This window comes from Cajanus cajan, chromosome 9 (genome assembly GCF_000230855.2).
Source record: "Cajanus cajan strain Asha chromosome 9, NIPB_CcT2T_4, whole genome shotgun sequence".
Taxonomy (NCBI): Eukaryota; Viridiplantae; Streptophyta; class Magnoliopsida; order Fabales; family Fabaceae; genus Cajanus; species Cajanus cajan.
In genome coordinates, this window is record NC_138525.1 from 2906557 (window position 1) to 2978212 (window position 71656).

The 71656-nt window shown below is 29.5% G+C and overlaps 7 protein-coding genes across 14 annotated transcripts; 4 read left to right on the top strand and 3 right to left on the bottom strand.

The window, feature by feature from the left end:
• Nucleotides 1-4596: 4596 nt before the first annotated feature.
• On the top strand, nt 4597-10307 carry LOC109818284 (agamous-like MADS-box protein MADS1). Of its 5 annotated transcripts, none has more exons than XM_020383729.3 (9): nt 4597-4810; nt 5080-5314; nt 7452-7533; nt 8156-8217; nt 8302-8401; nt 8586-8627; nt 9320-9361; nt 9449-9624; nt 9928-10307. In XM_020383729.3, the coding sequence occupies exons 1-9, from the start codon at nt 4612-4614 to the stop codon at nt 9929-9931; spliced, it is 942 nt and encodes a 313-aa protein (XP_020239318.2). In that variant the 5' UTR covers nt 4597-4611; the 3' UTR covers nt 9932-10307. The 5 variants fall into 5 exon arrangements, with proteins under 5 accessions (XP_020239318.2, XP_082920180.1, XP_020239322.2 ...); XM_020383733.3 differs by having other exon boundaries at nt 4696-4810; nt 5085-5314; XM_020383739.3 differs by lacking the exon at nt 4597-4810 and adding an exon at nt 4821-4917.
• Nucleotides 10308-12387: 2080 nt separating this feature from the next.
• On the bottom strand, nt 12388-27656 carry LOC109795238 (putative galacturonosyltransferase 15). Of its 2 annotated transcripts, none has more exons than XM_020354676.3 (6): nt 27260-27656; nt 25246-25295; nt 23919-24065; nt 19128-19709; nt 18415-18717; nt 12388-13149 (listed from the first exon to the last, which is right to left on the bottom strand). In XM_020354676.3, the coding sequence occupies exons 1-6, from the start codon at nt 27474-27476 to the stop codon at nt 12850-12852; spliced, it is 1599 nt and encodes a 532-aa protein (XP_020210265.1). In that variant the 5' UTR covers nt 27477-27656; the 3' UTR covers nt 12388-12849. The 2 variants fall into 2 exon arrangements, with proteins under 2 accessions (XP_020210265.1, XP_020210267.1); XM_020354678.3 differs by having other exon boundaries at nt 23919-24068.
• A 10651-nt stretch (nt 27657-38307) lies between these two features.
• On the top strand, nt 38308-39925 carry LOC109788156 (secretion-regulating guanine nucleotide exchange factor). Its single transcript, XM_020346825.3, has one exon. The coding sequence runs from the start codon at nt 38577-38579 to the stop codon at nt 39633-39635; it is 1059 nt and encodes a 352-aa protein (XP_020202414.1). The 5' UTR covers nt 38308-38576; the 3' UTR covers nt 39636-39925.
• Nucleotides 39926-42060: 2135 nt separating this feature from the next.
• Nucleotides 42061-43848, bottom strand: LOC109817458 (uncharacterized). Of its 2 annotated transcripts, none has more exons than XM_020382706.3 (3): nt 43595-43848; nt 42676-43432; nt 42061-42574 (listed from the first exon to the last, which is right to left on the bottom strand). In XM_020382706.3, exons 1-3 carry the CDS (start codon nt 43767-43769, stop codon nt 42244-42246), a joined length of 1263 nt encoding a protein of 420 aa, XP_020238295.2. In that variant the 5' UTR covers nt 43770-43848; the 3' UTR covers nt 42061-42243. The 2 variants fall into 2 exon arrangements, with proteins under 2 accessions (XP_020238295.2, XP_020238302.2); XM_020382713.3 differs by having other exon boundaries at nt 43613-43847.
• A 5942-nt stretch (nt 43849-49790) lies between these two features.
• CYP718 (cytochrome P450, family 718) lies at nt 49791-53709 on the top strand. The gene is made up of 3 exons (XM_020374123.3): nt 49791-52539; nt 52787-52974; nt 53102-53709. Exons 1-3 carry the CDS (start codon nt 51543-51545, stop codon nt 53417-53419), a joined length of 1503 nt encoding a protein of 500 aa, XP_020229712.2. The 5' UTR covers nt 49791-51542; the 3' UTR covers nt 53420-53709.
• Nucleotides 53710-57469: 3760 nt separating this feature from the next.
• Nucleotides 57470-60669, top strand: LOC109819149 (uncharacterized). The gene is made up of 4 exons (XM_020384772.3): nt 57470-57706; nt 57971-58731; nt 58875-58967; nt 60344-60669. The coding sequence occupies exons 1-3, from the start codon at nt 57619-57621 to the stop codon at nt 58959-58961; spliced, it is 936 nt and encodes a 311-aa protein (XP_020240361.1). The 5' UTR covers nt 57470-57618; the 3' UTR covers nt 58962-58967; nt 60344-60669.
• A 4984-nt stretch (nt 60670-65653) lies between these two features.
• Nucleotides 65654-67188, bottom strand: LOC109795544 (uncharacterized). Of its 2 annotated transcripts, none has more exons than XM_020355081.3 (2): nt 67031-67188; nt 65654-66837 (listed from the first exon to the last, which is right to left on the bottom strand). In XM_020355081.3, the coding sequence occupies exon 2, from the start codon at nt 66827-66829 to the stop codon at nt 65909-65911; it is 921 nt and encodes a 306-aa protein (XP_020210670.1). In that variant the 5' UTR covers nt 66830-66837; nt 67031-67188; the 3' UTR covers nt 65654-65908. The 2 variants fall into 2 exon arrangements, with proteins under 2 accessions (XP_020210670.1, XP_020210671.1); XM_020355082.3 differs by having other exon boundaries at nt 66998-67140.
• Between the last annotated feature and the right edge of the window lie 4468 nt (nt 67189-71656).

The window sequence follows — 71656 nt, forward strand, 5'->3', positions numbered from 1 at the left end:
TTATGAATGGGTTATCATCAACCCCTTTCCATGTTAGAGCAAAGTGGTCCTTAAAGAACAAACTTCGAGAATTCAAATTTCCTTTTACGATGTTAGGTCGCCTACAACATAGAACATACAATATAGCCTTAATATTGCCATTAAATTGCTCCCAACAGATGGCATGGGGGAGATTTTGAACAATGGTGCAAATAAATATATGTAGCTAGACTGTGAAATGCATTGTAACGAGGATAAGATATCTACGGGACATTCACACCAAACCTATGAAATTACTAGCAAGCTATCAATGTTTTATTTTTAAGTGATCATAAAAAGATCGAATTACTTTATTTTATCTTTTATTATTTTTATTTATAAATGCTTATAAATTTGTTTTGTCTAAAATGGAACCAAGTTTGATGAATCATGTCAATTACTTACAACCTATCAATGGCAGCAGGCAGACAAACGAAAAGTTGAGGAGAATTATGATTGGTATGCTTATTTTTTTGAGCACATCATATAGCTAACTCTTAATTTCTTTGAGCTACCTCCTTGCATATCAAATGGAAATAGAGATAGATAATTTATCAAATTTTATCTCGATCATGTGCTTATGTTATTAAGGCTACATCTCTCATTTTCTTTACTGACCATGGTATTTTGATATCTAAACATAAATAGTTTGGAAGGAGGGTCCTAATTCTTCATAGGTGAAACATGTTTTAGATGGTCAATTATATTTGAATATGTATGTTGTATTGGAAAGATCCACAAGATATAGAGATTGTATATTTATATTTTAGTAGGATACAAATATGTTGATAAAGTTGCTACCAAATATACCAATGGAGAGGCTTTGACTTGTGGGTCACTCCTTAATTAAGTTAGGCCCACACATTGTCTTCCTCATGCTCTAATTTTTGGGATTGAGTGCCCCTTATTCGAAGCTTGATCCAAGAGAGTTGGACTTATTGAACTAGAGGTGTAGTGTAGCTACCCATGAGTTGAAATTACACGATATTCAGTTGTATACAGCAGTTATTCAAAAATAATATTTATATTTATATCATATGTTTCTAATTTTTATCATATGTCTATGAAACAATTATAACATATATTTTTAATTAACATTCATCTAACATATTTATATTTTTGAAAGTACATTAATACATACTTATTTATATTTGTTAAAATATTAATTTATCTATAAATATTCAATAATATTATTAATATTAATTATCAATAATTAATATATGTTCTTTGACTATATCAATAATTTTAATTCTCAATAATAATATATCTAAATTTTATTTACTTAATAATAATCAATATATGTTCTTTGATATATCAATAAAAATTTATAATTTATATAACTTAAATAAGTCAATTGTTATATAATTTTAAAAATAATAATAAATCAACATATTAATAATATTATCAATATCAATTTATCAATAATATTATTAATACTAATAATATATAATATATATAATATCTGTATCAAACATAATATATATATATATATATATATATATATATTATTTTTATTCAATAATAATAAATATAAGTGCAATTTTAGTTTCTATTTTAAGTATATATGTTATAATTTTCATTAGTATGCTAAAAAAAATTCATCAAGTTAGAAGTTAAATGCTAATCCTTATATATAAGAAGAAAAAAATTTAAACTTAAATATAAGTAAGTTCTAACTAATTTGACCTTATTTAATGTTATTATTTAAAAAATATTTCTAATATTAAATGTGATTACTCTTTTCAATAAATATTATTAGGGGTAGTTTAGAAAGTAAAATTTAACTTTTATATGAAATTAATAAAATTAAATGAATTAAAATTTTTAAATATATGTGAATTTAGATAATTTTTCTTATATATGAGTTCAGAAGAAGTAATTTTGAAAGTTACAGTATAAGGTTCAATTATCATCTTTTACACAAAAAAATAAAATTACATAGTTATAATATTTGGAAAGATCTAATTTGTTCAATTTAAACTTAAAAGACAAATCCGCATAATTATCATACTTGAGAGGCAAAAATATAATTAATTAACTCAAAATAATAATATTATTTGTAAATATATTGGATCGATCCACCACTATCCATGCACATTACTATAAACTGCATATCTTGACATATATCGAATTTATTAGGTCACCAAAACTGGTAATGTTACTACCCATATATAATTAGTAAAAAAGATCAATTTTATTTAAATTAAGAAATTTAATTAAATATATTTAATTTTTATGATTTTACATAAAAATATATTATATATTTTTAAAAATATCTTTAATCACGTTCATTATAAATAATGTATTTATTTATTTTTTTAGAGTTATTTTTGGATTAAATTTTTTAAATGAAATTAACTTATTGAAATTTATTTATATTTTGACTAAAAAATTTAAATTTTTTTATTTATATATAAAGGTTCAGAGAGAGTACAGAGTTAACATATTTTGTAATCAATTTTAACATTTATTTTAACCATTAGGTTGGTTTAATGATGAAATTGAAATAATATATATGTATAAAGTTTTAATTTCGTACTTGTTGATATCTAATTTTTTCAAATAATAAAAAAATCAACTTTATTTTAAAATAATATATATATCCATAACTTGGAAAGGTTGTGAGGTCACACCATTGTGGTCCTAACATTATAACACCTCATTCAAAGTTGAAACAAAGGTTTAATAAGGGTAATTTAAAAAGTAACCATTTCTTCTAAAATCAACAAGGTAAGTCACAAGGTAGAAAATTTGCAACTGAAAATACAGACTGACTTAATTTCTCATTACCCAAAAGACAAGTCAGATAATGAAGAATTATGATTAGGTTAGGACGAAGCCTATGCAAAGACGTTATAAGACATGCATGGTAAAATTTTGCAATAAAAAGTTAAATAATAAATTATACTCACTAAATGAAATTTAATGATACCATTATACTAATTTATTTTTTTGACTAGACTTAACTTATACAGTATTGTTTTTTCGGTAAAGCTTAATTCATACATTATCATATAAAAAGCAAATAAATAAGTTATATCATGGGAAATACACAATATTAAGATGTTATATAAATTAAAATAAATATGTATAAAATCAACAGAAATATAATTAGGAGCTATCAATTAAATATATTATTATTATTATTATTATTATTAAACCGCAAAAGACTGAGATGTAAATACAGTGCATGTTTGGATTTAGCTAGATTGAATTATTCAAAATCATATTACAAATATTTATATGTTTATTCGCATTTTAAAAAATATTTTTAGTTAAAAATAACTTTATTTAACTTTTGTCTTAAAGAAAATGTTAGAGAAAGTAACTTTATTTAACATTTTAAGAAATTGATTCTAATTTTAAAATTGATTTTGAGTTAGGTAATTTTTGCCTTGGATCTAAAATTTTATATTGACTTTACTACTAACTTGTTTTTCGAATGAGAACATCCAAACTTAGTGCGTGTTTGTTTTCACGTTTTAAATGTGAAAAATCATGTTTAATGTAAAAAATCACGTTTAACGTGGAAGCTACAACGTATAACTCCACGTTAAACGTGATTTTTTACGTTTAAAACGTAAAAGCAAACACACTGGTAAAAAAATTGATTCTTATCAAAATTATTTTTGTATAATCAATTTTACATAAAATTAATTCTAAAAGCTCTCACTCAAACGTACAAGATTTATGTTAAATTGATTTTAATGTGTCATGTTTTATATTAAAAGCAAAGTAGTAGCAAATACAGTTATACCTTTTTTTACTCTAACTAATTAATGCAAAAATTACTTTAAGTTATATCTATTCAAAACACTACAAAAAAAAATACCTTGTAATAACACATATTTTATAATGATACAATATTTGTTACTAAAAATTATTTTTATCTATATTATAAATATAATATATGTTAACATATTATTAAAAAATATAGGTATAAGATAATACACAATATATATTATTAAATCTCATTTAAAATCAATACGAAGATTATATGTAATAATAAGTCAAATAGATTTATATATGCTTACATATATTATATTTATACAAATTTTTGTATGTCATTTAATGTAATATTTTTTATAGTGTAACCAATTACAAACTCAAGAATGACTCCCTTAATTAACATGAAATCAAACATGTATAATTATGTTTATCTAAAATTATATTTCAATGTAATTATAAAAAATTCCAAGTAAAACCAAACATGCATCAATTTCATTCTAAATTAGTTATATTAACTTTGCCTCAAACTCAAAGACACACTAATTTGTCCAAAATTCAAATAATGCAAGAGAGTTTGGGTGAGTGAGACATTGAAAACTAAAAAAATGGAGATTCTAGGAGGATAAAATGCCAAAACTCAAAATCCAAGAAACCACCCTGCAGCTATGCCTCAAAATTTCAAGCTTTCCAATTTTTTGCGTGCAAACTTACACATTCACGTCCCTTTCATTGGAATTGAATCTAACCACACATTCACAAAGTCACTTTCAAAAAGACACTTTCATTGTCCCCCTTCGCCTTTTCCCCATACATGAACAAATGAACGGTTAAGCATGAAAGTTGACAAGCGAATGAGATGAGGTGATGAATCCCAAACTCTTTTTTTCTTTCTTTTATTTAGTTATTTTCCAAACACTACACAAGGACTCACCAAATTTTCATTTTCATTCACTCCATAAATACCTCTCTCATAGTCACAGACCAACCCACTTCCATATTTTGCAACCTTTTCTCCTCACTCACAGGATAACACCAAACAACTACAAATACTCTCATTGCAAAGGTACAACCTACCTACCTAAGCTACCTAGACACACACCTTCTGTCTTTCATTATTATCTTCATGTTAATTAGGAGCTAGCAACCTTAATTAATACCTCGTTGCTCATAGTATGTTCAAATCATCAACCTTAATGACCATTCTTTTCAAGCCTTCTTTGCTTGATCTCCTAATTAATTTCATCCATCCTTGAAGTGACACCAAATATTAAATATTATAAACTTTGGTGTTTTTTGTATTATTTTTTCTAGCTAATTATACTTGATTTTCAGCACAGATGGAGTTTCCAAACGAAGCAATATCAGAAGGGTCTTCTCAGAAGAAAACGGGAAGAGGGAAAATAGAAATCAAGAGGATCGAGAACACAACGAATAGACAAGTTACCTTCTGCAAGAGACGCAACGGTTTGCTCAAGAAGGCTTATGAATTGTCTGTTCTCTGTGATGCTGAAGTTGCCCTTGTTGTCTTCTCTAGCCGTGGCCGTCTCTATGAGTATGCCAACAACAGGTTATTCAATTCCCTTACACACACTCTCTTTCAATCTCATTTCATATCTTAACAACATAAAATCATATTTAGAAACAAGGGTTTTATAGGCTTATAATAGTTAAGACATTTCTGTTTGTTTAATTTTGTGGTATTGTTATTATTATTATTATTACCATTCTTTCTAGCTTGCTCGTTCAAGTGGTTTGTTTAGAAGGGTGCAGATCTGTGTAAGCCATAGAAATAGACGTTATGAGGTGAAACAATGTAAAGTAGCAAGTGTATCAGAATGAGATGAAGAGAAAGCTTTATTTAGGGTTAGAAAGAGTTGCAGGTGAGAGATCTTAGCTTCCTTGTGTTGAGCATTACCAATCCTCTTTCTTTCTCTCTCTTAGATTTTGATTTCTCTCTCCACTTGGCAACCATCAAATCTAAAAAGGGTCTGCTGCACAAAGCTGTCACGCACTCAATGAATAAGAAGCCCTTCCCTTCCCTTCTTGTTTTCTTTTCCATCTTGACTCTTCCTTAATGCTACTTGTTTGTCAACTCAGCAAAATGTATGTAGTGACAATTTTGGAGTTAGCCAGGGTTTCACACTTTTCCATATTTAGTCACACCTCAATCACTTCAATTCGTTTTTACACAACTCGGGAAGATTATAGTTCAATCCTAATATTGAAGAAAAGAGAGTAAATTTATGTCTTGTCATTTTATTATGTAATTTTTTATACAATTTTTTTTGTACTAATACATTTTCTTTTAAGAATGTTATTTATTTCCGTACAATAAGGTTGAAAATTAAGAAGAACCAATCATATCAGATATTAGGGTTATCCACTAATGAGTGGAGTTTCTTTTAAATTTGCATAAGATTTTCCCCAGGATTAACTGTTTATAATTAAGTGCATTTTTAGTATATATGATATTTCAATATTTAAAAAATTTATACCAAAGTTTTCACTATAAACTATTTGTTGACTAAATAAATCAATTTAAACTAATAGTTTGAAGGATGTCCGAATTAGTTCCCCATTTTCTTAATTTTTGCCTTTTATATAATGGACTAACGGAGCAAAGTGTACTGGTTAGGGTTTCCCAGTTCATATGTGTATTATTAATGCCCATAACTCATTGTCTACGGAAGAAATTAATTTATGGGCTCTGGCGCAGGGACTTTGACATATTAACCAACTATTTAGCTATTTTGCTATATAAAAAAATGAATATTTTTAATTAATTAAAAATAAAAGAAGAAGAAAGATAACATATTTAAGCTGTTATTTCATGATAAAAATAAATAAATAATATTAATACTCCTGGAGTTTCGTCAAATTTATACTTATACCTTCCTTTTATAATCTCTACGTTAACTTCTTCAATTATTTAAAAAAAGTATTAAATGACTCTGCAATTTGATTTTTTTCAAGAAAAAAATTGAATGTAACAAAAAAAAAAAAAGAGAGAAGAGAAGCAAACGTGTAAGAAATTGAGTTTTCTTAAAAATGAACTAATCCAAATACTTACCTAAAAAACACATGATGAATGTTTCTATAGTTTTTCAAGAAGGACATAAGGGTATTATCTTCAATCTTATACAGGCTCTTATATATATATTTTTTTAAAAAATAGTAATTTAAAATCCGAAAGAAGTGATATACTATCAGAGTGTTTAGATATTATTCTCGTTTCTGATTTCTTTACCCTAAGTAGCTAAAAGTAGCAAGATGATATCAGGTTCTAAGAATGGGTAAAGGCAAATCAGTTCTCTCTTTCCCATGTTGTATTTTTATTGCTTTCATCTTTGTGGAATAAAGCTTCTCATTCCCAACGTCAATTCTTTACCTACTCTCTCCAATATATGTTTTGGACGTTTCAATTAAAGGGAAAGTTCAAACTTACACCCACTCATGCCATATCCACCTCTTTCTGCATACCGTATTAATTTTAATTTACTATGGCTATGCCAGTAACCACTAACCAGGTCGTGTTTCAACATTCTTTAGGATTCAAAAGAATTAATGAAAAATTTATATATATAAGTACACTCATTCAACTAGCTTTTTAATTTGTGTCCACTTGGAAAATTTGGAGAGGAGGTATCAGAATTATTTATCCTACTGATCAAATGCTTTATATTTCTATTTTGCATTGTTTGCAGTGTTAGAGGAACCATCGATAGGTACAAGAAAGCATGTGCTGCTTCCACAAATGCTGAATCTGTCTCTGAAGCTAATACACAGGTAAATTTAAAAAACACCTACTGCCATATCTCATAATATGCTGATAACTTGAGAAGGACAATATTGTATTTATATATGAATAATGTTGTTTTTACAACTGAATAATGCTGATATATATATGTCAACAAATGTTAACACGAATCAAGTTTGAATTTAAGAATGTTTTGTTATTAAGCAATGTAATCTTAGAACCATGTTGAGTTTGGTGGCTTAATTCACATAATCTAGAAAAGGAAAAAGTTTCCCCACTCTTGAAACATCATGTAACATAAAAGAAAGTTTTGAGAGGAGACCAAGAGTTTAGAATTAACTAATTAGTTCAATAATGTACATTATTTTCTTAATTTCTCCTTCATTTGGATATATAAACAAAAGGGGTTATTCAGTTTGTACTTTTATAATAAATAATGTACATTATTTTCTTAATTTCTCCCATGTTCTCTCTTCACTTGAGCTTCATCAAGTTTCTCAGCATAAACTTCAATTATCACGATGAAGAATTATTTGTTTTATCCGATATTCAGTGTTTAGTTAAATTTAATTCTCCTTATCATTGAATTGCAATATTGTAATGCTCCTCCACAAGGTTCTCTAACTACTTGACGCTATTCTTGAATATCAGTTTTATCAGCAGGAATCGTCCAAATTAAAAAGACAAATCAGAGACATTCAGAATCTAAACAGGTCAGTATTACTTTCTCTTAAGTTTTTTTTTCAACACACTTTTTCCACTGAATGAAAAACGCAATGGATTTTCTTGATTTTCAGGCACATCCTTGGTGAAGCTCTAAGCTCTCTGAGTCTAAAGGAATTAAAAAACCTCGAGAGTAGATTGGAGAAGGGTTTAAGCAGAGTTAGATCCAGAAAGGTATTATATATAAACTCAGCAATCAGCATAAAGCATCTTAAGCGTCTGAACATGCATTATGCATTTATATGAACAAGCAAGTAGTCAAAAACTAGCAACTAATTAAGATAATTTCGGATAGTATTTTGAAAATATGCGTTATTTATTTTCCTTTGGACTAACGTACACACTTAAATTCTTTCAGCATGAAACATTGTTTGCCGATATCGAGTTCATGCAAAAGCGGGTACTCATTATGTCTTTCAATGCTATTCGTTTCTGTTTTACTTGCTTTATACATATAAGTATCTGAAGAATATATATCATAAAGTTTTACAATATTGAACATGATTGCGTAATTCTTGTACATTTTTATGCATGACATCAGGAAGTCCCAAACCATATTTTCAATATTTTCCAATAATCTTGAAAATTTGTAAAATAGTGTGCTGTCATAAGTGCTTAGTATTATTATCATAATATAATGTTGTATGTCCTCTTATAAATCACATTTAGTAGTATTCATGTCACTCTTTACATTTGTAATTATTATAATATTCCAAGAGTTATTTCAATCTATAAACTTGTGAAGGAATGTATGGGAGAAAATAACAGAAAAAATATAATAATAATAATAATAATAATAATAATAATAATAATAATAATAATAATAATAATAATAAAAGAACAATTCACCCCAAATTATGTTTTTCTTATTTTAAGCTTTTTTGCACAATTTTATAGAAAATAAATTTATTGAGTGTTCTTTAGATACCAACATCATTTATGGAATACCGCTAGAATTAATTAAAATTGATCACATTCAGTGTATAAAGTCATCAAATAGGAAATTATAAAGTCTTTAAAATTTATGGCTTATATTTGTATTTAAATCTCTTCTAACATGCACATTATATATACTTACTGAAAAAAATGCAGGAAATGGAGCTGCAAAACCATAACAATTTTCTGCGAGCTAAGGTCTGTTTATTCCTACAAAGGCACAACCATGAATTTCTAATTAAATAGTTGAATGATAAGAATAGTTTGTGGGATGATGCATTGCAGATAGGTGAACATGAGAGAGCACAGGAACGGCAAGCGGATATGATGGGAGGAAGTGTGTGTGAGTCCATAGCTTCAGAATCATATGACAGAAATTTCTTCCCTGCTGCAGTAAATCTCATTGATTCCAATTCCAATCATCAATATTCACGTCAAGACCACACTGCTCTTCAACTTGTGTAAGCACATTCATCTATCTATCCTTTTATTTCATTCATCAATCATCGCCATCAAAAGCTAGCTAGAGGGGAAAGCTAGTGCCTATAGAAATTAACTTCCATTAAATATTTTTCTTAATGTATGTGCATACTGCATAAACATTAAACATCTTAAGCTATAAGATGGAGTTATTCCCTTTTATGTTGTTTTTGCTATACAGTTCAATAGTAATTCTTAAGTGCAGTTTATAGTTCATGATTTCAATTAACATTAACTAACCATTTTGATATGTTTCTGACTTCATTTTTCACCTCTGGATGCAGCTGATAAGCTGGAAAGCCATTTGAAATTATGCCACAGCCGTCCTATATATCGTTACGTGTTTATAGCTAAGTGGTGTGGGAGCCCATACTTGCCTAAGTTTCGTGAACGAGTGCATTTAGAACTTAATTAATTACTCTTCTAAAGTTCTTCCAAGAGAAAGCTAGAACCAGCATTTGTACCAATACATCATATCATATTGTTTATGTATCTTCCGGTATATATAGTTAATTTCTATTCAGTCCTACCATACTGTATTTTGTATGTTTAGTTGGGCATACTATATATTATGAAATGCATGTGTCGATGAGTAAAATTTTTGTGGCCTCCTAATTAATTTTGAAATTAATCATATATAAAATTTTTCTTCCTTTTCTCCTAATTAATTTTGAAATTAATCATATATAAATTTCTCTTCCTTTTCTCCTAATTAATTTTGAAATTACAAAAGAAAAAAGCTAAAATAATTGCAAATATTAGTATGATTATACATCATGAGCGTAAAATAATTTTACATAATTAACTAATTAAAAATTATTATTAATATAATTTTTAAGATAATTATTATAAAAATTTATAAACTTAGTGTACACTATAATTTGTAATTGGATAACATATATTATATAACTTATTTTCTGATATATATATATATATATATATATAATTTTAAATCCGCTAGTTAGGGAAAAGATTCCTTGTTTTGAAGAACTCAAGCTCAACTTCAAATTAAAATTGGACAGCAAGAAGAGGAGGACTAAGATCATCGATGGGTATTTATGATTCTCAAGAATTTGAGGAATACACAAGTATTGGATTTGATTCTTCAAATCGATATCAATGGTTGTGAGTTTTGGCCTAGACATAGGTACTTTCTTTAGGAATATATCTATAGGCACTAGCTTTCCCTTCATAATAAGTTCTTTGGCCGCATTATATTGATGCCGATTTTCAACTAAAGTGTATATAAACTCACACGTGAGGGGGAAAAAATTTCATACAGCTAGGTCTGTGCATTCCCTTCAGCATACATACAAATTGCATTAATTGGTAATCCCTTACGCAGGTTGTTTCCAAAATCCTTGGCCTCTTGTGGTAGTGACTAAATTAGGAAACATTTGTTAATTGTCCAGGTTGGAGTGACAAGGAAATCTTACCAATTAATTGCCATGGTTCCTTTATCTGCTTTATGAAAAGTTTGTAATTTCTATCATCACAAATTATTTTTAATATTTATACACCAAATTTTCACCACAAATTATATACAAGGAGAGAGATAGAAAAAGAATAGATTAATGCTACAAAGTAAAAGATACATTAGAAATAATAATAATAAAATTTTAATGGTAAAAATTGTTATAAAAACATGTTATATAAATTACATTAACCATTATTTAAAAGTTTGGTGTTGCGGTGCTTTCTAGGAAGTCCTGTTCCGAAAACATAATTATAAGGATTTACACAAGTCAAATTTTATTACTCTTTCTTGAATAAAAAATTACTTACGCATTGAAAACTTAAAACTATTTTTCAGAATTGATGTTACAAAAATTAGTTTTTATTCAAAATAAGTTTTCAAAACTTACTTTAGAAATATTAGTTTTATTTAAATAATAAAATATAATAATTGTTAAGGCATAATTATATTTTTATAATCATGTGATATATATTTACATTTTAAAAAAATTACTTTAAAGGTAAAAAACATTGCTGAATCCAAAATTATTCTAAAGATTTTCATCATATTAAAACATACCTTATTACTAAATACATATTACGAATTTTTTACGGATATAGAATTTTTTTTTTTAAAATACCAAAAAGGTATCTGTGCAACTTTATTTACATATCTAATACTATTTACTGTACACACTCAGAATTCGGTTCCTGGGAAACCGAATTCTGAGTAGTTTTAATTTTTTTATCTTTTTTGTGCTCAGAACCAGTTTGGGCGAATCTAGAAAGTGGAATGGCCCGTTCCGGAAGCAGAACGGATCATTTTGCTTGCACACGTAGATTGGTATTTTTGAAAGTAGAACGACCCGTTCTGTTTTCAAAAATATCAGTCTATGTGTGCAAGCAGAACGACCCGTTCTGCTTCCGGAACGCGACGTTCCACTTCTCAGATTCGCCCAAACTGGGCCACAAATAAAAAAAAAAATTAAAACTATTCAGAATTCGGTTTCCGGAAAATCGAATTCTGAGCACAAAAAAAAAATAAATTTTGAAGCTCAAAATTCGGTTCCCCGAGAACTGAATTCTGAGTGTGTACAGTAAATGGTACTAGATGTGTAAATAAAGTTGAACAGATACTTTTTGGTAATTTTTTATTAAAAAGATTCTATATCCGTAAAAAATTCTACATATTACTCGTATAATAAATTGAATATAAGTCAGTGTCTTGATTGTATGGGCGCTAAAATTCAATTCAAGTAAGGATCTCGAAGAAGACACTACAAATGCTGTTCTACTAATTAAAAATGCTTTATTTTGAGAAACAAAATAATTTACAAGACTGGTAATATAAGATTATGATGCATATATATGTCTTGATTCTTAAACTGCAGCTACTGCTAGCTTCTCTTCTAACATGGTATTGCATGCAAGTTCTATACCATACTGTGTAAACCGCGTGGGTCTGAGACTGAAGCCAAAACCTTCTTCCCTCTGATCGCATACGGCGTCATTCGTTCTATGATCTCAACATGAATATTGGAGGTACAATAACTCACTATTTGTTTAAATAAACTTTTCTATAGATACTCATAAAAAAAATAAAAAGAAAAACAAATTATAAAGTAATACTAATTTATGCATAAGTTAAAATTTTAAAAATATTATATTAAAATTTTTTTACAAATTAACTTATGCATAAATTAATTTTAATTTATGAATTTTTTTTCTTCTCTTTCATGAAATTTATCTGTTCACATTATAATCCTACATTGCCTAATAAACTTATCGGAGGAATTTACATATCTGCTCCATAAACTTCGAACCTCAGGCAAACCAATTTCGAGCCATGGCTTTGCCGGGCCATTGAAATGAACAACAGCAGCAGCTTCCACTCTCTCTATGCTATTAGTAAGTTCTTCTTCTGATCGATGGCGATAACCCAAATCAGTGACGAGCCATGATGAATCTAAGGGGTGCACTTGACCCTCAAAAGCAATCAAGGCTGGTGGGAGAACTCCAGGATTCCAGAATGCCAGCTCAAACTGCATGTTCTGTGTCAAATGCAGTTAATATCATCATCACAAGACACGAGAAAGTAGAAACTAATAAAAGGCTTTGTGAACGTTTCAAATGTTAGACAGCTGTGGCGGCCAGCACCGAAAACACTTTCGGTGATTTTTGATTTTTAAATCAAAAGCGGGTCCCACATAATAATAAAATAATATTAAAAGTTTAGGAGAAATTACGAAAATGCCATTGGGACTTTCCTATAAATAGGGAAGCTGAAAACCATAATTTTCATCCCAAATCTTCTTCTCTTCTCTCTTCCTCTCTTATACACCTTGAGATCTGTTCTCGGTAGTAGTAGTCTCCTAATTCAAAGGAGTAAGTTATAGAGAGAGAAGTGTTGTAATTTCCTCCCTTTCAGTAAATAATATTTTTACTGTGGTTATTTTCTCCCTTGTCTCTTTTTTACTCATCTCTTATTTTAGCTGTGAGTAACTATTAAGCCTACTCTGGACCTAACAGTGGTATCAGAGCCTGGTTGTTTATTATTCCGCTGTGGTGTACATTGGTATAGTGTCGGAGAAAATTTCTTAGTATGCTCTGTGGCTGCAGTATTGTCTGATCAGTCACATCAGAAAAGAATTATTCTTGTTACTGGATTTTATCATTGTTCCAGTAGGCGGTACTATTCTAGTGGAAGTTACTTAAGTCGGTTTAATAGAAGAAATTATGGCAGCAAAGTTTGAGATAGAGAAGTTCAAAGGGAATAATTTCTCTTTGTGGAAGTTGAAGATAAGAGCAATTTTGAGAAAAGACAACTGTCTTAAAGCAATTGAAGGCAGGCCATCAGATATTACTGATGAAAAGTGGAGAGAAATGGATGACAATGCTGTTGCCAATTTGCACTTAGCAATGGCTGATTCAGTTTTGTCGAGCATAGCAGAGAAGACAACTGCAAAGGAGATTTGGAACACGCTCGTAAAATTATACGAGGTCAAGTCACTTCACACCAGAATATTCTTAAAGAGGAAACTCTACACTCTTCGAATGAGTGAGTCCACAGCAGTGACGGACCACATCAACAATCTGAATACGCTATTTGCTCAGCTTTCAACAGCTGATTTCAACATAGTGGAAAATGAACGTGCGGAGCTTCTACTTCAGAGTTTACCAGATTCATATGATCAACTCATCATCAACATAACAAACAATAATGTTGTTGGTCGTCTATCCTTTGAGGATGTTGCCGGAGCTATTCTTGAAGAAGAGTCCAGGCGAAAGAATAAGGAAGACAGACTGGAAAGTTCAAAGCAAGCAGAAGCTTTGACGATGATGAGAGGAAGATCAATGGAACGTGGCTCCAGTGGGAGTCAAAATCATGGTAGATCAAAATCTCGAGGAAGGAAGAACCTCAAATGCTATAATTGTGGCATGAGAGGGCACATGAAGAAAGATTGTTGGCACAAGAAGAGTGGAGGAGGGAAGAATTCTGAAGCATCAACCTCTCAAGGTTGTGTTGCTAGTACCCAAGAAGATGGAGAAATCTTGTACAGTGAAGCAATAAGTTCCAGAGGCGAAAAACAACTCCATGAATGTTGGATATTGGATTCAGGTGCAACCTGGCACATGACTCCAAATAGAGATTGGTTTTGCACTTATGAATCAATTTCAGGAGGATCCGTATTTATGGGAAATGATCATGCTTTGGAAATTGCTGGAGTTGGTACTATCAAATTAAAAATGTATGATGGTACTATTCGTACAATTCAAGGGGTACGACATGTGAAGGGCTTGAAAAAAAAAATCTATTGTCCATTGGGCAACTAGATGATCTCAAGTGCAAGATCCACGTTGAAGGTGGAATCTTGAAGGTAGTTAAAGGCAATTTGGTGGTGATGAAAGCTGAGAAGATCACATCAAATCTATACTTGCTTTTGGGAGAAACGTTGCAAGAAGCAGATGCATCAGTTGCAGCAATAAGTCAAGAAGAGGCAACAATGATGTGGCATCGAAGACTAGGACATATGTCAGAGCAAGGCCTGAAAATTCTTGCGGAACGTAATCTCTTGTCAGGGCTTAAAATGGTAACCTTACCATTTTGTGAGCACTGTGTGACAAGCAAGCAACATAGATTACAATTTGCCAAAGTAACTACAAGGAGCAAACACATACTTGACTTGATCCATTCTGATGTTTGGGAATCACCAGAAATTTCCATGGGAGGAGCAAAATATTTTGTATCATTTATTGATGATTATTCCCGGAGATTGTGGGTGTACCCAATCAAAAAGAAGTCAGATGTGTTCCCAGTATTCAAGGAATTTAAAGCACAGGTGGAACTTGATACTGGAAAAAGGATTAAGTGCTTGAGGACAGATAATGGAGGAGAATATATAGATGGTGATTTTCTGGCATTCTGCAAGCAAGAGGGTATCAAGAGGCAATTTACAGTTGCTCATACACCTCAGCAGAATGGGGTAGCAGAGCGGATGAATCGAACTCTTCTAGAAAGGACAAGAGCTATGTTGAGAACTGCAGGATTAGCCAAGTCTTTCTGGGCAGAAGCAGTCAAAACTGCTTGTTATTTGATCAATCGCTCACCATCAACAGCAATTGGTTTAAAGACACCAATGGAGATGTGGAGTGGAAAACCATCTAATTATTCTTCATTACATGTGTTTGGATGTCCGGTGTACGTGATGTACAACTCCCAAGAAAGAACAAAACTGGACCCAAAATCCAGGAAATGTATATTCTTGGGTTATGCTGACAATGTTAAGGGGTATCGCTTGTGGGATCCCACTGCCCGCAAGGTTGTTGTTAGCAGGGATGTAGTCTTTGCAAAAACTGAATTGCAAAAGGAGCAGGAGAATGACAGCACTATCAAAGACACCAGTATAGTGGAGATAGGAGGAAAATTTAAAGAAGATGACACCTCTGAAGCAGAACAAGAGCACGATGAACAAGAACCAAATGAGGACAATGATGGAGATGTTCGACGAACAACACGTCAGACGAAGAAACCATCTTGGCATTCAGACTATGTTATGGCAAGTCATGATGCGTACTGTCTCTTAACTGAAGAAGGAGAACCATCAACCTTTCAAGAGGCGTTGAGGAGTTCTGATGTTTCTCAGTGGATGGCAGCAATGCATGAAGAAATAGAGGCCTTACATAGAAATAAAACATGGGAACTTGTTGATCTTCCAAAAGGTCGAAAAGCCATTGGTTGCAAATGGGTCTATAAGATCAAACGTGATGGCAATGATCAAGTGGAGAGATATCGTGCAAGATTGGTGGTTAAGGGATATGCTCAGAAAGAGGGCATTGATTTTAACGAGATATTCTCGCCAGTTGTTCGATTAACCACAATCAGAGTTGTTCTGGCTATGTGTGCTGCATTTAATTTACATCTTGAGCAACTTGATGTAAAGACTGCTTTTCTTCATGGGGAACTCCAAGAAGAAATATATATGCTCCAACCAGAAGGCTTTAAAGAACAAGGAAAAGAAAACTTGGTTTGTAGGTTGACCAAATCTCTGTACGGTTTAAAGCAGGCGCCAAGGTGTTGGTACAAGAGATTTGATTCCTTCATAATTAGCCTTGGTTACAACAGACTGAGTTCAGACCATTGTACGTACTACAATAGGTTTGATGACAATGATTTCATCATCTTGCTGTTGTATGTGGATGACATGTTGGTGGTAGGCCCCAACAAAGATCAGATCCAAGAATTAAAGGCACAATTGGCTAGGGAGTTTGATATGAAGGACTTGGGACCAGCAAACAAGATTTTAGGGATGCAAATTCACCGAGATAAAAAGGATAGGAAGATTTGGCTTTCTCAGAGGAATTATTTATTGAAAGTCTTGCGGCGCTTCAACATGCAAGACTGTAAGCCAATTTCTACCCCACTTCCTGTCAATTACAAATTATCCTCAAGTATGAGTCCTAGCAATGAAGCAGAGAGGATGGAAATGTCTCGAGTGCCGTATGCATCAGCGGTGGGAAGCCTTATGTATGCCATGATTTGTACGAGACCAGACATTGCACAAGCAGTGGGAGCGGTCAGTAGGTTTATGGCAGATCCTGGTAGAGAGCACTGGAGTATTGTAAAGAGGATCCTTAGATATATCAAAGGAACCTCAGATGTTGCATTATGTTTTGAAGGATCGGAGTTTTTTGTCAAAGGCTATGTTGATTCAGATTTTGCAGGAGATCTGGATAAAAGAAAATCTACTACTGGTTATGTGTTTACACTTGCTGGAGGAGCAGTGAGCTGGTTGTCTAAGTTACAGACTGTTGTAGCTCTATCTACTACAGAAGCTGAATACATGGCAGCTACGCAAGCATGCAAGGAAGCAATCTGGATTCAAAGGTTACTGGAAGAACTCGGGCACAAGCAGGAGAAAATTACTGTGTATTGTGACAGTCAGAGTGCCTTGCACATTGCAAGGAATCCAGCCTTTCATTCCAGGACAAAGCACATAGGAATTCAATATCACTTTGTTCGTGAAGTAGTAGAAGAAGGAAAAGTGGATATGCAGAAGATCCATACAAAAGACAACATAGCAGACGTAATGACAAAGCCTGTCAACACTGACAAGTTTACATGGTGTCGATCCTTATTTGGCCTATTGGAAACATAAGCAACATGAAGTATCAATAAAGAAGAAATGGTGTGAAGATATGATTAACTTAATCATAATCTTCAAGTGGGAGAAATGTTAGACAGCTGTGGCGGCCAGCACCGAAAACACTTTCGGTGATTTTTGATTTTTAAATCAAAAGCGGGGTCCCACATAATAATAAAATAATATTAAAAGTTTAGGAGAAATTACGAAAATGCCATTGGGACTTTCCTATAAATAGGGAAGCTGAAAACCATAATTTTCATCCCAAATCTTCTTCTCTTCTCTCTTCCTCTCTTATACACCTTGAGATCTGTTCTCGGTAGTAGTAGTCTCCTAATTCAAAGGAGTAAGTTATAGAGAGAGAAGTGTTGTAATTTCCTCCCTTTCAGTAAATAATATTTTTACTGTGGTTATTTTCTCCCTTGTCTCTTTTTTACTCATCTCTTATTTTAGCTGTGAGTAACTATTAAGCCTACTCTGGACCTAACATCAAATCAATCGTATTGTTGTTCATCAAGAATAATGAGACGCCCTTAAGAAGGAAAAATGTGAAGTTAGAGCATTATATATCTTGCTAGTTCCATTTTGATGCACGGGGAAACTCTACAAATATAAACACATTTTATACAGTAACATAATTGCCTAACTTCCTTAATTTCGTTATCATGTACTTACAAGTTTCAACCAGTGATGATAAGTCTTAGTAATATCTGACCTCCTCCAAGCTTCAAGATCAAATATATTCACGCCAAAGAGCCATGCACACTTGTCACCATCAAAGTTAGATGATATGATAGGATGTGAGAAGTTCAAGAAGTTAGCGTATTTGTTTCCAGGGCAGCAGCTGTTCCCACACCATGACTTGAATACCGAACCACAGACCTTGCCATTCAGATCTAGTTCCCACAAAGAAGATATGTCGCGCTGTACTACAACATCATCATCCAACAACACTACCTTGTTTAGATCTGGAAACAGCTGTGATGGTCCACTCCACGATAATCACATTAAGAAACAATCATGAATTTGTTATTAATAAGATCTTAAGCAAAATTTTAAATTACAAGAAGTTGTAGAAAAATATGGCCACAATTACAATTATATTGCAATCGCAAACACCACAAAAACTTTTATGTTGTGGCTAATACCGTGATCGAAAACCACTTTTTAAAACGTTGATATGAGGATTTGGCTAAACTTAAACAAAAATATGATTTCGAATCTTATAAATAAAAAACATGTTAACAGTAAAAAAGACTTTAATAAAGATGATCAATTAGATTTTTTAACAAAAATTAGTTATTAATGAAGCAAGTCCATACTTCATAACAACATTAAAAAAAATGATCTTAGGGCTAGCTACAAAAAAGAAAAGTCTAATCAATTACCTCAGGGATATAGACGCGGAGATGATTCAGCAAGGAAAGGCTGCTAGGTCTTAAAGCTTCCAAATATCTGTTATGGTCTTTAATATGGTCAAGCTCCTTTTCTTTATAGCTGTTATAGTAGTGTTTCCAAATTAAATCATTTGTTTCCAGCATCTCTTGAACAACAGCGTTCATTTCTTTGGACCAATCATAGTGGTGTAATCCCCTAACTTCAACAACTGCTGAGTCAATAGAGTTTATGGCAAACCAAGTATGCATGGGAGTATAAGTTTTCTTGTCGGTAACAACATGAAAGACTAATCTTCCGGGGTTGGCTGAATTTTCAACAGTAGATGTTACAACAACTGAAGCTGCAAGAACGTTGTCTGTTAGGAGAACAATGTGGTGAAAAGTGGGGTCGACAAGGCGAGACACATATTCAGGAGGAGGTAGACGAGATCGTGCTATGGCATTCACAGCGTATTCTTCAGCTAACTTCAAACAAAGACAATGCAGACTTTGGGGAACACCGTGTGAAGCTAGATGCCAATTTACTGATTCCTGCTTTCTAGCTGATTGCACCTCACGTTCCATCCGTAATAGCTACATATGAACATAAAATGACATGAATGTAAGTACTGTTAAATTGTTAATTTATTTGTTTAGTTTTTACCATTTTTAAACTTTTCTATTTTGAACCACAAGCGTAAACTTAGTGGTACAGATCGAAAGTAATATGCAAGAAGTTCTAGATGTGGCCATTTAAAAAAAAAAAAAAGCTTTTCTATTTCGAATGTATTTATTAGAATATGATTCCTTTCCTGAAATATAAAACCTATTGAGATCATAAGTAATTATTTGAATGGTAACAATGAAATTAACCTAGCTACATCTTGAATAAATGTCAGACTTTCACTCGTGAAGGAAGGTTAAATTAAAGTTCAATATAAGCTTACATGTAATGTCACTACTAAGACTATTTGTCATGTTACTCTAATAACTTAAAAATTGAATTGTCTAAAATAAACTTGTTTAGTACAGTTTTTAATTCATTTTTATAAGCTATTTTTTCATTAGCTTCTTTATTAATTACTATTTTTTTTTTCATTTATATCTTCATTAAATTAATAAAAAAAAATATTTCCTTTTACATTTACATCATTTTATATTTATTAACTAAATTATCAAGTAATTCGATCAAATACTTTTAATTTAATAAACTAATATAATTTCAGTTTTTCAATTTTTTATCTAGTTTAGCTAGCTCACGATTTTATACTAGTTATCCTGTTTTTTATTTCATTCCAATCATTGTAAATTAAGGTTCTCATTTTAAATGAAATGAAAAAAAGAAATTATCCTTAAAAAAAATATATAGTTCAGCTACTAATAAAGTTTTAATTATTATGAGTTAGTTATACCACACACACCATCTTAAGAAGACTTTACTGTTTGCTAACACCAGCAGGATGCAAATAAAACAATTATGAGGGAACTTAACAAATTAAATGAAATTATTAGATGAGAAATTTTAATGGAATAATTCAATTTTTTTAATTTTTTTTTTAATTTTTTGAGATGAAATATTTTGATTGGATAAAAAATATACAAAAAAATTTAAAATTTAAGCATTTATAAAAAAAAATTAATTGCATAATTTCAATTTTTTTCAAAAATGTAAAAATTTGAAATTCATTATTTTTTTTTCTCTTACCTCCTCTTTTCTTTTAAAGTTCACATAAAAAATATTAATTTTTTCTTTTTATTACTGAATATTCAAAATTATTTTTAAATATTAAAATTATTAAATATTTAAAAGTTAGTTAATATTTAATTTTATAAAACTTAATCTTAATATATATATATATATATATATATATATATATATATATGGAGCATATCAAGTGAAAGGAAAATTATTATGAGAGATGAGAGAGTTAAAATATAACCCTTAGATTAATCAAGTGAAAGAAAATTTAGAGTTTAATCAAGTGAGAGGAAATTAATCTAAGGGTTATATTTTAACCCTTTCATCTCTCATAATAAATTCTCTCTCACTTAATATGCTCCCTATATATATATATATATATATGTATGTATATGTATATTTAAAATTAATTTTACTCATTGTGAAAGTCAAATTATCTTACTCAAATTAATAATTTAAATTTTACTCATTGGATTCACCCCCCAGTGGATTCAGTGGCTCTGAATGTGGATGGGAGTAGGATTGGCACGCCTGGTAGAGGGGGCTTTGGTGACTTGTGTCAGAACCATGAAGGGTAGTTCCTTTTTGGCTTTTATGACTTTTTGGGAGAGGCTTCTGTTCTTTAAACAGAGATCTTAGCTCTTCTCCACGGCCTTCGTCTTTGTTGGAATAAAGGGTTTCGAAAGATTGTTTGTTATTCAGACTCTACTTTGGTGATATCTCTCTTACAGGGACCTATTCCAATGTTTCATCGCTACGGAAATCAGCTCATGGAGATTCATCAGTTGCTCAATTGTGACTGGACTTGCACTGTTATTCACACTTTAGGTGAGGGTAATAGTTACACATATGCTCTAACTCGAATGGGAGCTTTAGAAAATGATAAGCTAGTTATTTTACAAGAGCATCCTATGACTCTTTCTAGTTTGTTACTAGCTGACTCTTTGGAGACTATGTTTCAGAGAGACTAAGGGGGGTGTATTGGATTAGGATTTTAAAGGACTTTTTTAGTGAAAAAAAATCTTGCGGATTTTAAAAGACTTTGCAGGATTTTCATGACTTTTAAGATTTTGCAGGATTCTACAAGATTTAAAATCAGGATTTTAATGGATTCTACAAGACTTTTAAATCAGGATTTTAATGGATTCTGTGGGATTTTGTGGAGTTTTGACATTTGATAAGATTTAAAAAAAATTCATACATTCAAATTTAAAAAGAGTCAAAGATAAAATAATTAAAAAAAACAATAATGTCTAGATAAATAATAATAATAATTCTCCATAATATTCTATCATCTTTTTATAGCATCCACTATCAATTATAACAATTCATCGGAATCCTCCTTGGTCTAAGCTTCATAGTTTTCTTTCTCTTTTCCTTTTTCTTTGTTATTTTCATGTGAATCTCCCATTTGAATTACTAAAATAATATATGTTGAAAACCAGTTATATAAATAATTATGGATAAGAGACAAAATCAATAAAATTATATTATTATTTTTAGAAGCACACCAATTATACAAGATCGGATATATCTTGGCTATCCAAATGGATCAAATATCTCAATCATTATAAAAAAAATGTAAAAACGAAAATATAGAAACAAAAGATAATTTTTTATATAAAAAAAATTAGTATATTCGATACTGAGAAAATATTTAGATATATAATCTTTTTATATAAATGGGAGTATTTAGATATAGAGAATATATATATATATATATATATATATATATATATATATATATATATATATTTATATTTATTTTAGTTATATATTATATGATAATTTTTAACGATATTTATAAATGTAAATTATTCTAACAAATATTTTAACAATATTTTATTTTTTAAAAATAAGCTAATGAAGACATAAATCCTAAATCCTAAAAAATTAGATACTGCAATGTCTTATGTTAATTTTCTTTTTTAAAAATATAAAAAAAATCTTAAATTCACAATATAAAAATAAAAAGAAAAATTCATAGTAAAAAAAATAAAATAATTGTTGAGTCATAAAAGGAGGGATAAGAGTAACAAATTCAAGGGAATGAGAGAGTTCGCAGTTTTTATGCTGAGAAGGTTCTTCCCCCAACTAAGATCCATTTTCATCTCATTCTACTCACAGAAACCCTAACAAATTCATCTTATATATATATATATATATATATATATATATATATTTAGAGATTATGATATCAATTTCATCTTTCACCTTTTTTTTCTTCTTGACGTATGTTATAAAAAAAATTACCACTTAAAAGTTGAAATTTCAAGCATTTTTTTTGTTATATAAAGGAACAAATTCAACTACATAGAATAAAATAAAGCAAGTCAATTAAAGAGAACGAATAGAAAAATAGAGCAAGTCAATGACACTATCATTTACATATCAGAGTTTCACAAAATAGGAGAATGGGATGAGAACAGTACTACAATATTATATATGAGCAATGAATAATAGTATAGTATTATTAGTAGAGAAAAAATGGAGAAGACAGGAGCATAGAAAAAAAAAGATGAAAAACCCACTTGAAAATTATTGTAACACTTGAAAAATCACTTCAAAGAATCCTTCAAAATCCGTTGGGTTTGGATGAGATTGTTTTATGAATCTGGTATTTATAGATAATACTAGAAAGTCCTTCAAAATCCCTCTCACACAACAATCCTTTAAAATCCTTATATTTTTGAATACCAATGGATTGTTTTTAAGTTGTAAAAAATCTCAAATGAATACCAGTGGATTTTAATGGACTCTTTAAAAAATCTTGAAAATCCAGATTGAATACCACTGGATTGGTTTTAAGTGACATAAAATCCTGATTAAATACCAATGGACTTTTTTACTCAAAAAAAGTCTTTTAAAATCCTACGAAATCCTAAACCAATACACCCCCCTAAGTTTTATTTGTATTCTTGTTAGTTTCTTCTTTTTATTTCTCATTCCAATACAAAAAAAAAATTATAAATGATAATAATTAAAATTAAAAATAATTTAAATTATAAAAAATTTAAATTTCGTAAATTAATTTCTAAAATTTCATCCAAACACACTAATAATATCCAGCAAAAACAAACAAGGTAAATGAGTAATTTGTCTACCATGGCTTTGGTCGTGAAAGCAAATGCTTGAAGGTCTTGTTTTGATGCCAAAGCATTGACAAGCTCGTCAAATGACATTGCTCCTTCTTCATTACCATTCCCATCCTTTGCCTCTATTAGCGCTCTCGTGAGCTCATCTCTGAGTTTCTTCTAGCATGTACATACATTATCACCGCCAAAAAAACAAAATCAATAATAAAAGCCACGTACGGGAACCTAAGATGTGATAAAAATTAAAATAATTTATACATTTATTTATTTTCATATTTCTTTTTTTTTTTTTGCTATAAAAAGTTAAAAAAACTATAAAACTTCACTCATAACTTACTATGTTATCATAAATAAAACCATTTATGTACTTTTACCAAAGTGTTTAAGCTTTTTCAATTAGATGATATCAGAATCTCTATAATATATTCTAAATTAATCCTCATTAATTATTAATTATTCTAAATAAAAGCTAAACTTCAACTCAATTTGAAATAATTGATTCATTGTCTTGTCTATATAAAAGTTGAATTTCATCTTAATTTTTAAGCTTATACAAAAAGTAAAAATAAAAAATAAAAATCATTATCATATGCCTGAATCTTTCAAACCAATTTCCTGAAATTTAAAATAACAAATTTTAACATTTGTGTACATGTAAGATATTGATTGCATTAACGTTTTATTTATAATATGTTTTTCAATAATGGATTATATGTTTAATGTAATTTTGTCACTTAACATTTTATAGACTCTCTTTAAAAATTTATTTTGTCATATTAATCTTTTTTATCTCATATTTTTGATTCACCACGTTATTTGTGTGAAATATTTATCATGTTGCCGTAACTTATCATTTGACAGCCTCTTTTCTAAACTGTCTTATTAATTTTCTTTTGTTGCATCCCATGTAAACAACCTCGCATTCAACGACATAGCATAGGCCATAGAGGAAGATTATAATTAAAGACTGTTATCGTCTTTCATGTCTGTGCTGGTCATGTTCATATTTAAATTCATTTTCGCTTTAAATTTTAAAAATTATGGCATTTATCTTAACTTACTTTTATTTACTTAAATATTAATAAATGATCTTTTTAATTATTTTAAAGTTACATTTACATAATCATACGCTTATAAAAATCTTGATCTTTCTTTAATATAACTAGATATCAAATAACATTAATTAAATTATTCATATATTTATTATATACGTATCTATGCTTTTAAAATAATAATATATTAAAAGTAATTATTCCGATATTTTTCAACTTATCTTAGAAATTTTTTATGACAATAAAATTCAAATAAAAATAATAGGAATAAAAAATGATTCTACCAGATTGACGTCACCTCCGCCGAAGCCGAAAAATGTGGACCCCACGCAATCTGCAACAATTACATTCATTATTCATAAACATATACTGTCATCAACTTTTCAACAAAGATGAGCTCATTTTAAGAGCATTGCGGTCGAGTTACTTATAAGTAATTTTTGTATTAGTTATATTAGTTTTTTTTATTTTATAAATTATTTAAATTTTAGTAAAATTATTTATAAAAGTTTCAGTATTAAAATTTAAATAACTTATAAAATGAAAAAGAATTGATGTAATTTAAATAACTTATAAAATGAAAAAAAATTGATGTGACATGATATGATACAAGAAATTATTATGCTCGATGATTTAAGAGTTAAATTTGATTTACTTTTGAGTTAATTGAATTAAATATGTAATTCTTAGGCCGTGTGGCTTTTAAATAATTTACTTTTATATCACAAATTAAAATAAATAATATGAATAATGTGGCTTTCATTCTTTCGATTAGATATTTTAATTGCATTTTTCTTCACTTATATATAAACATGTGCACTCATCAAAATATATATATATATATATATATATATATATATATATATATATATATATATATATATATATGAGCATTTCACATATTATAAAGGTAACTAGTCGAGATAAAAAAAAAGTAATTAGCTAAAAGATTATTTTAATTATCTCATTATCTGTCTTTTTTATTATTATTATTATTATGCAAATAAGGTTGATCTTTTAAACCGTTTATTTCTTTTTATTTTCTTTTTTATATTTATATTTAAATTGATTTTTGACAGTATTTTTTAATTCTTAGTATTTTAAAAACTTGTATATAATAATTTAAATTATCCACTATAAATTCAAATTACAATATATATATATATATATATATATATATATATATTAATATATGTATTTATTATGAATTCTAATTATAATATAATTTATATATTTAAAAAATATATTTATTGTAAAATTTTAATAATTATAAATATTTATCTTCTGTAATATATTAGTTGAAATACTAATTATCATAATATGGGACTGGTTGACAATATAAGAAATTTTTATAATATTAGTGTATTCTAATTAAATTTATGTAATTTTACCATTTGAATTTATTTTCAAAATTCATAAATTATTTTAAATAAGTTAATTAATACTTTGTTTGATTTTATTATAAAAATTATCAAGTTTATTATATATATGATAGTTTGTGATTGAATAATTTACAGATATTTAATTAATACATAACATATTTTTTTTAAAGAAAAATGGTATTTTTAAAAGATAAAAATATTTATAGATTATATTATTTCAAAATATTATTAAAAAAATATTTTTTTATTCTAATTAAATTTAAACAATTACATTTTTATATATATAAAAAAATTAAATGAATGTCATTGCATGGGTTTAAATTAAATACTTATTAAAAGTTTTGATTGTATAAAAAGTAGGTCTTTCAATATAATGCATTAAACGTTATATTTTAGTAAAATAAAAGGAAAAGGAGTAAATAGAAATTTTCTTTTCACTTTGTGGGATGAAGAAGAAGACAAAACAATTTAGTCATTACAAAAAACAAAAAAAAAAAAAAATAGAAAGAAACGGCCTACTCTATGATATGGTGTGGTAAATTAGAAAATTTAGGTGACTTCAGTCTCAGAAGTTCATTATGTTTCAATATTTTATAACTTATAGAAATACTTTACATAGTATGTAGTAACATAATTCTCACAGCAATAAAAATAAATCTCAAAGTCTTGGTGAAATATGAGTCATTTTCTTTTTCACGTCTCTTGGAATATGAATAATTTTCTTAGCAAGTACTGGTACGTCTTTAGTCTCTAGTCTCTACTCATTCGGTACTTTCCGGTCTCCCTCTCACTCAAATTCGCATGTACTTCTCACTTCTCACTTCTCACTCAACCCTTCTCTAATGCTAACGCCTAACAGTAAAAACAAATCAAATAAAAATTACGAAGCAAAAGTAAAGATATATATATATATTACCAAAGGTGAAGCACACCGCAGAAGATTCCAGCACCAAAACCGCCACTCTGAGAAAGCCGAGCAGCAACACGATTCCGAGCGCCACCACCGTCCAGTTCGAAATCCGGCGACCGGTGACGGTGACGGCAGGAGCACTTGTCTTGACGGATCCTTTTCCGTCGTCTTTGGTTACTGCAACGACTCTCTTTATCCCCTTGGCAGACACATAGAAGCTCATCTTCCGAATTCCATTCGCCTCTTTCTCCAATCGAAACGGCACCGGATCCAAGTAGGAGTTCACGGTTTGTGCGAGGAGAGGAAATTGAATTGAAATGAGGTTGAGATTTCACGGGGAAGAGAAAGTTGTTGCATAGAGAGATTGAGAGAGAGAGAGATTGTGGAAAATGCGAAAACCAAAGTCGCGGGAAATGATTATATTGTAACGACACGTTGGTGTTGGAGGGATTTGCAACCTCGCTTTTCACATTATTTACTCTTCTGACACTCCTTCACCGACACCTCCATGACGTGGCATGCATGCTATCATACTTTTTTAATTTTTTCTTAATATTAGTTTATCATCTTTTTATTTCTAATTACTTTTAAATATATAATTAATAACAAAAATAACTCTAATATATTTATTCATAACAAATTTTAATAAAAACGTTTTACTTTCGATTCGTATTTTAGCCTCTGCAAAAACAAAAACAAAAGAAAAAGTTAATACTGTATTTTGGAAATTGAAGGTTTTTGATGACTAATGAAAATGAAGTAGCACCGTCCCATTTTCACCTTTTTTTATCTTTTCGAAACTAATGTTTAGGTCGGTGATTCTGTCTCCAACCTCCACGTGTTGTTCATTTTTTTTTCCAATGCATATTTGTTCTCATATATATAATTCTGTATCACTTTTAATTTACTCTATATAGTCTATATCATTATTTTTAGAGTAATATTCAATAGAATTTTACACTAGTATTCTACTATTATTTAATTAATTGAATTTTCTATTTGATTGTGAGAAGTGCAATAATTATTGGTACGGGTTTTTATCAATGTTCTACTAATTAATAAATGGGATTTGGATGGATACATGCAAAAGGAATCTGCCAATCAGGTTTAATTGATGTTAAGTAGTATTTGGTACGGCATAACGCGGCCACAGTTTCTAAAGCGTTGACCACGGCACCAACATCCATCATCAAGAATCAAAGGTTAATTATTAAAATCAGATTGTAATTCAAATGGTCAAGACAAGGGTTTAAGTTTTAATGCAGTAAAAAATTAATTGTTTAATTGTGATTGAATTGTAGTTAAATTACTGATGATTAAATACTATTATCTTAATTTTTAATATAATATTTTAAGTAATATCAAATAAAAATAATATAGTTTATAATTTTATAATATCAAGAATTAAATTTTATTATTTATGAAAGTCATAATTCAGAATACATAAAAATCAAAACTAAATCAACTATATTATAACATTTAAGTTTGATAATATACATAATAAAATTTATTAGTTATAATTAGAAAATAAATAAATATGATATAGTAGAATTGCCTAACTTTATAATAATGGGTTAGAATTATGTCAATCATAATGATTTTTAGTTTTTTAAATAAAAAATTTAAGTAAAAGGGTTTTTTCAGCAAACCAATTCAAACTCAGTTTGGCAAGTTTTGAACCATTTCAACTTGTTTTGTACGTATCAGTTCTTTTACAAGACCCATTTTAAGGGTTAAATAAACTAATTTTGACGACTGGTTTTTGGCTCAATTTTGTTCGGAAATTTCGTTACTGTTTTAACAGTAACGAAATTTATGAACTTCAATGACTGTAGGTTAGATCTTAGTTGTTACCCTGGGTTTTTTCTCCCAAGGAAAAAAAAAGGTTATTATGAGTGTTCACCTAATTAAAATTTGAAAATGTAGACTTCTAAAAAAATGGTAAGTGGTAGTGATTGTATACCTAAAGAATTAGATATGAATGCAAAATCGACATTTAAAGACGACACGTAAAGAAAAAATGCAATGGAAACATACATTAATTTGGATATGAACACGGGAGTTAATTTTTGAGGAAAGGAGAGATTACGGTAAAAAAAAAATGACGATGTATATATGCTATTGCTATCACTATGAAAATTAAATTCAATTATATTTTAACTTTATATAGTTGAATTCAAAGATACATTTTTTTAATTATGTGACTTGCCATTTTATCTTCTTGTAACTTATTCTACATTTTAACATTAATTTGTGTAGTTTAATCTCATGTGAATTCTTAATAACTAAATCAATAAAATATGATTGTATAAATAAGGACAAAAGAAGGATATATTTTTTTGTTAATTTAACACAAAACATGGTTTTGAGTTTAAATATAGCATATATATATATATTTTTTAAAAGGAGATGTTTTGTGAAATTTAAGAAATAGAGGGAGTTTTGTGTAAGAAATGTTAAATAATAATAATAATAATAAAAGTTGGGTAACGTTATAATAGTCACGTTAGGAATAATAAGAAGTAATGTTTGTTGCCTAATTGTTTATTTGAAAATTATGTTTAATAATATTTTCAATGTAATGATGATTACTAACTTTTGCTAAATTATGAAGATTTATTTAAAAAATTAAATTAGGAAAAACTATTTATAAAAACGAAAAAAGAAAAAGGACAGGATGTTAGGCAAATTAAGGCACATCTGAATCTTATGAAGTTCATTATTGAAAGACTTACTTTAACAAGGCAGCGACATTAGCACTACTTAATGTTTTTCCCCCTCTTTGCATGGCTGTGTTTGTAGAGTAACATATTTCTTCCAGTGAAATAATAATTTAAGTAAGCTTCTTATATTATGATGGAAACTTTGGAAAATCCGGATTGATATGAATCATCTTCAAGTTCCTCCCTAAATCTTTGGCTCCTTTATTCTTCCTAGGTTTGGCTCAATCACTATTCTAATATTCTGACTGATATGTACTAGTTATACTTGTTGATGAAACATCTTTGACAAGTTGCTTACATACACTATGATTATGAGCCTTATTAATTAATTCTTTAATATTTGACTAATTAAATAATTGAGTACCTTTATATATAAATAAATATTATCCTTTTATTTCTAACTAGTGGACCACCCTTAACAATTGGCATAAAGCTCTCCAACGTGATAATATATGCATCCATCATTGTCTTACTTTCTCCTACTCAATCGGAACCAACGGCTGATTCTGGATGCACATTTGGAGCTACCAATCATGCCAACACTCGTCTTTTATCTTGCTCAATAATGCCTACATAATTTTTTCCTTAAAAACACACATACATATACATATACATATATATATAATATTATATGTATAGAAGCAAAATTAAGAATATTTACAATGATTTGATAAAAGAACAAATGTATAATATGATAAACAACAAATCTTTAGAAACTAATCAATAATATTATCAAATATCGTTTGTATTTGTTGAAGGTATAAACAAGTTACTAAGTGAAGTTATCCATTAATTATATAAGTCACCCAAAGAATTAATTATTAAGACAATATAAGACTTTCAAACTTTCTCCACATATGTCTAAACCCTAAACCTAATATAATAGATTGTATGCTTAACTTTTCTTTTTTTTTTTGTTATGTAAAATCGCTGCCCCTATCATCATTCTTGAATTGTATGGCACCAAGTCCACTATGATGATGTTATTATTTATGGGCATGTTGATTCAGGATAATATTGAGGTGAAATACGGTGCTCGCGCTACTCAATGAGTCATACATTAAAATGGATAAGGATGTTGTGGCCTTACATATTCAATTTTTTTCTTTTTTAATCTAACGGATATATCATTAAATTTGTATCAACGTCTAACATTCCTCAAATCATTAAGATGAGTGGACAGAATTATGGATATATTAAACAACAAATAATTCATTTAAAATCTGTCTTTTTTTGTTTCTGTGAGAGATTAATATATATTTATGTCATGCATATTCACCATTTACATTAAATTCAACCTTCCATTTGAAACATTTATCTTAGGCATGGCAACGGGGCGGGTTTTACGTTCCCCGCCCCCGCCCCCGCAAATTTAAACCGCCCCCCGCCCCCGTTCCCGATATCCACCGGGGATAAAATCTAGGTCCCCATCCCCACCCCCGGCGGGGTTCGGGTTTCCCCGCCCCGCCCCCGCTGTAACATCTCAGTTTTCAACATGATTATTACTATTATTATTATTATTGTCATTATTACTATGTGGTATTTAGTCATAATTTGGTGGTTATATTTTACTTCAATTATAGATAATTCACACTCCATTTATGCTTAGAAAGATATGTGTGTTGTTAGATCTAATTAGATAGTTGTGAAATTTTTTTTTAAGAATCATTTCTCGCTGGGCTGACTGACTAGTCTCAGTGTCCGAGGCATAACTTGGGCTGTGATGGTCCAAATGATGCAAAATTGGTGTCAATGGAAATCTAAGAGAAAAACGCACAACTTTTGCAGAAATAGCCATTTGCAAAATCGGTCGTTTAGGAGGTCAAAATTGGACTTTTATTAATACAATTGTTTCTCGCTGGGCTGATTGGCAAGCCTCGGTGTTTGGGGTATAACTTGGTCGGTGGTTGTTCAAATGATACAAACTTGGTGGCTGTGGAAAGATAAGAGAAAATCCTACAACTTTCATGAAGGAAATATTTTCAGATTCGGCTGTCTATAAGGTCCAAATCAGTAGCCAAAGTCGGTGCGGAAAAGAACATGGCACCAACTCCATTAATTCACACCAACTCCATTAATTCATCCCACCAACTTCTATAATTCATTCCACTAATTCATTCCACTTAGTTTTGTCTATCTTTTTCTCCATTATTTTACATTTTTTTAATGTGTTTTGGAGGCTATAAATAGGCCTTCACTTCTCCATTGCAAACCATCCCAAGAAACACTTCTCAATTCTCATTCTCTCTTCTCTCATACTCTCTTCTTTCCCTCTTCTTCTCTTTGAAGACCAAGGGAAATCTAGAGGAGGAGGTTCTGTCCTAGTTTTAGCTCCGGCCCCTATTTTAGACGGAAGGAGCCTTGGGGAGGCAGCTGTGCTATAGTCTCAGTTTCTGCCCGAGTTTCAATTCAGGTTTATCCAAGTAAGGGTGGCATTTATAAAATTAATCTAGTATGGGTAGTACTTATAAGACTTAATCTAGTATACATGAGCATGATAGGAGTAGTATAACTTTTAATATGCTATTTTGTTTGTATGAAGGTTGTTATTTATTTAAATTGATGGTTGTTATTTATTCAAGTTGGTGGTTGTTTTGGATATTTAATTTGGCATGGTTATGATTATGTTTATATATATAATTATGAAGTATGTGTATGTGGTTTGGAAAAGTAAATAGGACTGAGAGGAGTAAGGTTATGGATGGGAGGTCTCTTGGTGAGATCAGGGATATAATCTTTGGAGAAAATATGGTATTTCGGAATCCCATTGTGAGGATTTCCAATTTGGAAATTTTCCAAGGATTATATAGTAAACCACTTCAGATGTTAGGTGGATTCTGAAGTACTCCTCTAAGTATCTATTTGCTACCGGTATGGGTCTGGGTCGAGTCATACCGATGGATGAGGTGACCCCACCAGGGTTACGTGACGACGTAATCCAACTGTATACTTTCCATGAGAGGTTAGGCGTGAGACATGGGTTGCTGACATGTTTCACCGTATCAACACTTGGTTTGGATAGGTGTTGAGGCCAACATTTGGTTTGGATGTGTTGGTTACATCATGGATTATACGGTGGTGTGACTTTGCTTTGGATGTGGATTATGTATACATATGGTATGGATTGTATACTAGGGTTATGGATTTCTTTAATTAATATGTATGCTATTGGTTTATATCTATCTTGGAAATACATGTTGGTTTGAACAAATAATTGTTAAATGATATTTATACTATGGTTGGTTTTATACGTGCTAACCCTTATGTTTCCATGTGGTGGAACTGTGATGATCTCACTATGTGGGGGAGCAGATCAGGTGTGAAGCCATAGGATAGCAAGGAGTCTTCTAGGTAGCTGCTTTGAGAAGTGGCTAGGCTTAGAGCTTGACCAGCACCTAGGGTGTTTCTGTTAATGGTTAATGTTAATATATTTTGGATGACTGTATGATTTTACTGAGAATGACTAATATACTTATGTTTGCTATTATGAAAACAATTTTTACACTCTAGTGTAGCTGGCTTTTGCTCTATTTTTTATTATTATAAATGCTCTTTTATTTTGGTTGGTTATTGATGTGATGACCTAAGGTGGGTCGTTACACCCGCCCCCCGCTTTTATTTTTTTTCTTCTTTTTTTCTTTTAAATAAATATGAACAATTTAAAAAAAATAAAAGAAAAATAAAATAATATAAATTTTTACATATAAATATTTATAATTTTGGTTTATATATATAAAAATAAATTTTTAATTATATTATTAAGCGGGGCGGGGGTGGGGGGCGGGTATGGGGACGGGGGCGGGGTGGGTATTAACATCCCCGCCCCCGCCCCCGCCCCCGATTTTATCAATCGGAGAAAACTCGAACCCGAACCCGAACCCGATAAACACAGGTTTTCCCCATCCAAATCGGGGCGGGTACCCACGGGGCGGGTTAGATTGCCATGCCTAATTTATCTTCTATATATCTATTTCTGGTCGTTGAGCTATCATTGTCTATGGCTTCATGTTATATGTGTCACCATCTTGATGCCTCACTAGACATTATTTTTATCTGATACTGACAGTCATGACTCATGAGCCTTGTAGATTTATTATGTTTATGAATTCCTCCCCTAAAATATATTTTGGCGAGATTCTTCCATTGCTTTTGTTTTGTGTTATTTTATTTTTATTAACATCATTTATATTTGTTTCAAAATGATTATAATTATTGAAGTATTAAAATTTACTTAGTAATAAAATTGAAATAATATGTACAAGATCCTAAATTTAAAATTTGTTATGTTAAATTTAAGAATGTATGATATAAAATGAAAACTTATTTTTTATTTTGAAGATCATTGTTGTGACTTGAAAAGTCTTTTTAATATATGTTTAAAAAAATTATTTTAATATTCAATTTTATTAAAAATAAATGGTTAAGTTTTAATAATTAAAAAAATTAACAATAGATAATATTTAGTAATATAAAAAATATTTTAAATATTTAATAATTAAAAATATATATTAATAAATTATACATAAATTGATAGATAAAAAAAATAGGCAGAGGAGAAGAAAAATAAGAGATAAATGAGATAGATGAATAAAAAGAGAAAGAGATAGAAAAAATAGAGAAGAAAGAGAATGAGAAACAAGAAATGCAAGAAAGAAGAAGAAAGAGAAAAGAATATGAGATAAAAAAGGAGAGATAAATGAATAAATAGAAAAGAATAAAACAAGATAAAGGAGAAAATAAGAGAGTGAAGCATGAATGGTGAGGGAGGAGAGAAAAAAAATGAGAAAGAAAAAAAAGCATGAGAAAAAATTTAAGAGAAAGAAAAAAAAAATACTAGAAGGAAAAGAAAAAACAAAGTCATGCAAAATCTTAAAAGTTATTATGCTATTATTTGATGAGTGAATTATATGTAAATTATATTAAAAAATCATAAAATTCAGTATTCAAAATAATATCACAAGATTTTTATAGGTTTTCTTAAAAAAATATTGATTGTCTTAATTAAATACCATATAACTCTTTTATATTAAAAAAAAGACTTAATTGAATATCATATAATATTTTTATAAAAAAAATCTTTAAAAATCCATTTAAATTTTAATCCAATATATCTCAAATGATTTACATCTATCATGAAATATTTAAATTTGTATAAAAATAAATAAATTTAATTATTTTGATTAACTCAACTCAACCTAACCCATTTATGATTGAATTGAGTTAAGTTAGATTTTAAAAAAATTATAAATTCGATCTAACCCAATCTTATTCATTGAATTTTAATCAGATAAAATAATAATTTTATCTAAATTTAATCCAAGCCAACTCACTTACACTCTTAAATAAATTTTAATCCATGAACTAATTTTTTTAATATAAATTTCTAAGTAAAAATAATTATTTAATATGATTGAGTGAATTTAATTTTAAAATTCAATTTAATCTAACTGAAATTCAACACACACAAAGTAGAATATAATCGTAACTTATTTGCAATTGCAAAATTTTGAAATTGGTAACGAGTTAAACAAAAAGTAGAATATAATAGCAAGGAAGAAAAAAAAAATACATGATTATACATATTGAAAAGAGTATGAAATATGCTTTGCAGTTTCACAAAAGACAGATATGGAAAATAGGACTGTTCCAATCAATCAATTCAAATCAAAATCTGCAAGTTGATTTAAATAATTGATATAAAAAAAAATTGTAAATTAGCACTTCAGATTTTTAATTTTTAAAATCATGTGATTTGGTTTAGTTTTTGGATTTAAATTTCAAATCACATTTATTTGGTAAATACATATATATATATATATATATATATATTATTTTTCTTTCAAATTTATAATTCATATATACAAAATTGATACATAATATAAAATATATTTTTATTAAATTGTAAGTTATTAAATTAAATTTTAGAATAAAAAATTATAATTTATTTATAATGTTCAAAAATATCTTTTAAAAATGACAAACTATATATATATATATATATATATATATATATATATATATATTAATTAGTACTATGATATTGACATGAGTATATATTTATTTTGCAGTAAGGTTATCTCTTTCATCTTTTTCTCATTAAATCCAAAACTTGAATTCAAGATCTTGAGACTTGAAGATTAATTGCAATACTAGTTGAATCAATAAATATTTATAGAAAAATAATTAATATGATAATTAAAATTATATTAAATAAATACTTTTACTAAAATAAAAAGTTAAAAATTAATATTAAATACATTAAATAATCATAATATTTAGTATTTACATATTTTTAATTTTACTTTTTATTAAATAAATAATATAAGATTATGTATTTTTAATTAATTTTAAATAATAATTATTCAAAATCGCAAACTAAACTACAAAAAAATTAATTTGATTTAATTTATATTTCATAATTTATTCAAGTAAAATAATATTTATTTATTTATTATTTAAATCGAATGAATTCATACCACAAATAGGCATGATAAAAAAGGATGTATGTGATGGAGGGCATAAAGTCAAAAGCTAAATTTGTGGAAGAGAGAAGAAAGTGGCAATAGCAATAGCAATAGCATGCACATGATTGAAGTTTGTTGGTTATGTTAGAGAAGAGAGAACATGCAACGTCCAAGTGGGCCCACTACATAGTAAAGCTACCTGCTATGTTAGCCCAAGATGAGAGTTGGGGCCCAAGATGCCATGTTTCACGCCATGTGCCTCCACAAATCCTATCAATTAAATTAATAAGCATGCTTCTTCATAAATCATAAACTAGTATTTGCAACCGCGTTAAATTTTGGGACCAGCTATCCCACCCTTTGAGATGCCTCCAACGTAGCGAGGAGATTAGTCACTGCTGTCGGCGGTAGATATTCCAGGAACGAACCAAAAAAATCACTCATTCCATATTTTGTTTCAAAATATAACTTTAAATTATTTTGTCATTATTCTACCGACAAAAAAAATAATTCTGCATTAATTTTTCTTTCTCTCTCTCTTTAAGAGACCATTTGTTTCAACTGTCAATATATAATATAACATTACCAGGAATCATATTTTTGGAAGATATTATAATCTATAATTTATATAATCTAGAATGTCATTCCCGAAAATATTTAAGTATGTATCTTATTAGATTTTAATACTTTAAAAAAAATAAGAGTTAAAATTGAAGTTATAATTATGTTAACAGATAAATTTTCACATTTTTAGGGAAATATAACTTTCTTCTCAATTCTCACAAGAATAGAAATAAAGTAAATCATGGTATTACCGCTGCTTTTATAAGTATGAACAATACTGATAAATAATTTTTCAAAACTCAAAATAAATATTACATTTCCAATTTTAAAATTTCAAGAATAAATTTTTAATCATTGAAACAAATAGATTACCGATTGTTACCACGATTTCATTTCCTTTAGATGTGAAATTAATATTTATTCTTGTGTTAGCTTGATTGCTTGATCCTGACCTTGATCAAAAAGTATGATTTTTTTTATATAACATTTATACACGATAAATATTTTTGTCTTCGGACTCTATCAATCTAAATAACACAATTTTTTTTCTTTAAATTCATTCTTATCATTCTTCTTTATTTCTTTCCTTATTCCGTTATTCAAACAATGTTACTCTCTCACTTTTCTTTCGCAAAATTTAGTTTTTCGAATGTATTAAGTATTAACTGTATTATAAACTTAAGTCCAAATATATATAACATTTACGTGTCACCAAAATAACGTTCAAGAAATTAATTATTTAAAAAAAATACAAAAACATAAAGGAATGGCAAGAAGAAAAACAAAAAGGTTCATGATATATACACTTCCTTTTTTTTTTTTATAAGTAAACCTCCTTTTTAAAAAATAAATTTTTTTTTAAAAAAATTATTTTGTATTTTGTATTTTGTATTTTTTAATTTTATATCCACAACATTTAATTTAATACTTTTTTTTACATTTTTTTTCTTTTTTTTTCAATTTTTACATGCACTCCCTTACCTTTCTTTCACCTCACCTATTTTGGTAACATGTAAAAATTAAAAGAAAAAAAAAGTTTGTGAAAAAGGAGAAGAAAATAATAAATTAAAAGTTAAAAGTGTAAAATTAAAAATAAAAAAAAACTATAATATTTTATAATTTTTTTAAAAAAATAATAAAGGAGGTGTACTTATTAAAAAAAAAAGGAAGTGTATATATCATGAGCCAAAAAAAAAACCCAAAATTGAGATGTAGGGCTATTTGGTTTCGATCCAGTAACAGGCCCAATATGCGCTAAAGCCCACCCAAAACTGATGTCGTGTGATTTTCTCGGGAAAATGACAAGAATCCAGTAACCGACATAGCGCAAATCATCATTTCAATGATTCTGTGATTCGCTCAATCGATTCAACACTTACGACGTGTCGAATTTGAGTTTCGCCGCATGATTCCATGTGAGTATGTTTTCAACACCGTAGCTAAGTTCACTCTGATCTGAATGATGCAATTGATTTTCCGCTATCGACCCTTCATGATTTACCAATCTCCTCTCAAGAAATTTTGGTAAAATTTCGATCTTTTTTTATCATTGCTATCAACCCTTTTTGCGGCATGTTGAAGCGTGGATACAAACCAAAGCCATGGAGTGGTGGCGCTCAGAATTGCCGTGTCTCTGTGTTTCTCATGTTTGTTGCATTGATGCTAATGTTAGTGGTTTTCTGTTTAGTATTTTATAATGATAGTAATGGTGAGAATCACAGTTTAGCTTATGAAGTTCCTAAACAAAAGTGGAATAGCTTTGATCCGGTGGTGCAATTGCATCCAACTAGAGAGTTCCGAAATGGAACTGATTTGATATGGCAAGTGCCTGAATCACCTAAAGGTGTTCTCTTTCTGGCTCATGGATGCAACGGTAGGGCCATCAACTTTTGGGACAAGTCCCTTGAATGCCCTAATTGCATTGGTTTGCCTGAAGAACGCTTGCTTGTGCTCCATGCCCTTGCCCAAGGTTTTGGTGTTATTACTATTTCTAGTGCTCAGAGATGTTGGACATTTGGTACAGAAGTGATAGCTGTTAAAGACATTCTAGAGTGGTGGATTGGTAGAAGGAAACTTGGAAAGCTTCCCCTTGTGGCTTTGGGTGCTTCTTCTGGAGGGTATTTTGTGTCTGTGCTTGCTACTACTATCAAGTTTAGTAGCACTGTGCTCATGATTGCTGAGGGGATGTTTGGGGACATGGATATTAAAGGGGACTACCCGCCTACCCTTTTTGTTCACATGCCCAAAGATCTTTACAGGCAGCAGAAAATCGATGAGTATGTGGAGATTTTGAAAGATAAGGGGATTGATGTTGCTGTTGTTGAATGTATGGAGTTCCCTTTGTCAGCAAATACTTTAGCTGATAGAGTTCCAGGTCTAGATCAGGTTCTTTCTAGAAAGTTGTTTGAGTTCTTTCGGGAAAAGGGCTTCGTTGATCAAAATGGTTATATGAAGAAAGATGGGCGAAAAATCAAATGGAAAAAGGCTCTTGAGGAGAAGAAAACTCTTGTGCTGGATAAGCGTCTGGTTCCTCATATCCAAGAGGAGCTAAACCTTGCATTTGCTTATCATGAGATGACTAGCGTGCATTCTGACCAAATTTTTAAATGGTTTGAATCTCACATGAGTTGATCACACCTTACGTGCATTGAAACCACTTGTACATTACCAACCCATCCATCTCAATTTTCCTGAAATTCGATTAGAGATCCATTGAATCTCATGTACAAACTATATTGTTAATCAGAGACCAAGTCTCAAGGGCTGGAATTTCTTAATTGGGTGTTACTGTCAAAGTTATCTATTTAAAAGGTATGCATCTGAACCTTTGCACCAATACCATATGTGCTTTGGCAAGCAGTATCATGTTATCCTAGGTTTGTTAAAATTATAATCTTTCTACCATATTTTTTCTTTCTTGAGATTTGAAGCACAATCCTCGTTTAATCTGAAATTTGAATACCCTGGTGGACTTGTGTTTTTCAATGCCCTTGTGCAATATGGCTGTCAAATTATGAGCCTGACCCTGCAAGCTTGACTACTAGACTTATTTTCCCTATGATACCCAAGTTAACATCTATATTTGATGAAAAAAATGTGGAAATATTTGTCAGATAAGAAAGGCCAACATAATTTTTAAATAAGAATGGAGATGAATATAATTGAAGCATGTTTTACAGGAGGGCTTATAATTTCATCTATTCAATTTTAGATTAGTGGTTTGTAGGTCGAGAATTATGACTATTTTAATTAAAATGCTGAGAATTTTCCTTGGCTTTTTACCCTTTGCATGGATTGATGGTGGAGGGTTTAAAGGAGAAAAATAATATGAGATAGTAAAGGTTGCTATTGTTTGAATGTTTAAAAAGGATAAACAAAAGAAATGGAATCAGGCAGACTCTTTTCCACTCCATACCTCTCTCTTTCCTCTCTTCTTTCCCTCCAAATTGACAGAAGAGTGGAAGGTTGGTAGGAATGGATGAAACAACTTATGAAATTATACTTTTTGCTATTAATTCTAAGGTTTAATGTGTTTGAAATAATGGGAACAATAAACATGTAATTCTTGTAATTCCATTCACTTCTAATACTAGACCTATGAATGGACACTTTCTTCCTTTCTATCAGTAAGCATCCAAATTCTTGTTATTATCTAGTGCTGTTGTTGTCCCTGCAAGTGGAGATTCTAAGCGCACTAATGCTCCTGAAAATGGCAGTGATGTGGGGTGAAAACATTGTATTTTAAGTGAGATCTTACCATCCTTGTTAGGAATACACGATTTAAGTGTTCCCCTCCTTTCCAATCCTAGGTGGGGGTCTCAATTTGATTACTTGGGCTTGGACATATGGATGAATTCAGATTCCATGTTTGTCATCTTAAACGTTTAAAAGCTTCTGGAACTTCAAAATTATATGCACATTGGGATTCTTAAAAATTTTGGGTTCATTTAGTAAGACTTAAAAAAAATGCTCGTCATATAATTTTCTATTATATATAATTTTTCTTTTAGGATTTATTACTTTTTACTCGTGAAATAAAAAACAACCCAACTTTTTGTTAACTTTTTTTTTTTTCTTCAAAAGAACTTGTCTAATGATTTTTTGAATTATAAAAAAACAAAGAAATGGATCCGTATTTTTTGTTATATTCCTTACCACTAGTGATTAGTGAATACACAGTGAAGCAATATACCATTCTAGCTACTTAAGTGAATGCACGAACCACTTTTTGTCAGCTAATCTACAGTGGAGAACTTTAAGATATCAGTTTATTATCTTGCTCAAATATTTGGGAAGTTAAAGATGTGTTTTGGTTTTTGTTTGTGTTTTTTAAAGATATAGTGAATTTTTTTACATTACACTAGACTACCCTCCTTTTATAGTCTTTACCTACCCGTATAATTGTTCTGGACCATAGCACACCCTTGTACACTTCCCGTTGAGGTACTTAAAAAGGCATTAATTGGAGCTCACATGGCGCTTCAATCCTTCCTCTGCCACTATGGCTCATCATTCCCAATTCATTCACATAGGGTTACCATTGCTAGCATCTTGGCCATCTTTTGTCTTTGTTTATATATACATATATATATTGTCAGCAAAACCATTCCCTTGCATTTCACTAGGAAACAATTCTAGACAACTTTACACTTTACAGTGTGGACCTTGCTCATGTTTGCAATACTCCCTAAATCATTCTCATCGCTTGAGTGCAATTCATGTTGCATGACAATCAGCATTTCTAGACTAGGCCTATTTCTAGATTACACTTTATGGATAATCAATTTCTTTTGATAGATGATGTACAACCTTATTAGGTGAAACTTCATTAATGAGAGGGTGATGCACCACTTTAGTGGTGCTCGTTTTGTGCTGCGCTCATGACAATCCTCAATTTTTATTTGATGAATAATATCGCAGATTCTGATTTTGTCTTCCATATTAGTGGAGTTGATGCGATTGTCATATCATGAAAAAAAGTTTATCTTAATAAAAATTAACTTTTTCATACATAATACAAAAAAGGTCATACTTTTTGGATGAAGATCTTGAACTATGGATGTAACAATATATTAACTTTATTCAAAAATAAGAAACCATAAAGGCTAACATGAACTTGTAAAGTAAAACGATATCCATCTTACACATGATAAAGACCTAAATAACACACTCTTAATCTTAGAAGGCTTAGATATAATACTCTTAGCTAAATAAAGTGACACAAACCAAATTAGTTATATTATGCTCGAGGCTTCATTCGCCCCTCATTGGCCATCTTGAAGAGGTTGGCTTGTGCTGCTGCAGCCTTATCTGAGCTAAGAGATGCTACAAATCTGTCTCTGACTTGCTGGGTTGTGTAAGGGAACCTGTTGTTCACCAAGGAGTTAAGAAAGGAAGCTGTCCCTTCTCTGTAGAGTGCTCCTAATCCATCAGTTCTAGTGTTGGAAAGTGCTTGTGGCAAGCTGAGACTGGCACCAAACCCTGGCACATTAGAGGCACCAAATGCATGACCTAAGGTTCCCCACCAGCCTAGCAATCCCCAGATGATTCCTGGGTGAGTGCTCCAGTAGCTGCGAGTTAGAGGACAAGATCCCATAGGTTACTTAACAGTTAACAGTGTGGAAGTATATCACAAGATAATTTACAGTCCAATGTAGTGAAAGGAACTTACTTGCATGTACCAGTGAAGGGAGTTGGGGAAGGAAGGTAAGGGGGTGTGGAGGGGATAGTGGGGGTTCCTGGGTCAATTGGGGTTGAAGGTGGGCTCACAGTGATTGGTGTTGGGGGGCTATTACCTCCATAAGTTGGTGGTGAGTTATAGTATGGTGTCGATGGTGTCGATGGTGTTGATGGGGTTGTTGGGGTTGAGGGTGTTGGAGTATAGGGGTCATGTGGTGGTGATCCACAGTTGCTACCTTCAGGTGGTGATGGGGTTGGATTGTAACTTCCACCACCTGAGGGTGGTGATGGGGTTGGATCATAGCTTCCACCACCTGGGGGAGAGGATGGGGTTGGATTGTAACTTCCACCTCCTTCAGGTGGTGATGGGGTTGGATCATAGCTTCCACCACCTGGGGGAGAGGATGGGGTTGGATTGTAACTTCCACCTCCTTCAGGTGGTGATGGGGTTGGATCATAGCTTCCACCCCCTGGGGGAGTTGATGGGGTTGGATTGTAGCTTCCACCACCTGAAGGTGGCGATGGGGTTGGATCATAGCTTCCACCACCTGGGGGAGTTGATGGGGTTGGATTGTAATATCCACCACCTGAGGGTGGTGATGGGGTTGGGTCATAGCCTCCACCGCCTGGGGGAGTTGATGGGGTTGGATTGTAACTTCCACCTCCTCCGTGTGATGGAGTTCCATGATGATGATGATGATGAGAGTGGCCACCACCTCCAGAGCCATGAGATGGAGGGCAGCTAGAACCTTCAAGAAGTAAAATCAATGTATACTATTACATTAGAAAGTTAAATATCAAAATAGGTTCTGTATGAGCATCTGATCCTTCATAGTTGAAATTTGAAAGTAAAAGGCCTACTGTAGCCATAAACAATAAGTACAATGTATATAGTGCAGTCAGAAAATTACACAGAGAATTTGATGAACCTGTGGGAGGAGTTCCTGCATGTGGGTCTGGAGAGTAGTAGTTCTTCTGGTCCTCAATGGTGGTAGATATTACAGGAATGACAAGGTTTTGAGAAAGCACACCAGCTAGCAATGCGAACATAGCGAGAAAAGTTGGATTGTGTCTTTTCTTCTCCATTGTCACTGACTGCTTAGAACACTTGAAAGAGGAGAAGGAGGGTTTGAGTTTGGAGAGGGGAGTGGAGAGGGAACAATATATAAAATGGTTCACAGAGTGGAGTAAATATTAGCAGGTGGAGGAGAGTGCGGGTTAGTTGATGTTTGCAGGTGCATTTACTCCATATTTACTACTACTTCATGCAATAATGCCTGAATTTTCTAAAATAGCTTTAAAACTCAGGACTTGAATTATGTATGTACACTCTCTCATAACTCAATCCTTGCTTCTTGTTGATCATAAGCTTGAGCTGGATTGTACATAAATAACTAATTAGCTTTGAGTAATTACATCTATGCTATGCTTATTCTAAAGGAGTATTTATATTCCGAAAGCTTAGTTAATGTGAGACACATTTCTTTATCATTCAATAAAATTAGTGATCCCGCTTGAGCATTAATATCAAACATTTGACCTAGAAATCTCCGGCACCCGTGCATTTATTGTGGTTGATGGAGACGTGCCCCATGAATGATTTTTCAATATTATGCCCCATGAAAGATTTCTAAATAATACTCTCAACTTTGCTGAGGTTGAACTACGTATTACGTAATATATAGTCATCAATCATCACTGTAGGATGTATATTACCATCATACCATGCATTCATAGATGTATAAAAACCCGCAAGCTTGGTGTAATTTACCAATTTCACTCACTTTCGATTTGACTCTTAAAATAAATGTTGATTTGACTCCTAAGGTAAGAAAATAAAGATACATTTTTCACTTTACATGGGACAGAAATAGTGTGTAGGGTACTTATTTGATGGTAAATATTCACTATTCTCGGTGATCACTGTTTCTATTTTCTGTACCATGGGAAGTACTGATATTTACTGAAATTTGTGTTCATTTTTCCAAAACACTATTCGCATTTTTATTTGACTCTAAATAAAAAATTATTTAATCTAAACACTTTCCAACATGCAATTGCAGTATTTATGTAATAACCATTTTTCATGAAAACAAAGGCTGTTGAAAAATCAAAAAGGAAAAAGGAGATCCAAATGTCTAAAATTCATAGTGTTGAGTCATTCCGAACTAGTAAATGACAATGGCAGAGAGTAGGTGAGTTTACTCAAAAATCTTGGGAGAGTAGTGAATACAAGTGGCTTTTTCTTTTTCTTCTTCTTTTTTTTTTTTTTTTTTTTTGTATTTTTTGCTGATGAGAAATAAAGATTACAAGCTGTCCTCACATTTTGAGATTACTCAACATCGGTTTGGTTTTAATTATTAGATATTTTAAGTGGATTTTGAATTTTTATATTGCATGTTTGTTTATGTATACTCTGTTTACTAATCGAGTCATAACTTATGATGTCGTGTTGCAAATTTGGTGCAGTTTTTGGGACTACAAAACCTTCTATTGTCTTGGTCTTTTATTTGAAAGGAAAAATTATTGCATAATTATTTTGTCACATAAGTACTTAAATTAACAAGGACCATACGTTGTGTTAAAATTGTACATGTTTGTAAAAATACATTCAAACTTGTCAACCATTAAAATATCTAAGATTGGTACTTGCTACTTATCAGTTACCAAATAGTTTTTAGCATATGTTAACTAGTGTTTGTCATAGGCCTTGTCGGTTAATGAAAATTTCAAGAGTTTCTCTGTTTGTGTCGCTTTATGTATCTCCCTTTGTCCTCAACGGAAACATTTAATCATAAACCTAAATCAAAAGAAAAAAAGTGCAAGTAACTGGTCTTTCAAAAACTTATGCTTTTTTTAATACCTTATATATATATATATATATATATATATATATATATATATATATATATATATATATATATATATATATATATATGTATTATAATGATAAAACACTTCCAGTGAGCTTTGCCGACGAATTCCGACAACTGGCTCGTGCCAAAAAGTAAGTAACCTGAAAAAACTTACTTGCTTTTGAGCATAAATTGTATTTAATGATTTTTCCTTTTTAGGATAAATGCCAATGGTAGTTTAGTTTGTATTTGAGTAAGTATAATTTGTTAGAATTATATACTGAGAGAATTAGCTTAAAAAAGTCTCTTATTTGAATGGTAAAATAGAGTCACTTTAATACATATATACATATATAGTTTTAGTCTTATATTTAAAGGTGATTTATATTTAAAAAAAAATCAACATGTTGGCAAATACATAAACAGTGAGCGAGTAAAAATTTTCAGCCCTATACAGCGGGCCCAGTGTGGCCCTTATGCATTAGGTGAGCCCACTGAGGACCACATTTTCTGGCGATCTAATATTGATTGCGTTTTTATTGTGTTATATATAATAATATATTTTGATCTAATATTGATGGGTTAGTATTTTGGGATAAATAAAGTCCATCATTGGGAAATTGTGTTTTTACGTGTTGATGAAAGCAGTACATGGCAAGTATTTGATTATGGTGACAGTTGTTATGAGGACAACCACAACCTCTTTATAGGTGTTGAAGGATACGAAGTAGATGTTTTACCTTGTATTCGATTACTCTATTATATTCTAGATAAATTTATGCTGATCTTTTAATTCTAGTGTTATTAAGGGTTTACAATATCTTTCAAGTATTTTTAGATTCCTCTAGCACATTGCCAATACATTTCATCACAAACTTCCAGAAATTTGTATTCAATTTAACAATTATGACAAAAGTTATTTGTAGGGGTAAGACACTTATGCTAGAGTAATTGGTGAGCCGAATTCTTGAATGGACTCGAAAACCTTGAAAATGGTAGCATAGGTCTCAAGCTGATAGGCATAGGCTCTGTTTGGGGTTCTTCAGTGGGCATGCAAAGTCGACCTTCATGCTTTTGACTTGGGTTTCATACCTACAAACATAACATAATTGTGATACAACCACTTTTTTTCTTTCTAAATCTCCTTTTTGTCCTTGTTTTTACTTGGCAAAAATTGTCCACGCTTGAATCTTTGCTCATTCTTCTTTTTCTTTGTGTAATAATCCCAGTGAAAAAATATGATATGATTGATGAATAATCTTATTTTTTACTTATGTGTATCCAAAGAATAATTTCTTAAATGGATCTCAATATTTTAAAAAATTAATTCTTAATTATCACTAAGGGATACCTTGATAAACATACAGTTTAATCGGTTTTTATTTTAAATTTAATTTATTTAATAATATGCATGTATATTTGGTTGCAATGAGTGTTTAAGTATCTATATTTGCACTTATCTCCACAAATTTTTATAAGTAAATTTTGTTTCTAGACTCAAACTTATTTAACAAATATTTTTTCTTTTCATTGTGATGAATTGTTAAGCCCAATAAAATGAAGTAGAAGAAAGGTGTGTTTGTGTCTTTTGCATAGACTTAATCATTTTAATGGGGGTGAAGGACCACCATTGTAAACAATTGATGATACTTGAAATATAGGTTACACGTGTTGGACAAATCTAAGGTGGTGAACATGTGAAGTGAAGCAGGAGGATGCCAATAATAAATAATGAAAAACCGATACATCAGCAATAAATTGTACAAGAGAAAGAAAGAATTTTAAAATGTAATAATAATTAATGTACAGAGATAGATATTAAAAAAATGATACTGCTATATTAATTATTGTATGAAATAATCATTTTTTTACAGATGGAATAATCATTACTAAATTTACATCATTCGCAAGAAAAAAAGAAAAAAAAAAGTGTTTTAATATAATTTTTTAAGAAGAATTTAATAAAATTATTTGTTCTAGGTGGCATTACTAAATCAAATTTGGTCCATATTTTGATTTAAAAAGTAGAAAAGGCAAACGGTTCATGTCTATACGAAGGTTCCCAATTGGCAATTGCTTTCTCCAATTGGCAATCTGTTTGGGTGGATATTTATTTTGTTGTTAAGTCTCTTTTCATTTTTTTTAAAGAATTATTTAACTATATAATCAACTAAAACATTCTTTTAATTTACACTCTCGTATCTTATGATTATTCACCTTAATATTTGTTAAAAATGCTCTATTTATAATACTATCTATATATTCTCACCTGAAATTAAAATTAACAGAAATTTTATTTGGTGAAATTGTAATACTTTATTGGATTAACTATTTTTATTTTTAACAAATTCAAACTATTTTTTTTTTTCACATTTGAGTGTAATAAGTTTTGCTTAATTCAATAAAATTTATCTCACGAATAAAAATGTTAAATTATAATTGATATTAAATTAATTAATAATAAAATTCTTTAATTAGATATCAATAAATTTAATTATGTACGAATTACTGATAAAAAATTATAGATTGGTTAACCAAAAAACAATAATTTTGTTATACTATTATTGTAATTAAATTATATTTTAATTAGAGAGTGAAATATCTTGTATTGAATTTACGTTCAATTTTAAATAATGTAATGTGAAATTGGCAAATAATTATATAATATTTAAATAATTAATTATTCGAATTCGAATGCAAGCAAATTGCACGTATTCTAACTTCTTTTTTCTTCCCAAAATCAACTAAATTCTTAGGTATTTTTTAAATTCGAGTATTGAAATTTTATTTTTAATTGTTTTTCTATAAAATATTGTGTATATATATTTCATCTCTTCTCGGAGAAAATTTTAAGAAAGGATTAAATTGAGTATTGACTGTGTAGGATAAATATTTACATATTTTATGGATAAAAAAATTATGAATTTGAAGTAATATTCAAATTGAGTTTTTAATAATTTTATTTTGAGAAGCTTTCAATTCCATTTTATAAGTCTATTAATTATACAATAAGATAACCAATAAAATTTATAGTAATAACAGGAAGAGATTTTTAAAGGCCAAATGAGGAAAGACTTCATATGTTTACATTTCAAAATAAGTAATTAAGCTTACAAAATGATTATTAATTAATTTCTTCTACGAATTTTATTTAATTTTTAACATTTTAGCAGTTAAATAAATTGGGTTTTGGATTTTGGTCTTTTGTATCTATTTTAATAATTGTTTTAATATTTTTTTTAAAATATTGTTATTGTTTGGAAACAATTTAGTAGGTTATCTTGCCTCGAACCTAATATACATTATAATGGTATTACAATAAGTAAACCATCACACCAATCTCTAGATAATTATCATTTTTTTTAAGTTAATTCTTGCTTCTATAATGATCAATTGCATATTAAAACTCGGTAGTAACCTTTTTAATTTAATATTAGTGATTTATTCGTCAAATTAATTGCTATTAAATCATTGCTATATCTTTAAAGTTGTCATTTTAACTCTCACAATTTTATTGATTATTTTCTCTAATTAAACTTTAAAACTTATTCATTACACTCAAATAAAATCAACGTAAGATTAATATTATTAATAGTTATATATATATATATATATATATATATATATTCAAAATATAGATATTAAAACATATAATGTTCTGTATAGCTTACTCATACATTAAAAACATATTGATGAAACTTCTAATAATAAAAACATGTTTAATAATACTTCACCAAATGATAAAAAATATATCCGCAAAAGAAATATGGTATTATTGAAAACCACGCTAAGGTGATTAAATGTTAAATTATTATTGTAAATATTGTTTCAATGCAAAATGGAAAAAGTTGTAATGATGAACTTAAATTACATATAAAAAATAAGTTATATATAAACTTTATTTTTTAATTCTTATAATTAAAAAAGTCTCGTCAATCCTAGATATATCATCCTTAATCAATCAACTATACAAACATCTGCATATATCATCATAGATTAATATACACATAACAACATCATCAATCCATGTACAACATGTAAAAGACAAATTTCATCTATTCATATTCACCATTTAATTACAAAAGCAATAAGTATTTTCAAGACAACTTGCGTCTAATGCTATACATCCTGCACTCAACACCATTGAGGCAGGAAGCTCTCTACCTCATGTATGCCTAATGCTACTCAACCTGCATCCAGCATGATTGAGATAGGGAAATCTTTGGACCTCATGCCTAGTATGACAAAATCTCATGCACAATCTCACACTAATCTAAAAGGATTCTCTCTCCTCACACTCGATGCCACTCCTTTGGCACTTGGTGTCAATCCAGATATAATCAATTATTTCACCTCATGTTAGATGCCATTCAAACCATGTCTGACGCTAATTAAATCGATGTAATTCTCTCTCTTCACATCTGCACCACCAATACTGTGTCCAACGTGAGTAAAATAGAGTGTTCTTGATTAAATCATGGTTGATGCCTTGAAGGCACGCCTAGTATGACAATGAGTTATGCACTTGTAGACTCATGAATTTGACTCAAACCACCTAAAAAAACAAAAACCACCAACATACAAAGCATCCAACAACATATATTCATCATCCACAACTCATTTTGCACCATAAATCTAACATGCAACAATAGTTTTGATCATTCACTCAAAATTCACTTCCATGAACTCAAAATCCAAATTTCAATAAAAAAACAAAAATCACCTTAGAAATCATCCATACAATATAATCATGCATTCAATGAATTCAAAGTATATACAACTCATCAATCTATCAAAGATATGAGTTTTAGCTTCCCTTACCTCAACTCTAAACAAGAAGAGAGGAGAGGAAGATGATTCCGAGCTAACGTCGAAGCTTTGCACCAGCCGCTACTACTTCTCAATTTTCAGTCCAAATGCCTCAAATTAGTAACCAACTACTAGGATCACAACTTCAAGAAAAGAGGAAGAAGGAGAGTACATAAATAAGAGTCTTTATCTTTAAGCTTATCTCTCTAGGTTCTCTGAGAATAAGTTTATGAAGCCCATCTTATATACTTCTCTCTTTAAGATCAAATTAGATCTCTATTCAGAAAAATTCTATAAAACACTTAAAGACTTTTTAAGAGTTCTTTAATTTTTAATTTTCAGAATCTCTCGACACCTTACCTTAAAATAACTTAAAGTGTTAAATCTATTATCTCATGTAACAATGAGTCAAAATTTGGTGACATTGAGCAAATACAAATATAATATTTCTTGTAAAAGAACAACTGTATACAATTCATTCACAGCTTCAAATATCCCCCAACAAGCAATAAATTCGCAGAATCGATATTTCTAACGTGAAAATGTTGCTGATTTAATTTATCGTCATGCTCTAATAACTTGATTAAAATGATTCAACCACTATGCTTAGGCGGTTGCAAACAACATTATCTCTCACATGATCAGCCTACCTTTCAAATTACTTTAAAAAGATATTGCAAAGTTGGAGATTCATAGACGGTGATTCTGCACCAATCAGTATTTACATTGCTGCAATAATGAGCAATCATGAATTGATGACTGAAACACGATCGAAAGTCACACAAACTAACGAGACTTCACCAGATTTTTAGGGATTCTTAGGTAACTAAAAAGCTTCTAGCGTTGACCATGATGACAAAAATCATTTTCATTTTCTATCATGAGTTTCTCAGGTATGCAATGATGATTACGTGTCATTCTTTTGGGACAATGAATCTATTATCGTAAGGAATACTACATAGAAGTATTATTCTTTTCACAAGCTTTGATGCTATAGTATATATTTTTTCTTCTTTAATTTGTTAATTTGACCAGATTACAGGCTTGCAAACTAGAAATTTATTAGGAAGGAATTGACTTTAAGGATGATCAACATTATAATTATCATAAAATTCATTCTGGTTTGACTTCATTGATCTATAAAAATGTAGTGAACCAGACAAGAAGTATTTGAGTCTTAAAACAATTCCTAGATATGAGTTCAAAATTTTCAAAGTCCTTGATCCTTACAAGTTCTCCAATGTTTGGGGACATTATCTATTTTATTTCTTGGGGTTTGTTTCCCCTGCTACTTTTTCTAGTCTCTTGCAATTTCTTGAGGCACAAGCAATGCTACAAAGACAAAAGAAAGGTGCCACCAGGGGAAATGGGTCTTCCATTCATAGGGGAGACAATGGAATTCTTCAATGCTCATAGGAGAAACCAATTGTTTGAAGTGTTTGTTCATCCCAGGATTCTGAAACATGGGAACATCTTCAAAACAAGGATCATGGGGTCTCCAACAGTGGTCGTGAATGGAGCTGAGGCAAATAAATTCTTGTTGTCTAATGAGTTCAAGTTGGTGAAAAGTTCTTGGCCTTCTTCCTCGGTTCAGCTCATGGGAAGCGACTCAATCATGGAGAAAGATGGTGAAAGGCACCGATTCCTACGTGGTGTTATTGGCACAAGTCTTGGTTATGCTGGTCTTGAGCTACTAGTTCCAAAACTGTGCAATTCTGTTAAGCTTCATTTGGCTACAAAGTGGAAGGGCCAAGAAGAGATTAGTCTTTACCGTTCAACAAAAGTCCTCAGTTTTAGCATAGTGTTTGAGTGTTTGTTGGGGATCAAAGTGGAGCCAGGTATGCTAGATATCTTTGAGAAGGTATTGGAAGGAGTGTTCTCTCCAGCAGTTATGCTTCCAGGTTCTAAGTTTTGGAGAGCAAAGAAGGCCAGGGTGGAGATAGAGAAGATGTTGGTCAAAGTGGTGAAAGAGAAGAGAAGGGAAATGGAAGGAAGCTTGCAAAGAGAACAAGATGGAATGCTGCTGTCAAAGTTGGTGTATGGGATGATCCAAGGGGAGATCAGTGAAAAAGAGGTCATAGACAATGTGGTGCTGCTGGTTTTTGCAGCTCATGATACTACTTCTTTTGCTGTTGCTATGACATTCAAGATGTTGGCTCAGCACCCTGATTGCTATGAAAAACTTCTTCAAGGTAATCCAACTCTATCATCGTATTTAAATTAGAGTTAGTAATGTGTAGGATTTGTACACAATCCCGCTCACAACATGAATTTGTTAACTTTTACTGTAACTATCTTAAAAATCATATCATCAATGATTTCTGATTGGTTAAGGTTGTAAATTTTCATAGCTTGACTTGCATGGAAATTATACTCTTTATTTATCCAAAAGTATTCAGAGTTGATACTTGATAATTGAGAGTACTTAATTTTATGCAGAACATGTTGCTATAATTAGCAACAAAAGATGGGATGAGAATGTAACATTGGAGGACATAAAGAAGATGAAGTATACCTGGCAAGTTGCTAGAGAAAGCATGAGATTGTTCCCTCCTATCTTTGGTTCTTTCAGGAAGGCTATTACTGATATTGAATATGAAGGATTCATTATACCAAGAGGATGGAAGGTGAATACTACTTTCTTCTTTCTTTCTTATACATATTGAATTATCCATGCATTTCTCCAAATTTGTCAATTTGTGAATTCAATCATATAATTAATTGGAAATAAAGGGGTTTTCTGGCTCTTCTCAGGTGCTATGGACAACATATGGAACACATTACAATGAAGATTATTTTAAGGATCCAATGAGTTTCAACCCTGGTAGGTTTGAGGAGGGAATACCCCAATATGCATTTGTTCCATTTGGAGGAGGACCAAGAGTGTGTGCAGGTTACCAATTAGCTAAGTTAAATATCCTCATTTTTGTGCATTATGTTGTGACCCAATATGAGTGGTTCTTACTCCATCCAGATGAGCCAATTGCAATGGATCCCCTACCTTTCCCTTCCCTTGGAATGCCCATCAGAATTTCTCCCAAGTCCACATCAAATGAAACAACCACAAAATGAATTTGTTTTACTATATAACAAATTGTATTCTTGGAACAATTTGACATTACCAATAATAAGACAATAACTAATAGTATTATTTTGTTTCCATCCTTTGGTGTCCTTGAACTGAGGCGTTTGCACATGTTACTTACTTGGATATGGATCAAGTTTTGGATTCGATTTCAAAGAAAATTGAGAGAAAAATATAAAAAGATGCACATGAGCACCATGTTTGAATATAGTACTAGATAAACAGAATGTTATGGGAAACATATCCATTGAAGTCACAAATCCAGAAGAGTTATTTGGGTTACCATTTCCAAAGTAAATAACTCAATATAATTAATACATGGATACTGTTTATAATAAACAAAAGATATAAATTACAAGGAGACTATCTATAATAAGACAAACTCACATGGTTTTTCACACACTTGGTATGAAAACATACCAAACGTGAACATAGAGGACTGAAAGGAAACCAATTTAAATAACTAAGATGGATTTGTATTTCAAAAGATAACATGTTAATAATTTATAAATGAAGTCTCTAGCTTCCTCACCTATCACCACCATCAACAATTAAATATATCCTTCACAACTAACAATTAATATTTATTGATAAAAAAATATGATAGAACAAATATATCTTTTATATATCAGTGTTCATCATGCACTAAAAATTAAATCACATGAATATGTATGATTTTTTATTGTTTACCTTTTAAAATTGATTTAAAAATAGTTTTATTCCATTAATAATTTATTTGATTAAGTTTTGTTATTTTTTATTGAAATAAATTAAAGAAAAACTTATTTTGCATAGGAAATAGTATTTTATTTTATTTTAATGTTTTATGACAGTCTAATGTTATTCTAAAACTTTTGTCATCTAACAATTTAATAATTTTCAAATTTTCACTATAAAAAGGTAATTAATTGTAATATATCCGTAAAAATATATTTTTTTGTGTGTGATGTGTATCAAATAGAGGGATATTTGAATAATGAGACAAAATCTGTAATCAAGATAAATTATATTTAAATATAAACATTTATAAAACTGAAGGAAAAAAATATATATTTAAAACTAAACATAATTTTATGTATAAAAAATAAAAAAAATATAAGAGAAGTTAAAACAATTTATCCTATTTTCTTTTAGTGTAATGTCTTTAGTGAAAAGAACAATTTGAATCAACTAGTTTTTTTTTTTTTTTTTTTTTAGAGTTTGGGATGGTGATGTAAATGTAAATCTGAAAGTGAAGCAAGTGATATTGATATTATTACTACTTTGTTGGTGTTTGCACTTTGGAATACATGTGGGTCTGAGAAGTTTTGACTAAATGCAATGCACTGCAGGGCTATGTGACAGAGTCATTAGTTTTTCTTGTGTCAGCTCTGAACCAACTTAATATCCTCTGTCTCACTATTTGACAGCTAGCACTGCACAATAACTACTTCACTGTTCACTCTCATTTTTCCATATCTAATAATACTTGGAAAATGGGATAAAATTATTATATAAAAGAAATTCTCTCATGTTCCCAATGATACATGAGTCTCAGAGTTTTACTCCAATTTTTATATCTATAATGTTAGTTTAGAAGTTTATTCGGATAAATTTTTTTAGACATACTTTTAAAAAAATTTAAATTAATTTATATATGAACTAATTTGTAAAAGATCTTTTATATTAATGTTTTCAAAGTTTTATTTTTAATTTATGTATAAGTTTAATTTTATTTTATAAAAATTTAATAATTTCATTGTACTTTTTTTTTTGCTTAGAAATATTCACAGAAAAATCTATTTAAAATTACTCTCTACATAGAAGAATCTTTAGATCTTTTGTAGTGAACAAAAATGATTTTCTTATATTTACTTCTTTCTTTGGTTGAGGAAGGAAAATAGAAAGAAAAAAAGAGAAAAGAGTGAAAGAGAGTAAAGGTTATATTATTTGATATGAAAAAAGAAAAAGAAAAATAATTATGTTGTTTAATTGAGTAAAAAAATGATTAAAAAAAGAAGATATTTTTCAATAACAAATTCCCTTCAACAAAAATGAAATATAATAGAAATAAAAACATAAAATTTTATGTCAATAATCCAAAATATATTAATCAAGACACAAAATAAAATTAAAAATAATAATAATAAATTAACAAGTTGTTTTAAAAACAAAAATTAATAATACAAATTTATTTAAGATATTTTTAACTTTTTCATTCAAATTTACTCTTTTTATTTATTTTTAATTTGAAAAAAAAATGGAATGAAACTCACAAAAAATAAAAATTATTAATATTTAATTGTGCTAATAATTGACATATATATATATATATATATATATATATATATATATATATATATGGGAATGCTAATATACTCTCACCTATTTTTTAGTGAGAGTATGTTAGCAACCTACACCAAAATTTTAGGACAAAAAAATCACTCATTTCTTTTGATTTGGTTAATTTGTACAAAGGATATTATAGTAATTTAATTTAATTTTAAAAGAAAATAAAATATTTTCTCTCTTTTATTAACTTCATTCACTAAGTCATTTCATGAGAGATGAGAAAGAAATGAGTTAAAGAAGGAATTTAATAGGAGAGAAATAAATAAATAAGTTAGAGAAAGAATTTAATAGGAAAGAGAAATGGGTTGGAAAAGAAATTTAATAGGAGAGAAAAATGACTTAGTGAAAGAAATTAATAAAAGAGAGAAAATATTTAATTTTCATTTAAAATTAAATTAAACTACTATAATATCCTTTATACAAATTAACCAAATCAAACGAAATGAATAACTTTTTTGTTCTAAAATTTTAGTGTACGTTGCTAACATACTCTCACTAAAAAATAGGTAAGAATATATTAGCATTCCCCATATATATATATATATATATATATATATATATATATATATAAGTATATATGAGGCCTTTAACAAGTGGCCCATAAAGACCAACAATTCCACATGGCCCTTCTCTCCATCTTCAACTTGTTAATTTTGATTATATATTTCTGGACTTCACAATATAGTTATCGTAGTTGTGTTACTAATAGTCCAAAATCTAATAACACCAACAAAATCAAAGTATGAAACAGAGATAGCAAATTTTGTCAAGAAATTATTAACCGTTTCTCCACAAAATTAATCGTATGATTTGTATGTGAGTTTAACTTTAATTTATTGTTAATATAATTTTTATCACTATTATCACCTAATTAAAAATTTACCTTTAACAAGGGTGTAATTAAAATTCAAGTCATCTTATGAGATTCTATAACTCAAAATGTCAAGTCAAATTAAACCTTTTTAATGAAATAAAGGACATTTAAATAAGTTATCAAGAAGAACATATTAAGTTTATATTATTATATAAACAAGTTAGATTTGACTTTTCTAACATCTAACAAACCTGATTTTTTCTTGTCTCACGTCTTAAGTAGTAATGATTTTAATTTTTATAATTTATAATTTGTTTTACATATTTTTTCTTTAAATATTAGTTGATTAACATATTTAAGAATACATCATAGTCATCCAAAAAATTTTAATATACCCATTTTTTTTATCGGTACGAATAACATTTAAGTAGATTAACAAACTGACTTTAACTTTTACAAAGTCGTCGAGCCATTATTTAAAAAAGTATGTCCTCTTAAATTTTTTAAATAGAAGAAATCTATCTAAACAAATCCTTGATTAGCTTATTTCAATTTCTAACTCTTAAATCTTGATATAATTTTTAAAGTAATTTATTATAATTCTATCATATATGGTACATTCTACGATGGATGACATTATACTTTTTCACATTATTAATGTACTTTTATTAATTTCTTTTATGCTCTTTGCATTAAAAAAACCCTTCTAAGTTACAGTTTCTTGGTTATTTTAAAACCTAGGTCTTCTGATAAATTTTGGAAAATTATAACAAAAAAAAATTAAAACAAGAAGGAATTTTCAAGTTAGATGAATAAACTAATAAACTGTACCAAGTTTAAGCAATAATAGTACACATATAGTTGCAGTCGATGTGGGACTGTTGAAACACTTTCTTTTTGGTGTGGCAAATGGCAATGAATGATTGTAGCCGTAACGTTTCATCATCACTTGAGTTCCCTTCACAGAAACATTGTTGGCATTGACACCAACACCAACACCAATCTTTATCCACCATTCTTTGGAACAACCAGTCAGCGTCCATGCCTTCTGCTTCAAGAAGAAAAGCAAAGAAACTGAAAACTTTGACCATTCTCAACCACCATTCTTCTCCTGCTGATCAACTCCAAGGCAAACACAAACACTCTTTATTGCTCTCTCCATCTACCATGCCTACCCACTTGTCTCCCCTTTTTTCTTTATGTCCACCTCTTCCTTGTTTGGTATCCTATGTTTTAAACCACTTAATCACCTTTTTCTTTTCTTGTTTTTCATTCATAAACAATTAGACCAAACTGGTTTAATTATTAGGCCACTCTGGTGGTCTTATACCCCTTAAGCAAGAAAAAGGTTCTTTGGCATCCATTTTCCAAGGCTCATTCTATTTACCTGCAGGGGCAGCTGTTTCATCAAACCACAGCAAGAAAATGGAAGGATCTCTCAATGGAACATTGCAAAACACTCAGAACGAAGAGACACAATCTTTGAGCCAAGATAAGGAGGTGGCTGTGGAAGTTGATGAAGAGACACCACAAACACCAAGTGAGGAGTTGGTTGAGTCAAGCAAAGTTGAAGAGACACAAGAAGATGTTACTGAATCAGTTGCTGAGACTTTTGAGTCTGATGCTGTAAAGGATGCTCAAGATGAGAGTTCAAAGGAATTGGAATCAGATACTGTGGAGTTGGAATTGAAGGAACAACAAGAGGAAAAAGAAAAAGATTTGGCTCCTTCAGAGGACAATAATAATAATAATGAGGCCTCTTCAGTTTCAGGAAATGAGGGATTAGGAGAAACTGAAGTGGTTGAAACAGTTGTTAAGGACATGGAGGTTGGTGAAGAGGAGGAGAATGTTTTGTCTTCTGTTGTGACAGTTAAGTTACAAGAGGAAACAAGTGAAGTCTTTGGTGATTCTTCTTTGCCTCCAACTGGTGATGTGGTTTCAGAGGAAACTGTGGAGACAAGTGTTGCAAAATCAGATGAAAGTGACAAGATTGTTGCTCCAACCATAATTGAAAAATCATTGGATTTGGAACCAACTTTGGATGAGAAAGTTGGGGAACCATCAGGTGGTCAAGAAGAGTCATCAAATGAAAGTGCCAAGGAAACTTCTCAACCATCACCTAGTGTTCCTGAGGCTGAAAGCACTGAAAATCAGGTGGGGTGATTCACACTTGGTGATAGTTTCATGTAGAAATTTTAGTTTGTGCTAAGCAAGTGTTGGTTATAACTTATAAGGTTGTCTTTGTTATTTTATATGCATTTATGTATGTGATGATCTTATTCTCTTTGGTGTGATAGACCATTGGCCCTGTGACTCAAAGTGAAAACTCCTCTTGGAAGAGTTGCTGTGGACTGTTGGAGATTGTGATGGGTGGAAGTAGATAATTTAAGGTGAGTAAACCTCAACCAAGGATTTTTTTTGGGTCTTCTTTGGCCAATAATAAATGCTAAATAACTTACAATTAGATATTTAAAAGGGCTAATATGAAACTTAATTCAGGACATGAAAGTGACTTATTTTCTTAGTACTACTTTTTAGCTTATTGGAGAAGCATTCAATTATGATAACATACTTATTAATTGGGTCTGAAGTAGTATTAAGTGTCACTATTATAACAATATTAACATAATGGGATATTTGACGGTTTGACTTGGTGACATATAGGCTATATTATATATTTTCCTTTTTTGCCTTGCCCACTAAAGAGAATAGTCTAGTTGGCATCAGAATCTTTGTATTGCTTTTTGTCTTGTTAAGTTTGAAACGAGAAAAAGGTAGGTTATGAAACAACAATGCTTTAGAGCCGTTGTGCAGTTGTGCTTTCTCAAACACAAATCTACAACTCCCTTTCAAACAGGATACAACCAATAAAATAAGGGTTAAAGTTGTTTTGGTTACACTAGCTTCAAAATATGACTTCAATTTGTAGTTTTTCAAATTATTTGGCCCTTGCAAGGAGAATGATAAGCTGTCACGTAAATAAAGACTAGAGGCTAAGCAGCCTCATTATGTCAGTGTTGAACAGATGAAGGGGTCCAACTGTGTATCAATTACCTACAAATTAACAATGAAAAGTGCCTTTTCTAAACAAGTCAAAAAGAATTGAAAATTATTTGCCAGAAATTTCTTCATGTTTACTTATGAATGTCATATGATGAATTCAATTTAGCATGCATTTTATGTCGATATAGTTAGCATTGCTGGTTATCAGCTTATACTTTTTACTAAAGGTGTGATGCAGTTGACATGATGCTAGGAATGTTCAAAGGGTCACAACTGTATTTGCCTTTCTATATAGTATATTGCTATATATGTATATATGTATATATATATATATATATATATATATATATATATATATATATATATATATATATATTGTTTTATTTTATTTTTATTTGGCCAAGTCTTTGGCTGTGTAATCTGTTGACCCTTTTAGAGGTTCTGAACTCTGTAGTCACCTCAGGCAAATTCAATAGTCCTTGAAATGCCATTTTGCAGAAATCTACAGATATGGTACATTGAGTTCAATAATTTCAAGGGATATTGATATTGATATATATTTATAATGGATGCTCATCAAGATTCAAAAGCCTAAGTCCATTCAAATTTCTAAATGCTGAGATGATAATAAAACTGAGTCTTATTGACCTGAAGATTGTCAATAGCCAAATTTAAGTATCCTATCATTTGTCAAATTTAACTTTTCATTAGGCCATTTTCTAAGTTGTGAATTGCTTAGTTATTTAATTTTTCAATATTACAGGGCAAAGCATCTTAGAAGGTTGAACCTTGAGCTAAGGTATTGAGGCATTGCACAATCATAGGCTGTGACAGTGCCCTTTCAAAGGAGACAAAATCTGTTCTGCGTGCATTCTTTGTGCCTCAGATTAAGGGGCATGTTCTGGTGTGCTTTCCTGCTTCGTTTCAGAGTGCTTACATTGTTTCATTTCAAAAACGACAAAATGAATGGTACATTTCGGTTGTGGCATGTTGTAAACTTCCATGAACTATAATTCATTATCAAAATTTATTTTACAGTCATCACGTTATAATATATATATATATGAAGTACGTTCATGTGTCCCTTCATTCTTCTTCCTACAGTATTGTTACTATTGTAGCTTATATATAGAGTTAAAGACATAGACAACAGAAATACCTTTTCTCATATAAGGCCAAGAGCTAAACAAATAAACTACAAAATCAAAATCCATTATCTTGAAATCATACTTTCAAATGATGAATTAACGTGTCCCATGTTTGGATGAAATTTAAGTTATTTTTTTTAAATATGATATGATATAATATTATACTAATGTAATTTATTAACTTTATTGATAATTAATTTATCATAGGGTTTTGACCGATCACATTTGTTCTTTAATCAAGTTTTTTTTCATTCACAAATTTGGATTTTTAAGTTTTTTTTTTTTTTTTGCTTTTTGGGTTGCTAAATGAGTCCTATAGTTTCAAATCACTTATATTTATTTATTTTTAATAATTTAAGCAATTTCTCTTTAAATCTAGCAACTCTAAAAAATTTACTAAAGAGTTTTACAAATAATCCTACATTCTTATATTTTATCTTTATTTCATAAAAATACATGCAAATGGGACCCACAATTTTTATGAACCTCTTGTTTAAGGACATGGTATTTAAAGACTGCACAATGAGAACTAACTTCGATGGAGAAATCTTATTAAGCATGGGTGACTAGATTAATTCCATTGTGAGTAGTCAATTCAAGAATTTAAGATTAGGCAGGAAACAATTAACTAAATAAAATATTTTAATAAACAATTCAAAAAGATTACATGAATTTGACACCGCTACATCAATTCCTAATGCAAATGAGTTAGCCACTCAAGATTTATCTAAAACACTAGAAGGTTTGAAAAAAGAATCTTCAATAGGTTCATAGTAATGGTTGTTAAAATATATTTACCCCTAAAATTAGTTACATAAATACTTCGATACTTTTTACATCAATTATCATTTTCCTAACATTAAACATGATTATTGCATGTACACATCAATTATCATTTTGATTGATCATATGAGTTTTTGTTTATAGTTGTTACATTTGAAAATTAAAAATAAATAACACATGATGTGTATATACAAATGTTATTATATCAACTTTTGAGTATACTTTAGTCATGAACTGTACAGTTACTTTAGTATATAATAATTTATTATTATATTTTCAAGTCATTTTGATTCATAAAGATTAATGTGATCCGTGAAATTGTATATCAATGTACTACTTTAAAATATAAAATAAAAAATAAAAAACTTTTTGCAAGTTATATATGACGAGTATGGTTAATCCCATGTTAATTTTTTCAAAACTTGCATTGTATTTTATAATTTTGAAAACTAAATTACACGAAATTTGTCAAAAAGTCGAAAAGTTCCATGTGTGCGGTAATCATCTATGTTAGACCCTATAGAATGGAAATTAGTAAATTATCAAACCAAAAGATAGTATTTGTTACAGTCAATAACACTTTTTTAGACAATAAAAAAAAAAACAGAAAGAAATAGTAAAAAGAGGTGTTATTTAAGGGGGGAAAAGTGAGAAAACACTTTCTGATAGTTTGAATGAGTGGATGGACATAAAAAAAATATTGTTCAAAAAAAAGTACTTATACAAATTTAAAATGTAGTTTATCAATAAAATTAAATATTTAACCTCTCATAAAGTTAATCATAATTTTATGTATAAAAGAATTACTTAATTCTTTAAAAAAAATCAAAATGAAATTAAAAGCAAGAGTTCTCTACCAGACTTTCACACCGATCCAGGGAAAAGTTATGTGTGAAACGCATAAAGAATTCTCTCTCTGAATCCTCTTCTTAATTAAAACAAAAATTTTGTTTTTCAGAATTTTGAGGGTTCAAAATGCAGTGGAAGTGATAAGATTTGGGTGGTGTTGGGCCCAAAAATTAAAGGCCGATACTGCGTAGCTATAACGCTAGCTGCTGCTTACCACACAGTCTTACGAATCCAAAGCCAAAAAATAGAGACAATGATTTTATAATTTAATACCTCAATAAACTTACAGTGCCTAGTCTTTATTTATTTATTTATTTATTATTATTCTTTCGGGAAAATGACCTTGTAGTAGTACCACTTTAAATGAATCCATTTTATTTTAAATTTAAGCAAGTCATTATCTACCAACTAAACTTTAACCAGTTATTAAACGAGTAAACCCTCACCTTTAAATTCAATCAAGGTCAACATTGAGACACTATTTTCATTTTCCAATACCTTCCTCCCTAGTTATAAGAAAATTTCAAAATAATTGTTTTTTTTATATAAGATGTAATTTATATTATTTTATATATTAATTATTTTAAGATTAAAATATACTTGATTCAAGTGTATTATCTTAATTTGATAAAATGTTTTAATTGTAAATTCTTTAAAAAATATGTACTTTAATTGGTTAAAATAAATGTGAGTACTAATTAGAAGAGATAAATAATATAAGATATGCATACTAATTGGTTAGAAAAAATGAGTATTAATTAAAAATAATAATATAAGAATAATTTTAGAAGAAAATTTTTTTTTTTTGTGACAAATGTAAAGAAAGAAAATAAAGAAAAATCAAACTAAAAGAAACCTAAACAAAACAATCCAACCCTACAAGCGAGGATAGGGAGTTCTTGATGCATCTGCAACTAATAACAATTGAAGAACAATCTCTGTTTTTTCAATGGTCACTATGGAAGTGTCTAACATCGAACCTTTCTTTGCCAACCAGTCCGCACAAGAATTCTCTTCTCGAAACACATAAGTGAGAGAGCAACTCCATGATCTACCCAATATCTCTCGGATGAGTGTAATCTCATTTGTATAACGATGTTGAGGGTTGGTTCCCTCTTGAACAAGCTGAACCAGATAAAGAGAATCTAATTGACACTGGACATGAGAGAACCTCCTCTCCCAACATAACTCTAACCCATTTACAAGAGCTATAATCTCTGCATGAATGTTGTTCGAAATGCAAAGACTTCCAAAAAATTTAAATAAAAACTGACCTTTCGAGTCTCACACCAAACCTCCAAACCCAAAATGACCAAGATTCTGAGAGCGCTACCATCTACATTCAGCATTACCCAAGGTGAGTTATTTTAGAAGAAAATATATAAATAAGACACATTTATTGTTATAAATTCAATTAATTATTTTTTTAATCTTTATGAATTATGTAATTGAATCTTATATAAATAGAAAATAAAATCAACAAACGAAACCACAAATAAAAAAAATTCATTTTCTATTTTTTAAAACATTTTTAGTTACAAAAATGTCATTATTTTCAATCAAATTCATGTTTTCAAATATTTATACATTACTACTAAAAACAATAGTTCATTTATTGTACAAATATTTAAAAGCAAGAAATAGATAAAACAAGTGACAATTTTCTGATTAAAAATAAAACAAAAATATATAATTGAAAATCAAAAAATAAAATAAAACAATGGCTATCATTAAGGTAATAACAGAGAAAAGAAATAAAAAGAAGCGAAAAAATATAATAAAAATTAAAATTGTTTGAAAAAAATAGAAGAAAAATAATTTTTTAATTAATTTATATTGATTTAAATAAAAAATATCAATAAATTTCAACTTATTAAATATTATTATTATAATCATTGTATTTATTATTTATATTTATTTTTAACTTATTTATTTTTAAAATTAAAAAATATATAAATATATATAATCAATTATATAATTAATTATACATACGTGAAATTATATATAAAGATGAAAATTTTATTTATTTCAAAAATAAATCTTTAGTCAATAACTTATATTATACAACAAATTTTAACAATTCAACTGTTAAATTTAAAATTCTTAAATTTTAAAAATTATTTTATTTCATTAATTTAAATTGATGAATAATTATAAAAATATGTTATATATTGATTTAAATCTACATAAATTAACATATAATTTACAAATGTTTAAATTTACTAAACACACCATTAAAAAAATTTACAAATGTTAAAATTTCAAATTATTTGTAAATTCTCCACCAAATAGAATATTTCATCTAAAAACATTGGAATTTTTTCAAAATAAATAAATAAATTATTCCATTATTATCTCTCAAAACGCACTCCAAACAGATGGCAACCTGCGCCCAGTCCTTCTCAAGACATTGCATTTTCGGTGATTGTTAAAAATAGACTATTTTATGCGAGATTTTTACACATCAGAATCGTATTAAAACAGATAAATACAAAATTCGCCCATCAAATTAAGGGGATTTATATAAACAAACTTACTTAGATGATCATAAACCACATGATCGCATCAAGTGGATTCAGATATTGATGAAAATTGAAGTTAAGAAAACACAAAAATCTGTGTCTGCTTCCTTATTTGTCTCTTCCACTGCAGAAACGAAAGTTAAATTCCACCAGAAACATGTTACAGACTCACATAATTTCGCCTCCTAAGCAGTTAAACAGTAGCTTAGTAATAGTATCTATCTAAAGTCAGCATAGCAGTCTACACTAGTTTATGCTTAACATTTATGTTCAAATTCACGAAATAGACTCGTATCTCTTTAGCTTAAAGCAAAAGGTTAATTAATAGTACTAGTCAACTAAACAGAAACCATTAGAAAGTAGAAAGGCAATGCAAATCAACGCTTTCATACGCCCAACCGACCACAACCTACAACTACAACTGAAAAAAGCTTTCAACCAAAAACAAATTCTTCGGAACACAATCACAACAAATGGGATACAAGAATGAAAAAGAATAGAGCAAGACCAGAAAAAAAATCTCTCTGAGGACATTGCAACAGCTTCTCCAAACCCATCAAATAGAATCAAAATGACACCAACATCAAATCCTGAAACATCATATAATTCACCAGCTGGGTTCTACATTCAAAGACATGCTGTGAAAATCACCATGGAAAAGACTAAAGACTAGATGCACATAAATCAACTTCAGAAACTGAACAACTTAACAAGAGGTGATACTTGATAAGCTAATAAGGGTCAAAACTAAACACAAAGAAACAACTAATCTCAGTTTCACAACCTATTTATTAAATCCAACACACACAATGGTTTGATCGTCGTAACAAGTAAAAACAACTAACAACACCAAACATGTCAACTTCGAGATGAATAACAAATTCACAGGCTTAAAAACAAAAGCCAGAGAAGCATTATTTTGTAACAAAATTGCAGCATATATGTGACTAAAGACCTGGTGAATCTAACCTCTACAACCTCCCGATCAAATCTCTCTTCTTCATTGACCACCCTATCCCCAGAAAATCACCTCCGTTTCCCGTAGCACACATAGATTACTGCAGCTGCTGCAACAACAGCTCCAGTAGACCCTACTGCCACCACTGGCCACTGCAACTTCAACCCCTTCCCTTCATCATCGTGTACACCATTTACACTTCTATCGATCGTTTCAACCGCCTTCTCATTCAAAGATATGATCACCCTCTCGGCTTCCTTGGCTTCCTCGCGCAATTGAAGAATACTCGACTCCAAACTATTTGCTTTCTCCTCAGATTCTGCAAGTGCCACCTCCAACCTCAATTTCTGCTTAACCGAATCCTCCAACTCAGATATCTTCTCAGCAACAACCTTCTCCAACTCCTCAACCTTCTGCCTAAACCCCTTATTTTCCCTGTCCTTTTCATCAATCTTATCCCTCATCTCCTCCTCAAACCTAATCCTCTTGTTCCGCTCCTCAATCTCCTTAGTCTCCAGAACTCCAATTCTCCTCTCCAAATCCCTTACCCTAACCTCACTCTCCGCCTTCAACTTCTTCAACCCTGCCACTTCCTTCTCCAGAAACTCAACCCTAGACTCCTTCTCTCCCAATACATTCCTCAATTCCCCAGCGTCCATCCTCGCCTCCTCCGCCGCACTCATCTCCAATATCATGTCGTGCTGCAGCCTCGTCACCTCCGTCTCCAGGTCCGCCGCCCTCGCGGCGATAACCTTCGCCGCCTCACGCGACTGCTCAACTTCTCTCTGCATCTCCCCGATCTTCTCACTCGTCTCCGCGCCGTCGCTCCTCAGTCCGTCGAGCTCCGCCGTGAGCTTCTTGATCTCCTCCTTCCTCGCCACGCTGTCTCTCAGCAATTCGTCTCGCTCGCGCTGCAACGCCGCGATCTTCGCCGCGAATTCCTCGGCGTACTGATCGTCGACGCCGTTGGCAACACCTTCGTCCGCCATGGTCAATCCTGCAAAACAAAACAAATAAACGCAAACACCGAATGCGGTTAATTCATGAATCGGTTAAGCCAGAAATGAGAAACAAATGTCATAATAAGCTCTGGAAGTAACTGATCAACGATCCACACGAATCAAATTACAGAATAAAGTAACGAAAATGAAAAATACATAAATAAATGAAAAAATTGTGGAAGATAGTACGGAGTGAGAGAAAAGCGGAAGAGCGTGCAGTGGTGTGAGCGAGAGAATGAAGAGGTTTGTGTGTTATGGAAAAGGTGTGAGTGACTCTGACTACTGACTAGGGTTTTGGTTGAGTGGTGTGAGTCAAAAATATCTTTAACTTTACCATTTCTCGTTTCACTTTTCCTTCGCAAAAGGCAGAATACAGAAAGTGAGATGGGAATCAACCAACGGTTACGATTTCAAGTTATGTTCTCTGTGACTGTGATGGGTGCGCCTCACCTGCACCTCATATTCCATCAGACATTCCATTTTCATTTCATTTACCTTTGGATTTCTAAATACAAACCCTTCAAAGTTTAAATGCAGATTTTTTAGTAAACATTTGTTAAGTTTCTTCCTCTCCAAACCAAAAAGAAAATTATGTCATGCCACAAACCATATCATATATCAATATAAAAAACTATGTAATTGAAAAAAAAATTATATTTTTTTCTTTTTATTTTTAAAATTCAATTTAATTTTTTAATTTCTTAAAAATATTTAATATTATCTTTCCTTTTTTAAATTGACACATTAATAAAATTGAACGGAGGAAAACATTAAATATTATTTAAAAATTAAATTATTTTAAAAAATGAGATCAAATTAAATGATTAAATTAAATAAAAATTATCTAACATTTTATTATCTCAATAAATTTAAAATTTTATTTTATTTATTTAGCAGTTTTTTATCAAATAATTCCTTCATTTTATGATTTTTTTTTTAATTTTAACTACTCAATTTGTTGTTATTCATGATTTTATTAAAGTAAGTAATAGAGTACTCAAATTTATTTAGACAAATCTCAAGCGTGTAGTTCAATGGTAGGGGTTGATCCACGCTTAAGTAAGGTCAGGGGTTCGAATTAACGCGGCCAGCTATCTCACCCTTTGAGATACCTCCAACGTAGTGACTCCAAGAACGAACCAACAAAAAAAAAATTCAATTTGATTCCGTCATTTTAAAAATATTCAATTTAGTCCTTAATTTTTAAAAAATATTCGTTATTGTCTTTTCATTTAATTTTATTAATATCATTAATATTAATTTAGATAAAAGATAATATTAGACATTTTTAAAATTAAAGAATCAAATTAAATATTTTAAAAATGATAAAATTTAATTAAATTTTAAAAAATAAAGAAGAAAAAATATAATTTAACTTTTAAAAAATAGATAAAATTTAAAAAAATATATACTTCACGGGTGTGGCTCCCACGTTAAGTTTGTGGAGTACAATCCCAATTGGATTTCTAAATAATATACTATTTATTATTTTTTATTAAATATTGGTATTATAGAAAAATTGTCATAAGATATCATATCGTGATGTAATATTTTTTTTTCCGTCAAAATTTCATTAAATTATTATTTTTAATTTAAAATATATAATTTTATAACTATTTTTTAGGTTTAAATATGTTTTTAATCTCTCAAATTTAAGGTAAATTTATTTTTATCCCTCAAATTTAAAATTATTATTTTTAGTCCCTGTAATTTCAAAAAAAAAAAAAATTTGCTCTTATATTCAAATTTTGTTAAAAAATTTATCAAATATTATTGTATAAAAGTTGCTTACCGATGTCCTTAATAGTGAAAACATCACATTAAATCTCATTGATATTGCATAACTGTTTTAATTTGTCACTTTCAGATATATTATTAGTGATTTGAGGAACTAAAACAAAATTTTTGAAAGTTATAAAGATTAAAAATAACCATTTTAAATTTGAGGAACCAAAAATAAATTTGTCTTAAATTCGTTGAACTAAAAACATATTTAAGTCTATTTTTATATTTTAATCATTTTTTTAGAGAATATTAATTTATTTATAAATATCTAATCCATAAATTAAGGATCAAAAGATATATTGATTTTAAAAAATTAAAGATGAATATCAAATGATTATGTTGTATTTGTTTAATTACGATGGTTTTTTTTTCTAAATGTTGTTGTGTACATTTTTTTTATATAAATACAAGTGTGTTACGTGGTTATGTGTAATGGAAGACTATTTTGATGTCGTAGCATCACACGTGTCATTTTGTTAATTAGGATAAGTTTGATTACTTAGAAAACAAATCTACTTGAAAGTGACCTGAATAGATAGATCTATTTTGAGATAGTTGAAATTTTGAAGAAAATTAGATATCATTTTATGTCAGAATAATGGTATTTTATTGGAGGGGGAGGGGGAATTTTTAATAAGGGGTTAAAGAAATTAATTGATGACAAAAGTACAGTGTAAATGATAAACATATCAAAGTTATATTGAAAATTTTATTTAATCATCTTGCATCCGCTGTCAAAAGCAAAAATAATATAAGAGTTGGTTGACAAAGTTAAAGTTAATGAGCTCAGTGTGATCTGATAAAAAAATTGGATTACTTTAGATAATATTGAGGAAATAAATGTTACTAATGAGTGCTGAGGGTAAATCTGCATGATCAAAAAGATAGTTTTATTTGATAGAAATGTGAGCAACAAATAAATAAAAGATTCTTGCATACGAATAAATTATTCTATTAAAAAAAAGACTTGACAAAAGAATTATTTATAGCTTATTTAAGATTAAAGGGATAAGATGGTGAAAAATCAATAGGATAAAAATAATAAAATTATTAATTTATTTTCTTTTAGTGTCCTCTAAATTTCTACACTCATTTAAAATAAAAATATTTTATGAGTGTAATGTCTATTTTTTTATAAGAGTAAATTGCTTTATTTAAATATATGTAAGTTAAAAAAAAAACTATGTGACAATTACTCTCATTCCTCTTAGTGTGGGTCCTCTCATACCAACACACAATATACATATACATGATCAAAGGTTAAAAATTAAAATAAAAAATTGAAAAATAACCTACACTAGTAAACTAAATTATGACATATTTAATGAATAAAAATAATAATAAATATTTTAGTAAAAAAATACAGTATATTATAACAATAAAAATTAAGGAGGATCTACTTATTCCAAAAATAAAATTTGATAAACTTATTTAACTCAATAATTCATATTTTATATCAAATATTCAACCGTTCAATTAAAAGTATTTAATGTATAGATCAAATTTTAAAAAAAATTAAAAAATTAAAAATATTTATTTGATACTCCACTTCATTAATTTAAGTTGATGGATAATAAAAAAAATATATGTTATTTTGAATCTATCTAACAAAATATCATATGATTTTTAATTTTTTAAAAAATTTATAAATTTGATCTATACATGAAATTTTTTAATTTAACAATTAAATTTTAAAAAATTTGATATAAAACATTAATTGTTGAGTAGAATAAATCTACCAAGACTTATTCTTGAAGTAAATAAATTTTTTCTTCATAAAAAATTAAGATAATTTTGTCACAAAATAAAAATAATTAAACAATAAAATATAATATAAAAGAATATTAATATAATTATTATATTAGATATAACAGGATAGGAGGGAGGTAAGCAAAATTCTCCTTAACCCAATTTTAGCTTTGTTAGAGGGAATGAGAGAATTTATAAAATATTTGTAGTATAAAATTTAAAATATCCTTACTTTTTTATAGAAATTTTAAATTATAAAAAATATAAAAATAAATTAATTTTTAAAAATTTTCTCTCTTCTTATAAATCAAATGAGCAAAAAGTTACCTCTCCTCTCCCGACTCTTTCGCAGCTTTTTTTTTTTTTTTTTTTTTTTTTTTAACTTCTACAAATTCCTCCCTCTCCTTCTCTTTCCCCTAAAAATAAATTGTTTGTTTTTCCCTTGTCTAAAATTGAAGATCATTATTTTTTTTATCATTATTACTATTATGTAATACTTGTTAATTATTTATGTTGCACTTCTTAAAAAAAATTAAGGTGTCTAAAATAAGTATTATTAATATCTTAAAACGTAGTAATTTAAAATTTTGAAGGAACAAATAAAAGAAAATAATTTTACAATAATAAAATCAAAATTTGTTGATTTTCAATGATAAAAAACAATGGTTTTGAATTTTAAAAAGATGGAAAATAAAAATTTGCAATAAAAAATAAAAATATTACTAAAAACATATTTATATTTTTAACAAATTAATTTTTGTTAGACAATGACTATAAATAATTCTAGTGTATAAATGTTTGTTTGTTGATACTACCCCTATTCCTTTTTAAGCATTGATTTTATATATAAACCAAAAAATATAATAATTTTTTTTTTCTATGAAATAGTTTTGAAGTTTTTTTTATTGTTTTATTTTTTTATTTTTACTTAACAATAAATACAAATTAGTTGTATACGTGTAAATTAATTTAAAATTAAAGATATAAATAAAAAGTAATTAATATTATCTTAAACTATAAAAATGATAGATAACTGAAAACATTTTTTTTTAAATTGACAATTAATAAGAAATAATGGGAGTAAATGATAATTTTTAGTCAATTTTTTAATTTTAATAATAATATATATTTAAAAATTTATATAGTTTTAGTTTTATATTTATATTTTATTTGAATTTGAAAAACATTTACATTATATAAGAAAAAGATTATAAGACAATAAAAAAATAAAATTTAAATATATTTTTAGTTTATGCAAAATATGTGAATTTTAATTTTGAT

Bases quoted from the DNA above. Each gene is read 5' to 3' on its own strand.
- LOC109795544 (XM_020355081.3), bottom strand. From the start codon at position 66,829: ATGGCGGACGAAGGTGTTGCCAACGGCGTCGACGATCAGTACGCCGAG.
- CYP718 (XM_020374123.3), top strand. From the start codon at position 51,543: ATGAGTTCAAAATTTTCAAAGTCCTTGATCCTTACAAGTTCTCCAATG. The intron at 52,540-52,786 runs GTAATCCAACTC...AATTTTATGCAG, and splicing joins CTATGAAAAACTTCTTCAAG to AACATGTTGCTATAATTAGC. The intron at 52,975-53,101 runs GTGAATACTACT...GGCTCTTCTCAG, and splicing joins TTATACCAAGAGGATGGAAG to GTGCTATGGACAACATATGG.
- LOC109818284 (XM_020383729.3), top strand. From the start codon at position 4,612: ATGAATCCCAAACTCTTTTTTTCTTTCTTTTATTTAGTTATTTTCCAA. The intron at 5,315-7,451 runs GTTATTCAATTC...CATTGTTTGCAG, and splicing joins TATGAGTATGCCAACAACAG to TGTTAGAGGAACCATCGATA. The intron at 8,218-8,301 runs GTCAGTATTACT...CTTGATTTTCAG, and splicing joins GACATTCAGAATCTAAACAG to GCACATCCTTGGTGAAGCTC.
- LOC109819149 (XM_020384772.3), top strand. From the start codon at position 57,619: ATGCCTTCTGCTTCAAGAAGAAAAGCAAAGAAACTGAAAACTTTGACC. The intron at 57,707-57,970 runs GCAAACACAAAC...ATTTACCTGCAG, and splicing joins TCCTGCTGATCAACTCCAAG to GGGCAGCTGTTTCATCAAAC. The intron at 58,732-58,874 runs GTGGGGTGATTC...TTGGTGTGATAG, and splicing joins CTGAAAGCACTGAAAATCAG to ACCATTGGCCCTGTGACTCA.
- LOC109795238 (XM_020354678.3), bottom strand. From the start codon at position 27,476: ATGAGCTTCTATGTGTCTGCCAAGGGGATAAAGAGAGTCGTTGCAGTA. The intron at 24,069-25,245 runs GTAGAATCATTT...TGTACATGCTAG, and splicing joins GCGGAGGTGACGTCAATCTG to AAGAAACTCAGAGATGAGCT. The intron at 19,710-23,918 runs GTAGACAAATTA...GTTCATATGTAG, and splicing joins CTTTCACGACCAAAGCCATG to CTATTACGGATGGAACGTGA.
- LOC109817458 (XM_020382706.3), bottom strand. From the start codon at position 43,769: ATGGAGAAGAAAAGACACAATCCAACTTTTCTCGCTATGTTCGCATTG. The intron at 43,433-43,594 runs GTAATTTTCTGA...TACTTCTTGAAG, and splicing joins AGGTTCATCAAATTCTCTGT to GTTCTAGCTGCCCTCCATCT. The intron at 42,575-42,675 runs GTAAGTTCCTTT...TCTAACTCGCAG, and splicing joins CCCTTCACTGGTACATGCAA to CTACTGGAGCACTCACCCAG.
- LOC109788156 (XM_020346825.3), top strand. From the start codon at position 38,577: ATGTTGAAGCGTGGATACAAACCAAAGCCATGGAGTGGTGGCGCTCAG.